The sequence below is a fragment of the Dendrobates tinctorius genome, unplaced genomic scaffold (assembly GCF_039654945.1).
Source record: "Dendrobates tinctorius isolate UK_male_01 unplaced genomic scaffold, ASM3965494v1 ptg000189l, whole genome shotgun sequence".
Classification (NCBI taxonomy): Eukaryota; Metazoa; Chordata; class Amphibia; order Anura; family Dendrobatidae; genus Dendrobates; species Dendrobates tinctorius.
In genome coordinates this window covers 11,597,923-11,668,855 of record NW_027361856.1, presented here as the reverse complement: position 1 = coordinate 11,668,855, position 70,933 = coordinate 11,597,923, and the positions used below count along the sequence as shown (strand labels likewise).

Sequence of the window (70,933 nt, the reverse complement as noted above, 5' to 3'; positions counted from 1 at the left end):
CCTCCAAACTGGCTGGTCATGCCGGAATTGGGAAGACCCTGGCCCTCATAACGCGGTATTATTGGTGGCCCACTCTCCGTCAAGTTGTGGCAGACTTTGTCGCCTCCTGTTCCTCCTGTGCTAGGAATAAGACACCCCGTCGTCCTCCATTTGGCCTGCTGCTTCCCCTGCCGGTACCGAAGTCGCCTTGGGAGAATATCGCCATGGACTTTATCACGGATCTGCCCCGTTCGTCTGGCTGTACGATTCTTGTGGTAGTGGACCGCTTCTCTAAAATGGCGCATTTCATTCCGCTAAGCGGCCTCCCTTCCGCACCCGGATTAGCCAAGATCTTCGTCCATCAGATTTTCAGACTACATGGTCTACCTGAACGAATTGTCTCTGATCGTGGGGTACAGTTTACGGCAAAATTTTGGAGAGCACTTTGCAAACTTCTGGATATTTCCTTGGATTTTTCTTCTGCCTATCATCCACAAACCAATGGGCAAGCGGAACGAACTAACCAGATCCTCACTGCATACCTTCGGCATTTTTCCAACGGCCACCAGGATAATTGGGCTGATCTGCTTCCTTGGGCGGAATTCGCCTACAACAATCATGCCGGCGAATCCTCTACTAAATCGCCCTTTTTTGTGGTATTCAGCAAACACCCTAACATACCTCTTCCTGTCGCTCCAACCTCTGAAGTACCGGCAGCCAACTCCTTGTTCCAGGAATTCTCTGAAATCTGGTCCGAGACCAACTCCACTCTCAAAAGGGCCAGTGAGCGAATGAAGAACCACGCAGACAAGAGGAGGCTGGACCCTCCACCGTTTCACATTGGGGATAAGGTCTGGCTCTCATCCAAGTACATTCGACTGAAACTACCCTCTTATAAGCTGGGCCCCCGGTACATAGGTCCTTTTGAGGTCCTGGATCGAGTCAATGAAGTCGCCTACAAATTGAGGTTGCCTGCTTCGCTCCGTATCCCGAACACCTTCCACGTCTCCCTCCTGAAACCTGTGGTCCTGAATCAATTCCATCCTTCACCCACTCCAGCTCCTCAGCCTGTGGGCTCGGATGATACTTTCGAGGTGAGGGATATTCTCGCCATGAGGAGAGTTAGAGGGAGGACCTTTTTCCTTGTTGACTGGGAGGGGTTTGGTCCTGAGGAGAGATCCTGGGAGCCCCGGGAGAACATCAACGCCCCCCACATTCTCAGGAAATTTTTTGCCAACCGCAGCGGGGGGCGGCTTAAGGTGGGGGGTACTGTCACGGTCCCCGATCCCCCTGTCACGCTCCCAGCCCTGCGCCCCCGTGCGCGCAGCGATACTCACCTCGTCCGGCAGCCGCGCTCCCTCCAGCAGCCTCGCTTCCTCCAGCCCCGGCGTCGGCCTCTCCCTTCCTCCGGCCCACGGCTGGTGACGTCACCGCGGGCCCCGCGCATGCGCAGTAGGTCGCGGCCGGTCCTCCGCCGCTAAGCTGGGTTCCGGCGGTGCCCTGCCCCAATTGCACCGCCGGACCAATGGGGGCTCAGCAGCAGCCATATCAGGCCGCCCTCCCTTAGTTGAGGCGCCTGACCGTGGTTGTTTCCTTCTGCGCCTCAGGCCCTGTGTACTCCGCTGGAATCCGGCTCGCTGCCTAACCTCTGTGCTTGCTTCCAGCCCTGCTCCAGTCCTGTGTCCGTGCCCGTACCTGTCCTGTGTCCGTGCCTGTTCAAGTCCTGTCTCCGCGCCTGTTCCAGTCCTGTCTCCGCGCCTGTTCCAGTCCTGTCTCCGCGCCTGTTCCAGTCCTGTCTCCCTGCCTGTTCCAGTCCTGTCTCCGTGCCTGCTCCAGTCCTGTCTCCGTGCCTGCTCCAGTCCTGTCTCCGTGCCTGCTCCAGTCCTGTCTCCGTGCCTGCTCCAGTCCTGTCTCCGTGCCTGCTCCAGTCCTGTCTCCGTGCCTGCTCCAGTCCTGTCTCCGTGCCTGCTCCAGTCCAGTGTCCGTGCCAGCTCCAGTCCAGTGTCCGTGCCAGCTCCAGTCCAGTGTCCGTGCCAGCTCCAGTCCAGTGTCCGTGCCTGTTCAAGTCCTGTGTCCGTGCCTGCTCCAGTCCTGTCTCCGTGCCTGTTCCAGTCCAGTCTCCGTGCCTGTTCCAGTCCAGTCTCCGTGCCTGTTCCAGTCCAGTCTCCGTGCCAGCTCCAATCCTGAGTCCGTGCCTGCTCCAGTCCGGTAACCGTGCCTGTTCAAGTCCTGTGTCTGTTCGTGCTCACGCCCTGTGCACCATTCCGAGCCGCCCCTCTTGGTTCCGGCTGCCGTGGCATTCGAGTCTCTGGTCTTGCGCCTAACGATCCCTGTATAGGGGTCGGTCACACCAGGTTGCTCGTCCGGGGTCCCTCGGTGCCACGGTCCAGAGGGTCCACTCCAGGGTATTCCTCCTCACAGTCTGTGGCGCTAACACTATTCAGTTTATGCCGTGGTCTGATTAAGTGAGAAACTGTTCCTGTGTGCCTTAATCCCTTTGAAAAGTGAGTGTCTCTCAAGACATACAGTTTGCGCTATCTTACATATGGTGGAGAATGCGGGCAACGGTCCACGAACTCTGAGCAGCTTGCTGTGGATCGGCGGGTGTCAGGGATCTACTTGTCTATCCCACTTTCCAGTTTCGGTTAGGAATTTGCAGCTCTCTGGCGCCCCCCTTACCCTCAGGTTAGCCAGGGAACTACACCTAGGATAAGTGGTCGCCAGAAAGGCTGCCTTGCCGTGTACTGGCTATTGGGCACTCTGCAATGAGGGCGGTATGTATATCCCCAGTCTCAGGCAGCAAATGCACACATAAACCTCTGTTCCGTCACTGCCAGAGTCTCCCAAGTCCCCCAGAACACTTTGCTGCCACCAGCTCCTTGATTGACATGAAAAACAATACTGGGTCAGGAGCCCACCCATAGGGTAGCGCAATTTAGCGCGGAGGTCGTGGCGGTTCGTTCTTAGAGCAAGGAAAACGCAACTACTAAATTTTATAGATTTACTCCAGAAAATATAGGCAGTGTTTACAAAAATACAAAAGATGTTACAAAAGAGACAAAATACAATATATACAGTTACAAAATAAAAGAGGATTAAGATAAGAACTTACACATCTAAGTCACTGGAATGCCATGTGGAGTAGGGGGAGAGGAGTTCCCAAGGACAAAGATTCAGTCCACAGCATGGATGGTAGATAGCTGTCATCCCCAGGTCTGAACTCTCAAAATGGTTGTTTCTGTTTAATAGTTCTGGGCCATAAACATAGGAACTCCCACTTTTGTTGACCTCACATGTGGGATGTTCCTGGGAGGACCTCCTATTTTGAGAAGTTAGTGAAAGCTTTTCCTCGCCCTATCTTCTGTTGGGAAGCTCATAGGGTGATGGCAGGGGCATTTTATTTTCCACTGCAAATTTACCTTTCTTTGGCTACTTTCACACTTGCGTTTTTTTGCTGCGCGTTTTGGTGCGTTTTTTTAAAAACGCATGCTTTTTTTGCGCATACGTGCGCATTACAATGCGCACCCATAGTCTACAATGGGTGTTTTGCTGTAAAAAAACGCATTGCGTGCGCATGCGTTTTTTTGGGGCGTCAGACGCACAAAAAATGCAACAGGATGCATTTTGTGCGCCTGAGCGCACACTAAAAAAAAAACGCATGCGCGTACAAACGCATGTGTATGCGCACATAAGCGCACCCCATGTAAAATATACGGGGTGATTTGATACCAAATATGATATGTCTGTGGGCTACGAAGTGGCAGAAACTGTTTTCTCGGATTCTGATGTCCGTATCTGCTGCAAAATGCTGCCGGGCGTAGCTTGAATGATACTGATTCGAGAAATATATTTCTCCTGTAACTGGGGTTATTGTGGGTTATTAAATTTGAGTTTGAATAAACAAAGAAACATATGTTTAAACAAAGCCAGATTTAAACGGTCAGGAGCTCACATACACTGCAGGGAGGGGCGAATGGACATTCCATCAGGGTACAGCTGCATAGGGGGATGTGAGCTCTGCCAGCACATGAGGCGTCGTGTGTACGCTGCACAAAACTAATGGGGGAGGGACAGCACGAGCACTGGAAGTGTATATAAAACTCTAGGGATTATTCATATTTTCCTGACACCTACCCCTTTTGGACAGAGCTACGGAGGCAGGACCTATCGGTACTTCTCTAGGCACACCTCTACGGGCTCGCCCCGCTGGGATAACCCATCTGCATTGCTCGCTGCCCTTTTTGTGTTTCACGGTAAAGTCGTACTGCTGAAGGGCAAGGCTCCAGCGTACCAACCTCCCATTGGTACCAGACATGGTGTGCAGACAACTCGGGGTTGTGGTCGGTCACCATGGTGAAGGTGCGCCCGTACAGGTAGGGCTGCAAACGTTTCAGGGCCCAAACCATGGCCAGGCACTCCTTCTCTATGGTGGAGTAGGCCAATTCCCTTGGCAGTAGCTTCTGGCTCAGGTACATGGGGTGCTCTTGGTTTCCCGAGTCGACCAGGCTGAGCACAACACCGAGGCCAAAATTGCTGGCTCCGATCTGTACTAAGACCAGCCGACTTGTCGACTGCCCTTAACACAGGAGAGCTGCTCAGGGCTGTTTTCAAAGCCCGAAAAGCCACCTCACAGTCGCTTGTCCAATCGACTGTATGGGGTAGTTTTTTCCTAGTGAGGTCCGTCAAGGGCTTTGCAAGGCTACTTTAGTTATGTACAAAGTGCCTATAGTACCCTGCAGTGACCAAGAAGGACATCACCTACCTTTTGGTCCTGGGGGTGGGCCAGGATGCGATAGCATCAATTTTCCAAGGCTCAGGCCTCATAGAACCCCCATCTACCCAGTGCCCCAGGTAGTGGACCTCGCTCATGCCCATCTGGCACTTTCCCGGCTTGATGGTCAGGCCTGCTTGGTGGATGCGCCCGAGCACCTCATGGAGATGCTGAAGGTGTTCCTCCAAGGTGGAACTGAAGACGGCAATGTCATCCAGGTATGCCACCACGCATCTCTCCAGACCCTGAAGCAGGTGGTTGACCATCTACTGAAATGTGGCAGGGGCATTCTTCATGCCAAAAGGCATGACCGTGGACTCTTACAGCCCAAAAGGGGTTCTGTGCCACGGGGCTCAGGGGAATCTGCCAATATCCCCGACTCAAGTCCATAATGGATAGATAATACGCGCCAGCTAACCGCTCAAGCAGCTCCTCGATGCGTGGCCTTGGGTGCGCATCAAAGGCTGTGATGGCATTGAGCCCCCTGTAGTCCATGCAGAACCGGGTGGTCCAATCCTTCTTTGGCACCAGGATTACAAGTGAGGCCCACGCGCTCTTGGACCGTTTAATCACCCCCCAGCTGCAACCTCGTAAGAGATCCGATAGGGTGTCCACTGCATGATTCCTGGTGTCCACTTCATGAACTGCTACCTCAGTCCTTCCGGGTCGGTTGGTAAACACGGCCTGGAACGGTTCCAGCGTGGCTTGCAGCTGCGACGGGTGAGGTGTGGATAGCATTGCGCTTACCTCCACATCCTCTATGGACCCACCGGCCTTCGCTTGGGCCTGCATGTCCAGGAGGGGGTCTTCCTCCCTGTCGCCAGGCAGGTTGCAGACCGGTAGGACGCAGGCTCTACGTTCTTGATGAGCCTTCATCATATTGACGTGGAAGGCCTTGCGCCTAACCCAAGCGTGGTCAAGTGTGACCACATAGATGACTGAGTTGAGCTGTTGGTGTACGACATATGGGCCTTCCCAAGTCGCCTGAAGCTTATCCTTTGGTACAGGGACCAGCACCCACACACATTCTGACCCACCTGGTAGGTCGGCTCCCGGGTGTTCTGGTCGCACAAGTGCTTATAGTCAGCTTGAGCACGTGCCATGTTGTCATGCACCAACTGCATCAAGATCTGCATCTTAAATTAAGGAAAGAGAGCGCACATAGGGCGATAAAAGTGATATTTTGGGTGACAATACACGGTTAGTGCACTCCCCTTTACTGGTTGTGAACAGTCACAACCCCTTGCAGAATGTAAAAGTCGCTGCAGACTCCCGTAGATACCAATGACACAAAGGAGGAAGAAAAAGACCGGGTTTTTCAATGTATCCGCGCTGACCACACAAGGACAGAAATATTCTTGAAAGCTTTTTTGTGTGCCGACGCTTTTCGTGGCAAATCTGCCACTTCTTCAGGGCCAACTGCCTCAAGGCCTGCATCTTGTCACGGAAGCGCATGACAGACTCCAAGATGGACACTTCTGAAGGGCTCGGCTCATCTTCCCAGGATTCCCTTACCAACCCAAGGGGTCCCCAGACTCGCCTGCTGTACAGGAGCTTGAAGGGGGGAAACCCCGTAGAGGCCTGCAGAACCTCTCGGTAAGCATATAGCAGGTTTGGGAGATACCGCTCCCAGTCACGTCCTTGGGTCTCAACCAGCATTCTTAGCATCCGTTTGAGGGTACCGTTGAAGTACTCACACAAACCCTTGGTTTGGGGGTGATACGTGCTCGATACCAGGTGCTTCTCCTTGAATTTTCTTAAAGAAAACCTCCATTAGGCGAGACAAATTGGGTCCCCTAGTCGGTAAGCATCTCCCTGGGAAATCCTACTGGTGAAAAAATGGCCCACAGGGCATCCACCATATTATACGCCCTAGTTGAGGACACAGCCACTGCCTCCGGGTACCATAGTCTACCACAGTAAGGATGTACTGCTTTTCAGAGCTGCTGGGTATGGCCAGTGGTCCCACAATGTCCACAGTGATCCTCTGGAAAGGCTCCTCTATCACTGGCAAAGAGATCAGGGGAGCCTTAAGAATAGGCCCCAACTTACCCACTCTTTGACAGGTGATACAGGAGCGGCAGTAGTTTGTCACATCTGTCCCCGATTTGGGACAATAGAAGTGTTGAGACAACCGGGCCTTAGTTTTGCTGATCCCCAAGTGTTCAGCAAGTGGAATCTCATGGGCAATCTGTAAAAACTCACCCCTGAACTGGTATGGGAGGACCAACTGTCTTTCCTTCAACCTCTCCTTTTGGGATTTACCGGGAACTGTATCCCAGTACAACCTCCCTCGTTCCAGTACGCCTTCTCCTTATCAGTCACGGAGGAGGGCATCTCGGAAAGGGTTCTTAAGGTCTCCAGGCTCGCATCTGAGTGCAGAGCAGCCTGGAACTTCTGGCTGGAGGCCGCCAGAAGTGACGTCAGAGTCCGTTCCTCACGGTAACCCTCTGGAGCCCGCTCTTGGTCAGTCGCTGGTTCAGTCATTCCTCTGACTGAGGAGGGTCCAGAAGGCAGAGCGTTATCTGCATTCTGGGAAATGTGGCTGCGGGTGATAGCGGCTATGTAGGCTGTCTCCCTGGGGATTTCCACAGACCCCTCAGCTGGCGCTGCTATGGGTACTACCTCCCCACCCACCCCCATTACCTCAGGAGCAGTGCTATATATGGGCCAGTTACCTTCCTCTGTGGCACTGGTCAGTTGCACAGCATCACCTTCCTCATGGGTCCTGTGTCTCTCCCCATTCCCCTAAGCACTGTCGCTTGCTCCTGTTAGGGGTTCCTCAGCCATCTCACTCCGCATCGTGACGTGGCTGAGTATTCCTGTACCTTCAGATACATATTCATTATCAGATAAATCATTATCCGGTAAATCACTGACAGGTAAAGCATGCATATTCACATCATTATCATTAGCATTACCATCAGTATTAGATTGGGGAGAGGTGTCAGGGACATAATACGCAAACATCCTCCCCAAATCAGTCCCCAACAAAACGTCAGTGGGCAAGTTTTCAGACACCCCCACTTCCTTCACCCAGCTCCCGGCACACCAATCTATAAAAACCAGGGCTATTCATTGTGCATTCTGTGCATATATGGGTGTGACCGCCCTCTTTCTGAGTTGGGAAAACCATCCTGTCTGGCCTATGCTTTTACTAGTGGTTCAGTCCCTCGATCCTTGTTCACTTTCACGTCACTTGGCAAGTGGAAAGGTTTTAAATACTAGAATTAGGACTGTCCCACAAGGGTTGCCTTGATGTGGCGGGATGACTTGTACATTATTTTAATCAAAATTATGTTTACTAAATACCCTTATTATTATTATTATTATTATTATTATTATTATTACTACTACCTTTATGCATTATTTGCAGTTTATTTTTTATTTTAGGTGATTTGTTTTCTCTGTGTAACGGTCATGTGTTATATGCACTTACATTGTGCATACACATTAACTTACTTTCTCAGTTCAGACTCCAGTTTTATATTCATTTCATTGTGCATTCTGTCTTTCAGAGCTGGGAAAGCCATCCTGTCTGGCCTATGCTTTTACTAGTGGTTCAGTCCCTCGATCCTTGTTCACATTCACGTCACTTGGCAAGCGGAAAGGAATACAAGAGTTAGGACTGTCCCACAAGGGTTGCCTTGACATGGTAGGATGGCTAGTACATTATTTTGATCAAAATTATGTTTACTAAATACTATTATTATTATTATTACTACCTTTATGCATTATTTGCAGTTTTTTTTTTTATTTTAGGATATTTGCGTTTTTTTCTCTGAGTGCAGAGCAGCCTGGAACTTCAGGCTGGAGTTCACCAGAAGTGACGTCAGGGTCCATTCCTCACAGAAACCCTCTGGAGTCTGCTCTGGGTCCGTCGCTGGTTCAGTTCATTCCTATGACTGAGGGTCCAGAAGGCAGAGTGTTATCTGCATTCTGGGCAATGTGACTGCGGGTAAAAGCGGCTACTTAGGCTGTCTCTCCGGGGATTTCCACAGACCCCTCAGCTGGTGCTGCTGTGGGTACTACCTCCCCATCCACCCCCATTACCTCAGGAGCAGTGCTATATATGGGCCAGTTACCTTCCTCTGTGGCACTGGTCAGTTGCACAGCATCACCTTCCTCATGGGTCCTGTGTCTCTCCCCATTCCCCTTAGCACTGTCGCTTACTCCTGTTAGGAGTTCCTCAGCCATGTGACGTTTACAAATACCTGCAGGAAAATGTCCAATTCCCCATCCTTTTCCATCACAGGAAAATGCTCTGGCCGGGGTTTAAGGAACATAGCCATGCTGGACTCACTGCTGGGCTCCGAAGACCTCTGCCCCTGGATTCGGGCTAACTCAAGCTGGGCCTCCCGCTCGGCTTGGGCCTCTCGCTTTGCTCTCTCTTGGTATTGCTGGACCAGCTGCATATGTCTCTCGGAATCATCTGCGAGGCATTGTTGTAGGGCCATTTGTAGATAGCGGTCCATGCTACCCTGGCTTCGAGTAGGACCGGCCTGCACTGGTTGGACCTCTGGTTCGGTAACATCCATACTTTGGCTGATCCCTGCCTCTGCTGGGCTCTGGGAATGGTCTTGATCCGCTTCATGTTGCACCAGTTCCGCGACCATTTGGCCTTTGGTTTTGCCCTGGGGATCGATGCCTTTATACATGAATATTCCAGCAAGAGCTTCCTTTTTCTCCCCTGGCAGCCATAATTGCCAAATAAAAGATAGGAAAGAAAAACCACAAGAAGGGTTGGGGGTAATCACTATATACACAGTATTGTCTCAGCACTAACAAACACTGAGTTTGTTCTCCAAAACTTTTTGTGCAGGGTCCACGCAAGAACCGTGCATGTTTTTAGTGACAGGAAAGATTGCTCAAACCAGATCACTAATGCTCTATTATCCCACCGCTGCCAATATGTCATGAAATGGGGGGGTGAGGTTGCCCCCCAGTTGTCAGGGATTTATTATATCTCACCTTCCAGTTCCGGTTTAGGAACTTGCAGCTCTCTGGCGCCCCCCTAAGGCTAGTTTCACACTAGCGTATGGCAGAGCTGCAGACTTCCTCCGTGAAGCTCCACCCACTGCTGCACCTCCTCCGTTCAGCTCCGCCTACGTCGGCATGCGTACCCTATCTTTAGCATTGGGTATGCAGGCCATGCCGATGTATGTGGAGCTAAACGGAGGAGGTGTGGCAGTGGGCGGAGCTGAAAGGAGGAGGTGCGGCAGTGGGCGGAGCCGAACGGAGAAAGTCCGCATACCTCCACAGCTCTGCCATACTCTAGTGTGAAACTAGCCTTACCCTCAGGTCAGTCAGGGAACTACACCTAGGATAAGTAGTCACCAGAAAGGCTGCCTGGTTGTGTACTGGCTATTGGGTACTCTGCAGGGACAGCGTTATGTCCCCAGTCTCAGGCGGGTGATACACACATCAACCCTCTGTTCCATCACTAGCAGAGTCTCCCAAATACCCCAGAACACTTTGCTGCCACCAGCTCCTCAGGAGGTCAGGAGCCAACCCACACGGTAGCGTAAATTTAGCACAGAGGACAGGGCGGTTAGTTATAGAGCAAGGAGAACAAAACCATCAAATTCTTATAGATTTACTCCAGAAAATATAGGCAGTGTTTCCAAAAAACAAGACAAGATACAATATATAGAGGCAATTACAAAATAAAATGGATTAAAAGAAAAGTACATATCTCAGTCAATGGCACGCCATATGGAGGGAGGAGGGGCGCCTTACCCAAGGGAAAATGGTCTATCAGCCTAGCTTTCTAGCTGGCACCCCAGGCAAATAACCCCCCCCCCCTTTATCTGGGTCGCTGAGCTTTATACCTTTGTCCAGAACTAAGGATCTTCCCCCTGGATGACCTCACAGGGTGGCTGGTTACGCCCCTTTTACAAAGTTATTAAAAAAACTACTATTGGTCATAACTCTGGTTGGAAACCTCGCAACGAGACGACAGGGTTATCAGTTTTCTTATTGCGAAGTTACCTTTCTATCGATACCAAACAAGAACTACCTGCGGGCTAGTGGATGGCGGGAACCCTTTTCTCAATTCCGGATGGACGCCAAAGCTTCAAAACCCACCTGTGCATAGCTCTAACCTTGCAGTTTCCAGAAATATGTTTCCTGCGTTTATGAATATTCTGTTATTATATTCGATCTGAGATAAACAAAGGAACCATGTGCTTTTAGACAAAGGCTGAGTTAGCTGATTACAAACCACATTCCCAAGGGAGGGGTAAGAGTGGGGTAGTTACACGCTTGCAATGAGACTGCAACTATGTGCCATTCCAACAGGGAGAAAGAGGGAGGGGCGAAAGAGAAGGGGGGGGGAGAGGAGGGGGGGGCTACAGCATTGTGAGGGGGTATGTAGCCTGTGGAGTTCAGTTTTAACTGCACAACCTAATGAGGGATGGGGCCAGAGGTGTATCTAGGCTTTCTGGTACATATGCGACTTGCACACTTAGCCATGTACCCACGAGCTGCTCTCCCTAATGCTCTCAATTTTCAGTAAGAAAATGGAAAGCAGGAAGAGAAGCTCGTTGTCACAGGATCATAACTATGAAAATCACAAATGAGTGAAGTGTCCATGTAAGATAAATAAAAACATGAGAATTAGTCAGTATCACAAATAACATTTACATCCAAGTACCTTATAGATGACGTCGTCTCTGCAGTCGTTCTCCTTTTCTTCTTCTTGTCCAGACCCCATGATGAGTTTTCTCATCCACATCTCCTCTCTGCAGACTTCCATCTTCTCCGGTCTTCTGCACCAACTCTCCACACGATGCCCTTAAAGATAGAAGTGTCATTATAATGCTCCTAAATAAAAATATCTGCAATATACTGTCACCTCACACTATTCCCCTCCCTCCTCTAACATCCCTCTGTTCACCATACTGTCTCCTCATATATTTACCCCCTCACTCTCTATACTGTCTGCTCACACATACCCGACTCCACATACTGTGTCTGCACACATCCCATCACCCTCACTCCCCATACTGTGTCCACATTAATTCACCCGTTCACTCCCCATAGTCTGCACCCATCCCACATACGGTTTCCTCATACATGCCCTCATACATACATATTCTTCATTTTGTGTCCTCAAATCTCCCCACACACACATTAACCCCTTTCCTTCATTGGACGTAATATTCCATCCATGTGCCCTGGGCCCTAATTACCATGGACGGAATATTACGTCATAGCGATAAGCGGCGCCCACGTGGTGAGCGCCGCTTATCGCGCCCGGGTGTCAGCTAATTATCATAGCTGACACCCTGCACAATGTGTCAGGAGCGGTCACGGACCACCCACGACACGTTAACCCCTTGTACACCGCGATCAAACACGATCGCGGTGTACCAGGGGTTAAAGGGAAGCATCAGCAGGGAGGGGGCTTCCCTGAGCCCCCCACGGCAGCGCAATGTGCAGCGCTGCTGCGGGGGGGCTCCTTTCCTGCAGGTCCCCGGATCCAATATGGCGGCGGGGACCTCCGGGGGCCTGCAGGAAGCTGGCTTCCTCACTGCCCGCAGAGCGCAGGCATGAGAAAGCCTGCAGCAGTGCCTGTGACAGATCGCATTCATTTTTTGGAAGTAAAAAAAAAACAAAACAAAACAATAAAAGTACACATATTTGGTATCGCCGTGTCCGTAACGACCTGCCCTATAAAACTGTTCCATTAGTTAACCCCTTAAGCGAACCCCTTAAAAAATAAAAAACGAAGCAAAAAATATTGATTTATTATCATACCGCCGAACAAAAAGTGCAATAATGCGCGATCAAAAAGACGCATATAAATATCCATGGTACCGCTGAAAACGTCATCTTGTCCCGCAAAAAACGAGCCATCATACAGCATCATCAGCAAAAAAAATAAAAAAAGTTATAGCTCGCAGAATAAAGCGATGCAAAAATAATTATTTTTATATAAAATTGTTTTCATTGCATAAAAGCGCCAAAACATAAAAAAAAGACATAAATGAGGTATCGCTGTAACCGTACTGACCCGAAGAAGAAAACCGCTTTATCAATTTTATCGCACGCGGAACGGCGTAAACGCACCACCCAAAAGAAATTCATGAAACGCAGGTTTTTGTAAATTCTGCGTCCCAAAAAACTAAATAAAAAGTGATAAAAAAAGTCACATGCCCGAACATGGTACCATTAAAAACGTCAACTCGTCCTGCAAAAAATAAGACCTCACATGACTCGGTGGGTCAAAATATGGAAAAATTATAGCTCTCAATATGTGGTGATGCAAAAACTATTTTTACAATAAAAAGCATCTTTTAGTGTATGACAGCTGCCAAACATAAAAACCGCCATAAATAGTAAATCAAACCCCCCGTTATCACCCCCTTAGTTAGGGAAAAATAATAAAATTAAAAGAAAATGTATTTATTTCCATTTTTCCATTAGGGTTAGGGCTAGGGTTAGGGCTAGGGCTGAGATTAGGGTTAGGGGTGTTTTGGGGTTAGGGCTGGAGTTAGAATTGGGGGTTTCCACTGTTTGGGCACATCAGGTGCTCTCCAAACGCAACATGGCATCTGATCTCAATTCCGGCAAATTCTGCGTTGAAAAAGTCAAATGGTGGTCCTTCCCTTCCAAGCTCTGCCATGCACCCAGTGTTTTACCCCCTCATATGGGGTATCAGCCTACTCAGGACAATTTGCAAAACAACTTTTGGGGTCCAATTTCTCCTGTTACCCTTAGGAAAATAAAAAATTGGGGGCAAAAATATAATTTTTGTGAAAAAAATATGATTTTTTTATTTTCACGCCTGGGCGTTATAAACTTCTGTGAAGCACTTGGGGGTTCAAAGTTCTCACCACACATCTAGATAAGTTCCTTGGGGGGTCTAGTTTCCAAAATGGTGTCATTTGTGGGGGGTTTCCACTGTTTAGGTACATCAGGGGTTTTCCAATCGCGACATGGTGTCCAATCTCAATTCCAGCCAAAAAAGTCAAATTGCGCTGCTTCCCTTCCGAGCTCTGCCATGCGCCCAACTAGTGGTTTACCCCCACATGTGGGGTATGAGCGTACTCAGGACAAATTGCACAATAACTTTTAGGGTCCTTTTACCCTTGGGAAAATAAAAATTGGGGGTGAAAAGATCATTTTGTGGAAAAAATATGATTTTTTAATTGTACCGCTGTACGTTATAAACTTCTGTGAAGTTGTGGGTTCAAAGTTCTCACCACATATCTAGATAAGTTCCTTGGGGGGTCTAGTTTCCAAAATGGGGTCACTTGTGGCGGGTTTCCACTGTTTAGGTATATCAGGGGCTCTCCAAACGTGACATGGCGTCCGATCTGAATTCCAGCCAATTTTGCATTGTAAAAGTCAAACGGCGCTCCTTCCCTTCTGAGCTCTGCCATGCGCCGAAACAGTGGTTCCCCCCCACATATCAGGTATCAGCGTACTCAGGACAAATTGCACAATAACTTTTGCAGTCCAATTTCTCCTGTTACCCTTGGTAAAATAAAAAAAATTGAACCTGAAGTATTTTTTTTGTGAAAAAAAGTTAAATGTTCATTTTTTTTTTTTAAATATTCAAAAAATTCCTGTGAAGCAGCTGAAGGGTTAATTAACTCCTTGAATGTGGTTTTGAGCATCTTAAGGGATGCAGTTTTTAGAATGGTGTCACTTTTGGGCATTTTCTGTCATATAGACCCCTCAAAGTGACTTCAAATGTGATGTGGTTCGTAAAAATAAAATGGTGTTGCAAAAAAGAGAAATCGCTGGTCAACTTTTAACCCTTATAATTTCCTAGCAAAAAAAAATTTTGGCTCCAAAATTGTGCTGATGTAAAGTAAACATGTGGGAAATTTTACTTAAGTTTTTTGTGTGCCATATCTCTGTGATTTAAGGGCATAAAAATTTGGAAAATTGCTAAATTTTCAAAATTTTCTCCAAATTTCCGTTTTTTTCACAAATAAACGCAAGTTATATGAATGAAATTTTACCACTAACATGAAGTACAATATGTCACGAGAAAACAATGTCAGAAATCACCGGGATCCATGGAAGCGTTCCAGAGTTATGGCCTCATAAAAAGACAGTGGTCAGAATTGTAAAAATTGGCCCGGGAGTTAACGTGCAAACCACCCTTGGTAGTGAAGGGGTTAAATCCCCCATCCCCCCCCACACACATTAAGTACCCCTCCATACCCACTCCAAATCCTCCCACACACATTAAATCCCCCATCCACACTCCAAATCCCCCCATCCCCAACACACATTAAGTACCCTCTATCCCCACTCCAAATCCCCCCACACACATTAAATAACCCCCAATCCCCACTCCAAATCCCCCCACACATTAAGTATCCTCCATCCCCACTCAATAACCCCCGACCCTACTCCCAAATCCCCCACACATTATGTACCCCCAATCCAAATTCTCCCACACATTATGTACCCCCCACTCCAAATACCCCCACACATTATGTACCCCCTACTCCAAATACCCCCACTCATTAACCTCCATCCCCACTCCAAATCCCCCCACACATTAAGTATCCCCCCATCCCCACTCAATAACCCCCTGTCCCTACTCCCAAATCCCCCAACACATTATGTACCTCCCACTCCAAATCCCCCCACACATTATGCACCCCCCACATTAACCCCCATCCCCACTCATTAACCCCCTTCCCCACATTAACCTCCATCCCCACTCATTAACCCCACACACATTAACCCCCATCCCCACTCATTAACCCCACACACATTAACCCCCATCCCCACTCATAGACGCCAGTACAATTGTTCCCTGGGAGCCGGCACGCGCACCTTCCCTGCACCGGCTGTCAGCTTGACAGCTGACACAGAACCGCCAACTCTCAGGACGGGGGGGGGGCGGCAGAATGCAACCACCAGGGGAGACACTGCGGACCGCTGCATTAGGCGGCCCGACTGCGCCCCCCTGCCCCTCCCCCTGGATACGCCTCTGGATGGGGAAGCAAGTCAAACCCAGTAGATGCAGCGGAAAGTTCTGGAGGTGTAATTAGAACAATAAGAAATACTTCATATTCCTCCCTCCCTCAGGGAACAGAATACCAGACTGCAAAGTTTAGATATTTCTGCAAGTTTTCTCCCTTTTATTTTTATAACTGTTTTGCATGTCACTTCTTATTTACATATTTTTTTATCTTTTTATTGTAAGCACTGTAACTTTTCTATTAAAGCTTAAAAGTTTAATAAGTTTGAACCTTGTATGCTCTAAAAGAATCCATAGCCTAAGGGTCCCGCTACACTAAACGACACGCCAGCGATCCCGACAACGATACGACCTGGTCAGGATTGCTGGTGCGTTGCTACATGATCGCTGGTGAGCGGCCAAACAGGCAGACTCACCAGCGATCAGAACCAGCGAGGACGCTGGTATCTAGGGTAAATAGCGAGTAACTAAGCGCGCGCGGCTTAGTTACCCACTGTGTACCCTGGATACCAGCGTGCTCGTGCTGGGAGCTGGTATCCAGGGTAAACAGCGGGCAACTAAGCGTGCGCGGTGCTTAGTTACCCGCTATTTACTGTCATGGTTAGGACATGGTTAATGTCCTGTTCTCACAGGGTTAACTTTTGCCGGCCTCTCTTTGGATCTGGGAGGGGTATTTATACTCACTCCAGACTAGCATTCTGTGTCAGCTATACTGTTATTCTGGCTGTCTGACCGACCCCCCTGGTGTGCGAGTATCTGCATTGCTTGTTTGATTTTCGTGTATGACCCGGCCTGTTCCCTCACTCTGTACTTCGTCTCTCGCTTTGGTACTATTGTCTTCTCCGGTTCTGACCTCCTGGCTTGGCTATTGTTACTCTGTTACAGTTTGTCCCTATTGTACCGTCCATTGCCCGTTCTGGTTTTGATTTATTGCTACGTCCTATTTGCTCTGTCTAACCCTTTGGTACTGTCCTGCTATCTCGTGCTTTGACCCAGCTTGATCTGGTTTCTGTCTCTGTCTATGCCCATTGGTAACATTGTCCTGTAGTTACCTTTCTAGGAGTCTCCCTACAGCTCCTAGCTCTGTGGAGCTTAGGCCAGGCCCCCAGCAGTCACGTTCTTCAGGTCCTGGAGCATGCATTGTCACCGCTGCTGCCCGCTCCATAGGTATCTTTGAGCACTGTTTTTGTACTCAGGACACGCGCACTGGCTCAGTGAGCAAGTGCAGTGCGGTGTTCCTGACATTATAGCTGACCATTTCAGTTCTTTTTTCTCTGAAGAAAAAAAAAAATAAAGTGTGTTATCCTCATGGATCCCATACAAGCCTTGGCTGATCAGGTCAAGCACCTGACCCAAATGTTCCACAAACTTAATGTGGAACAGCGCACGATGGCTCATACCCAGCAACAGTTGGTGGATACTGTGCAGGGGGCTGTCGCTGCAGGGGCTTCTAGTGCTGGGGATAGAAATGTATCATTGGCATCCCCCGAATCTCCGGGGATAAAAGGGAGTTCAGGTCGTTCAGAGAAGGATGCAAGCTTTTTTTTCCTCTCTGAGGCCCTGCTCCTCCGGGGATGAGTTCCAGAGGGTGGGGGTCGTCATTTCTCTACTTCGGGGGGCTCCACAGGCATGGGCTTTCTCTCTCTCTTCCTCTGCTCCTGAACGTATGTCTGTGAATTTGTTCTTTGAGGCTCTGGGGCACATTTATGATGAGCCTGATAGAGTGCGTCTGGCTGAGGATATGGTGATGAGTGTGACACGGGAGGCACTCTGCTGAATGGTTCTGCTTCTTATTTACATTTTTTTTAATCTTTTTATTGTAAGCACTGTAACTTTTCTATTAAAGCTTAAAAGATTAATAAGTTTGAACCGTGTATGCTCTAAAAGAATCCATAGCCTAAGGGTCCCGCTACACTAAACGACACGCCAGCGATCCCGACAACGATACGACCTGGTCAGGATTGCTGGTGCGTTGCTACATGATCGCTGGTGAGCGGCCAAACAGGCAGACTCACCAGCGATCAGGACCAGCGAGGATGCTGGTATCTAGGGTAAATAGCGAGTAACTAAGCGCGCGCGGCTTAGTTACCCACTGTGTACCCTGGATACCAGCGTGCTCGCGCTGGGAGCTGGTATCCAGGGTAAACAGCGGGCAACTAAGCGTGCGCGGCGCTTAGTTACCCGCTATTTACTGTCATGGTTAGGACATGGTTAATGTCCTGTTCTCACAGGGTTAACTTTTGCCGGCCTCTCTTTGGATCTGGGAGGGGTATTTATACTCACTCCAGACTAGCATTCTCTGTCAGCTACACTGTTATTCTGGCTGTCCCCCCTGGTGTGCTTGTATTCTGCATTGCTTGTTTGATTCCCGTGTATGACCCGGCCTGTTCCCTCACTCTGTACTCCATCTCTCGTTTTGGTACTATTGTCTTCTCTGGTTCTGACCTCCTGGCTTGGCTATTGTTACTCCGTTGCAGTTTGTCCTTATTGTACCATCCATTGCCCGTTCTGGTTTTCTGATCTATTGCGACGTCCTGACTATTCGCTCTGTCTAACCCTTTGGTACTGTCCTGCTATCTCGTGCTTTGACCCGGCTTGATCTGGTTTCTGTCTCTGTCTATGCCCATTGGTAACATTGTCCCGTAGTTACCTTTCTAGGAGTTTCCCTGCAGCTCCTAGCTCTGTGGAGCTTAGGCCACACCCCCAGCAGTCATGTGCTTCAGGTCCTGGAGCATGCATCGTCACCGCTGCTGCCCGCTCCACAGGTATCTTTGAGCACTGTTTTTGTACTCAGGACACGCGCACTGGCTCAGTGAGCAAGTGCAATGCGGTGTTCCTGACATTTACCTTGGATTCTAGCGTCCTCGCTGGTGAGTCTGGTCTCCCAGCGGGAGACCAACGATCAAAAAATGTCCCAGGACATTCCTGCACGATCAGCGATACCCGGCGGGGGGGGGCGGTCGCTGATGCGTGTCACACACAGCGAGATCGCTGATGCATCACAAAAATCGGTGACACATCAGCGATTTCGCTTGCGATCTCGCTTAGTGTGAAGGACCCCTCAGAGTGTGTGATCCTGGTGATTGGAATATAGTAGTAGTATTTCCGGGACTCATCGCCTGTGTGTTCGGTGAGTGGTGGCAGCGTTTATGAGCGGGGTGCGTGGCCTGTGTCGGGGTGCGATTTATGCTTCCATTGCGGCATAGGACAGAGGTTGAATGCTGGACTGAGTGAGAGGAGACAGATTAACCCTTGGAGGAGCAACCCCAAGTCACGTGCTGAGAAGCGGGTATGTGACACCCACTCTTGCTGCCTGACTGACTAGCACACAGATAATTGACACGACTTGGCAAAGTATTCACCGGCCACAGGACCCTACGTGAGCCGTAATGTGTAGAGACCTCAACCCCCAGCATAACCCCCAACTCCACACAATACCAAGGGTCTCAACCCCATAACAACCAAAATCCAGTCTATCCCCCCACACCAGCCTATAACCCCCACAACATCCAGTCTATACCCTCAACACTCAGCAAATCATCCTACAATAACCAAAATCCAGCCTATACCCGCCACAACACACAGCAAATTGTCCCCCAACAACCAAAATCCAGCCTAGTCCTCCCACAATGCCCAGTGTAAGGAAAACACCCGGACACGAGAGGGAGGGAGCCGGGGAATACGGATATCACCCCGTCGTCACCAATCTGTGACGGAACTTATACATTTGCAGCTCGCCGGCGCCCCCTTACCCTCAGGTCAGTCAGGGAACTGCACCCAGGATACATAGTCACTGGAGAGGCTGCCCTCTCACATACTGGTTATCGGGGCGCTCTGCAGTGAGGGCGGTATATATATCACCAGTCCAATAATAATGAATGGGAATAATATATACATCTTCGGGCTGTCACTGTCAGGATCCCCCAATATCACCAGAACGGTATGCTGCCCCAGGTCCTCGTTATAAATAAGCCCGGTCCGTTAACAAGCTTATATCGAGTCAGAAACCAACCCCAGGAAGCATATAAATACTAGCCGAACTCATGGACGTGGGAAATCTGGTTTCGAGATAAAAGAGCAACCCAATATTAACTGATGTTTTAATTGCCAAGAGGCGCACTAGATACTACCAATATACACAGAGTGATAAACAGAAATTACAGCCAAAGGTAAAAATAAAAAGTAGGGTATAGGTGGGAATAGTAGTTAGCTGTGTGTCACGTTACCATTCTTATCACTCGTGGACGAAGGATGCTCACGTATTCAAAGGCACCTTCTTGGTTTCTGATCCGTCCCCACACGTGATGTGGCTTCCATGGCAGAAAAAAAAAAAAAAAGACAATGGCTACAGGTGTATAGCTAGCTTTTAACCCCTAGCTCACCCCCTCCCATATTTGCCACCGCCCCTCTAGGTTGGACTGAATTCTCCTCCTTCAACCTCCTAGCTGAAATAATTCCCAATATCTAGGATGGGTCATAACTTCCTAGGGGAGGTCCAAACGGGACTGACGTCTCAATGGGTTCGTTGGGGCTGGACCGATATGGAGTCCAAACTTGGGTCGGCTAAATGGTTCTGGAAAGCCAGTCTCGATAGCTCGGTATCTGGGACTGCTAGAGAAATATGAGACGCAGGGGTGCACACGGAGGGCTCCCATCGTTCTGGTGGTATATTGGTCTTAACCCTGAAATGTAGGGTACTCTCATAATTCATCTCTAGATTTCGGTTATGCTCGGTCTGGAGTTTCCTTCAACAGCTAATTGATTTTGTCCGCCTTGCACAAAAGACAGCAGGGGGTCCTAGCTCTGCTCCTCCTTGCCTTCATGAACACATGGTCTCTAATTCTCTGGCTAAATGGTGAAGTTATGTTCTTGTGGGGATCTGTGTACTTTTCCCAAGGGTGGGAGCCACTTGTAAGGAGTGGAGGAAGCTCTCTGGACAAAATATTGGGCCTGAATAAATCCAAAATGGAGTCTCCCTCGTCCCTCACACCCAGCCTTCAGCCTGTTCCCCTACCACACCCAGCAAATCGCCCCACAAAATCCAGCCTGTCCCCCCCCACAACAACCAAAATCAAGCCTATCCCTTCCACAACACGCAGCATATCTATCCCACAACATCCAGAATCTAGCCTGTTCTCCCACCACACCCAGATAATCCCCCCACAATACTCAGCATCCAGACTATTTACCCACCACAGCGAGAATCCCCCACAATATCCAGCAGCCAGACTGTTATGAATGAGTCACCGAGGAGGAGAAAAAAAAAAGCAAGCTAAGCCCAGAAAACCGGAGGGGTTGGTAACTAGTGGATTGCAGACCCCTGATCCTATCCACAACAACTAGCAGTAGCCGTGGAGCGTGCCTACGGTGGTCCTAGACACCTTGTCATGGCCGGAGAACTAAATAAGCCTAAAGAAAGAAAGGGAAAATCTAAACTGCCCCAGAGCAGACCCCAAAGCAATAGACAGCCCCCAACATGTATTGTCGGTGAAGATGAAAACACAGACAGATAGAAAGATAGGCTGAGCAAACGATGGGGCCCTCACTAACTAGAAAGGACAGGAAAGAAAAGCTGCTGTCTGCAATCACGCAAAAAACCATGCCAAAAAAAATGTCCAACACGTCTGATAGAAAAAGGCCCTGAAGTCGCTAGACTTCAAATCACTATATCAGCACTCAGGTATATTCTGAAGACAGAGCAAAAGAGATCAACTGATCAGAGACAAAATGGGGATTCAGCCCAGTCCCAGCCAGGGCTGGCTGAACACACAAACTAAGTAAACCAGACAAAAACTCATATGAATAGCAGAGAAAACTTAGCTTTAGGAAGGCAGGAACCAAACTGGAAACCAGAAGCCACAGTCAGGAAAAATCACTAGCAAGAAACTAGGGAGTCGGCTGCCTTAAATCCAATCAGAAACTCCTGATGTCCAATCGCAGTCCTCTTCCTCAGGTGGCCGGTCTCTGCCATTGAGATCAGCTTCATTACCTCCCTTCACCAACAGAGGGAGTCCAGATAGAGAACTCACTACTCCTCTGTCAGCACAGCCAGCTCCATAACCCTCACCAGAAGCCAGAGGCAAACCTGAAAATGAGCTCACAACAGTACCCCCCCTTGAGGAGGGGTCATCAAACCCTCACTCACGCCACCGGGCCGATCAGGATGGGCCCGATGAAAAGCACGAACCAATCTATCGGCATGAACATCAGAGGCAGAGACCCAAGAATTGTCCTCCTGGCCATAACCCTTCCACTAGACCAAATACTGGAGTCTCCGTCTAGCCAGACGAGAATCCAGTATTTTCTCTACCTCATATTCCACATTACCTTCAACCAATACAGGGTCAGGAGGTGCAGCCATAGGAACTACTGGCTCAACATATCTCTTCAACAGCGACTTATGAAACACGTTATGGATCTTAAACGTAACAGGAAGAGCCAATCGAAAAGAAACCGGATTAAGAATCTCCAGAATCTTGTAAGGTCCAATAAATCTTGGCTTGAACTTTGGAGAAGCCACCTTCATAGAGATATTCTTTGATGACAACCAAACCATATCACCCACTTTAAACCCCCGGGGACCAATGGTCCTATGCCGGTTAGAAAACCGCTGGGCCTTTTCCTGGGAGAGAGACAACTTATCCACTACTTGGTCCCAAATCTGCTGCATTCTCTCTACCACAGTGTCAACACCTGGGCAGGCTGAAGATTCCACTTGCCCTGAAGAAAATCGAGGATGAAACCCAAAGTTACAGAAATAGGGCGACATCAAGGTGGCAGAACTAGCTCTATTATTTAAAGCAAATTCGGCCAAGGGCAAAAATGAAACCCAATCATCCTGATCAACAGATATAAAACATCTCAAATAGGACTCCAAAGTCTGGTTTGTTCTCTCCGTCTGCCCATTGGTCTGAGGGTGAAACGCAGAGGAGAAGGACAACTGAATTCCCAGCTTGGAACAAAAGGCTTTCCAGAATCTGGAAACAAACTAACAGGTCAAGGAAATTCTTATCCTCTCTTGCTGACAACGTTATCTTCCAAAAGGTAAGGGAGAAAACAAGGGGAACTGCTACCTTGGATCTAATCCTTATAAACAGGGAGGAAATGGTTGAGGAGGTAAAAGTGGCTGGGACCCTAGGAGGTAGCGACCATGCTATTTTAGAATTTTGGATAACTAGAGGCGGAAGACCTGTGAAGACTCAGACATCAAGGTTAGATTTCAGAAAGGCAGATTTTAAAGGATTCAGAAAGAGAATTGGAGGGATCCAATGGCTGGATATCCTTAAAGACAAAAATGTCCAGGAAGGATGGGAAATCTTGAAAAATGAAATTCTCAAAGCACAGTTGTTAACAATTCCGAAAAGAGGGAAGAATAGGAAGCATTTAAGGAAACCAGGATGGATGAACACAGAACTTAAGCACATGCTAAAAAGGAAGAAAAAAATGTTTATAAAATGGAAAGAGGGAGGCATATCTAAAGAAGAATATAATGCTGTCTGCAGAACCTGCAGGGCACAAATCAGATTATCTAAAGCTGAAAATGAATTGAGGCTTGCAAGAGATGTCAAAAGCAATAATAAAGGATTTTGGGGATATGTCAAAAGTAAAAGAAAAGTCAAAGATGCTATAGGATTTTTACAGGATGAAAATGATGAAATGGTAAGACAGGATGTTGAGAAGGCTGAACTTTTAAATTCCTATTTTGCATCTGTTTTCTCTCAGAAAGGAAAAGTAACATCAACTGTTATTCACTGTCCTATTAACCGGTTCCCGACCTGTGACACAGCGTATGCGTCATGAAAGTCGGTGCCAATCCGACCTGTGACGCATACCCTGTGTCACAGAATGATCGCCCTCCTGCGGGCCGGGTGACCGGGGTGAATGAAAGGTCACCCGGCCCGCAGGTACAGGGGGACCTATACTTGACCCCAGGGGGGGTGGCTTAGCCCCCCCGGGTCTGCGATCACTCCTGGTGACCTTTTTGTCACCCCCCTCATATCTGATTGGAGCTAGCGTCCATGTGACGCTAGCCCTCCAATCAGATGTGGAGGGGCGGAGAAAAACAATGTCTGCCTCGCTCCTCAGCTTCATCCCATCTGTGGAAGCCGAGGAGCGAGGTGCCCGACCGCTGACCTGCCCCCCAGAGACCGCGATCGCCGCCGCTGCCCGCCGCCGCCCGCTGCTGCCACCGCCGCCGCCCGCCGCTGCTAGCTCCACCGCTGCTTGTTCTGACAGGTACTCCCCCCTCCTGTCCTCCACTCCCCTGACCTCCCCCCTGCCCACCACTTGATCGGCTGATCACCCCCTCCACCTCCAATTACCTGCTGCATTTTCTCACCTCCTCCAGCAGGCTCGATTTGCTCCCCTCCTCCCTCCTGCCCCCCCTGCGCCTGACAGCTCCATTTCTCTCCTCCTCCCCTTGTGATCACCCCCTGATCACCCCCTAATCACCCCCTGCCCCCCCAATCACCTGTTGCTGGTCCTCTGCTCCAAACCGCATCTGACAGCCCCATCCTCCCCCCTGATCACCCCCTGCCCCCCTGATCACCCTCTGCCCCCCTGATCACCCCCTGCCCCCTGATCACCCCCTGATCATCTGCTGCCGGCTTCATCTACAGCTGGTCCTCTGCTACTCTCCTGCCCCCCCCCCGCACCTGACAGCCCCATCCTCCTCTGGTGATCACCCCAATCACCCCGTGCCCCCTGATCACCCCGTGCCCCCCTGGTCACTCCCTGATCACCCCCTGATCACTTACTGCTGCTGCTGGCTCCATAAACAGCTCGTCCTCTGCTCCCCTCCTGCCCCCTCAGCGCCTGACAGCTCCATCCTCCCCTGGTGATCCCCCCACCCAGTAATCACCCCAATCACCCCGTGCCCCCCTGATCACCTGCTGCTGCCGGCTTCATCTGTAGCTGGTCCTCGGCTCACCTTCTGCCCCCCCAGCAACTGATAGCCCCATCCTCCCCTGGTGATCACCCCCCTGTGATCACCCCAATCACCCCCTGCCCCCTTGATCACCCCCTGATCACCTGCTGCTACTGCCGGCTCCATCTGCTGCTGCATCTTCCTGCCCCGCCCGCGCCAGACAGCCCCCGCCAGACAGCCCTCGCCCGCGCCAGACAGCCCTCGCCCGCGCCAGACAGCCCTCGCCCGCGCCAGACAGCCCTCGCCCGCGCCAGACAGCCCCCGCCCGCGCCAGACAGCCCCCACCTGACAGCCCGCACCTGACAGTCCCGTCCTGCAGTAGAAAGTTTTTCACCAAACAATCGCACATACACACGCACACTATAATAAAGCTTTTTTACACACGCACACACCACACACAATGTCCCGGTCATCCCAGTCACAAAGGGTCTACTCAGTTGAGGAGGCATATGAAATTATTGCCTCCGAAACTGATAGTGAGGACCCCACCTTCCTCTATACCTCCCACTCTTCCTCTTCCAGCGACATAGACTTGCCACCACCAAGATCTCGCAGGACGAGAAATTGTCCGGAGCCCAGGGAGGAAGAGTCGGAGGCCTTAGAGGAAGAGTCGGGTGCCTTGGAGGAAGTCCCACAGTCAAGTGTGAGTTTCCCCCAACCTAGTGCTAGTCACGCCCAGCCTAGCACTAGTGCTCCCTCCTGGACCCCCGTCCCTGAAAATTTTGCTCCATGGATTCCTGATTTTGTTCCCCAATCAGGAATCCAGTTTGAGACTGCCAACTTCAGGGAAATAGACTTTTTCAAAGTCTTTTTCTCGGAGTCAATCGTCAGTCTCATGGTGGAGTAAACAAACTTGTATGCCCAACAATTTTTAGCGGAACACCCAATTTCTTCATTCTCTACTTGGAGTCCCGTGGACTCTGTAGAAATGATTAAATATTGGGGACTGGTCCTTCACATGGGGATTGTGAAGAAACCAGAAATTCGCCAATACTGGAGTACCGATATTTTATATCAAACTCCAGTATTTGGCATGGTTATGTTTCGCAAACGTTTTGAGGCGATTCATAAATTTCTCCATTTCAGGGACAACACTGAAAGCCTTCCCCGCGATGACCCGAATTTTGATAGACTGTTCAAAATTCGGCCGCTCGTCGAACACTTCAGCAACAAGTTTGCTGAAGTGTACATTCCCGAAAGGGAAATTTGTGTGGATGAATCCCTCGTCCACTACAAAGGGAGGCTTCAGTTCCGTCAGTACCTGCCCAGCAAAAGGGCGAGGTACGGGATAAAACTCTACAAGCTGTGTGAGAGTTCCTCAGGGTACACTCTCAGCTTTAGAGTTTACCAAGGAAAGGACAGTAGGATCCAGCCCCCAGAATGTCCACTTGCTTTGGGGGCGAGTGGGAAAATAGTGTGGGATTTGGTCCACCCAATGCTTGATAAAGGTTACCATCTGTACGTTGATAACTTTTATACAAGCATCACACTATTTCAATCCCTCTCTGCCAGAGCTACCGTCGCTTGCGGTACCGTGCGCAGAAACCAGAGGGGTCTCCCTTTGCCGCTAATTGAGCGGCCTCTCCGAAAGGGTGAGAGCCGAGCCCAATGTAGCGGCAACATGCTTGTGGTCAAGTTCAAAGACAAACGAGACGTCTTTGTCTTGACCACAATCCATGGTCCCGGCACCACGGCCACCACCGTTCGAGGTACCCCAGCACCGGTCCACAAACGGGACTGTGTCCTGGCGTACAACCATCACATGGGGGGAGTTGATCTTTCTGATCAAGTCCTCCAGCCCTATAATGCCATGCGGAAGGCGAAGGTGTGGTACAAAAAACTGGCTGTGTACCTCGTACAAATGGCACTGTATAATGCATGCGTGCTATCACGATGTGCAGGCCAGAACCACTCCTTCCTTGATTTCCAGGAGGCGGTGATAAAGGCCATGACTTTTGGAGAGGAGGACGGAGCCCGCCCCAGCACCCCTGGAACTCAAGTTTCCCGTATGGTACCAGGGCAACATTTTCCCAGTGAGGGGACAACAAGAAAAAGGTGCCGGGTGTGCTATAAAAGGGGGACAAGAAAAACGACTCGTTTCCAATGTGAAACGTGTCCTGACAAACCTGGACTGTGTTTGAATGAATGCTTCAGAATTCATCACACGTCCATGGACTAAACACATCCAGACATTCCACGACAGAATTCACCCACACTAGGCTGACATACACAACACCACACACATCAACCTGACGTACACTACACCACACACACCAACCTGACGTAGTGTGTCAGGTTTGTGTGTGGTGTAGTGTACATCAGGTTGGTGTGTGTGGCCTAGTGTACGTCAGGTTGGTATGTGTGCTGTCCACTACACCACACACACCAACCTGTCGTTCACTACACCACACACACTAACCTGACGTACACTACACCACACACACCAACCTGACGTAGTGTGTCAGGTTGGTGTGTGTGGTGTAGAGTACTTCAGGTTGGTGTGTGTGGCCTAGTGTACGTCAGGTTGGTATGTGTGCTGTACACTACACCACACACACCAACCTGACGTACACTACACCAACCTGATGTACACTACACCACACACACCAACCTGACGTAGTGTGTCAGGTTGGTGTGTGTGGTGTAGTGTACATCAGGTTGGTGTGTGTGGCCTAGTGTACGTCAGGTTGGTATGTGTGCTGTACACTACACCACACACCAACCTGTCGTACACTACACCACACACACTAACCTGACGTACACTACACCACACACACCAACCTGACGTAGTGTGTCAGGTTGGTGTGTGTGGTGTAGTGTACATCCGGTTGGTGTGTATGGCCTAGTGTACGTCAGGTTGGTATGTGTGCTGTAGACTACACCACACACACCAACCTGTCGTACACTACACCACACACACTAACCTGACGTACACTACACCACACACACCAACCTGACGTAGTGTGTCAGGTTGGTGTGTGTGGTATAGTGTACATCAGGTTGGTGTGTGTGGCCTAGTGTACGTCAGGTTGGTGAGTATGTGTGCTGTACACTACACCACACACACCAACCTGACGTACACTACACCACATACCAACCTGACGTACACTACACCACACACACCAACCTGACCTAGTGTCAGGTTGGTGTGTGTGGCGTAGTGTACGTCAGGTTGGTGTGTGGTGTAATATAGTGTACATCATGTTGTTGTCGTGTGTGTCGATGGTGTATACTACACCACACACCAACCTGACATACACTACATACTTTCCATAAGCGACATGGTGTCCGCTAACGATTGGAGCTAATTTTCCATTCAAAAAGTCAAATGGCGCTCCTTTCTGAGCCCTGCCGTGCACCCAAACAGTGGTTCCCCCCCACATATGAGGTATCTGTGTACTCAGGAGAAATTTCCCAACAAATTTTAGGATCCACTTTATCCTGTTGCCCATGTAAAAATGAAAAAATTGAGGCTAAAAGAAAATTTTTGTGAAAAAAAAAAGTACTTTTTTATATTTACAGCTAAATTTGTGAAGCACCTGGGGGTTCGGAGTGCTCACTATCCATCTACATAAGTTCCTCAGGGGGTCTAGTTTCCAAAATGGGGTCATTTGTGGGGGTGCTCCAAGGTTTAGGCACACAGGGGCTCTCCAAACGCGACATGGTGTACGCTGAGGATTGGAGCTAATTTTCCAGTCAAAAAGTCAAATGGCGCTCCTTCTCTTCTGAGCCCTGCCGTGCGCCCAAACAGTGGTTTATGACCACATATGAGGTATCAGTGTACTCAGGAGAAATTTCCCAACAAATTTTAGGATCCATTTTATCCTGTTGCCCATGTGAAAATGAAAAAATTGAGGCTAAACGAAAATTTTTGTGAAAAAAAAAGTACTTTTTCATATTTACGGCTCAATTTGTGAAGCACCTGGGGGTTCAGAGTGCTCACTATGCATCTAGGTAAGTTCCTTGGGGGGTCTAGTTTCCAAAATGAGGTCACTTGTGGTGGTGCTCCAATGTTTCGGCACACAGGGACTCTCCAAACGCAACATGGCACTTGCTAAATATTCCAGCATATTTTCCATTCAAAAAGTCAAATGGCGCTCCTTCCCTTCTGAGCCCTGCTGTGCACCCAAACAGTGGTTTATGACCACATATGAGGTATCGGTGTACTCAGGAGAAATTTCCCAACAAATTTTAGGATCCATTTTATCCTGTTACCCATGTGAAAATGAAAATATTTATGATAACACAAAATTTTTGTTGGAAAAATTAAAATGTCCATTTTTTTCTTCCATGTTGCTTTAGTTCCTGTGAAGCACCTGAAGGGTTAATAAACTTCTTGAATGTGGTTTTGAGTATCTTGAGGGGTGCAGTTTTTAGAATGGTGTCACTTTTGGGTATTTTCTGCCATATAGACCCCTCAAAATGACTTCAAATGTGAGGTGGTCCCTAAAAAAAATGGTTTTGTAAATTTTGTTGTAAAAGTGAGAAATCGCTGGTTAAATTTTAACCCTTATAACTTCCTAACAAAAAAAAATTTTGATTCCAAAATTGTGCTAATATAAAGTAGACATGTGGGAAATGTTATTTATTAACTATTTTGTGTCAAATAACTCTCTGGTTTAACAGAATAAAAATTCAAATTTTGAAAATTGTGAAATTTTCAGAATTTTCACTAAATTTCCATTTTTTTCACAAATAAACGCAAAAATTAATCAACCTAAATTTACCACTAAGATGAAGCCCAATGTGTCACGAAAAAACAATCTCAGAATCGCTAGGATCCGTTGAAGCGTTCCTAAGTTATTACCTCATAAAGGGACACTGGTCAGAATTGCAAAAAATGGCCAGGTCGTTAAGGTCAAAATAGGCTGGGTCATGAAGGGGTTAAGGGAATAGAAGAATCCAGGATATCTATAAACAGAAAGATAGTGAGGAAACACTTAGCTAACCTAAATGAATTCAAGTCTCCAGGTCCAGATGAATTACACCCCAGAGTACTGAAGGAGATAGCAGAAGAAATTTTCGAACCCCTCTCCATAATCTTTGAAAATTCTTGGAGAACAGGAGAAGTGCCAGAAGACTGGAGAAGAGCAAATGTTGTTCCTATCTTCAAAAAGGGGAAGAAGGTGGACCCAGGCAACTATAGGCCGGTGAGTCTGACTTCTATACCAGGAAAGATCTTTGAACAAATTATTAAACAACATGTATGTCAGTACCTGGATAAGAATGAAGTGATTAAACAGAGTCAGCATGGGTTTGTAACTAATAAGTCATGTCAGACTAACTTAATTTCCTTCTATGATGGTATCACTGATTGGGTGGATCAAGGAAATGCTGTAGATATAGTATATCTTGACTTCAGCAAAGCATTTGACAAAGTCTCTCATACAATCCTTATTGAAAAAATGACTAAGTATGGAATGGACAAGGCAACTGTTAGGTGGATTCATAACTGGCTTAGTGATCGGACACAGAGTGGTCGTAAATGGCTGCACATCCAGTTGGAAGAATGTCTCAAGTGGGGTACCACAGGGCTCTGTCCTGGGCCCTGTATTGTTCAACATCTTTATCACTGATTTAGATGAAGGAATTGAGGGTAAACTGATTAAATTTGCTGATGACACAAAGCTAGGAGGGATAGCTAATACTAGAGAAGAGAGAGAGAGGATTCAAAAAGATTTAAATAAACTGGAGAAGTGGGCAGCAACTAACAGAATGGTTTTTAACAGGGAGAAATGCAAAGTACTACATCTGGGCAATAAAAATGAAAAAAGCATATACAGAATGGGAGGAATAGGGCTAAGTGACAGCACATGTGAAAAAGACGTGGGTATACTAATAGATAACAGACTGAATATGAGTCAACAGTGTGATGCAGCAGCAGAAAAGGCAAATGCAATTCTAGGATGTATTAACAGAAGCATACAGTCTAGATCACGTGAAGTCATTATTTCCCTCTACTCCTCTTTGGTCAGACCTCATCTGGAATATTGTGTCCAGTTTTGGGCGCCACATTTTAAAAAAGACATCAACAAACTGGAGCAAGTTCAGAAAAGAGCGACCAGAATGGTGACCGGTCTGCAAACCCTGTCTTATGAGGAAAGGTTGCAGGATTTGGGAATGTTTAGTTTGCAAAAGAGAAGACTGAGAGGAGACTTAATAGCTGTCTACAAATATCTAAAGGGCTGTCACATTGTAGAAGGATCAACTTTATTCTCATTTGCACAAGGAAAGACTAGAAGCAATGGGATGAAACTGAATGGGAGGAGACACAGATTAGATATTAGAAAAAACTTTTTGACAGTTAGAGTGATCAATGAGTGGAACAGGCTGCCACGAGAAGTGGTGAGTTCTCCTTCAATGGAAGTCTTCAAACAGAGGCTGGACAGACATCTGACTGGGATGATTTAGCGAATCCTGCTTTGAGCAGGGGGTTGGACCAGATGGCCCAGGAGGTCCCTTCCAACTCTACGATTCTATGATTCTATAACTGAACTCCTCTGTCCGATACAATGTTCTCAGGAATCCCATGCAACCGAACCACCTGTTGTAAAAACAAGGGTACCAACTCTGAGGAAGATGGCAACTTTGGGAGTGGTACAAGATGGACCATCTTAGAGAATCTATCACAAATCACCCAGATAACAGTCATTCTCTGAGAGACAGGAAGATCAGAAATAAAATCCATTGAAATATGGGTCCATGGCCTCTTAGGCACGGGCAAGGGCATCAACAACCCACTAGAGCGAGAACAGGGTTTAGACCGGGAACAAGTCCCACAGGACTGCACAAAATTCCTGACATCAAGAGATAAGGCGGGCCACCAAAAAGACAGACTCACCAAATCTCTGGTACCAAAAATACCTGGATGACCAGCCAATGCGGAGCAATGAACTTCAGACATCACTCTCTTCCTCCACTGGTCAGGAACATACAATTTTCCCATAGGACAACGCTCAGGTTTGTCCTCCTGGAATTCTTCCAGAGCACATCTCAAACCGGGCGAGATGGCAGAAAGAACTACCCCCTCACCTAGGATGGCAGTAGGCTTGGTCACAATAGGAGAATCAGCAAACAAACTCCTAGAAGGGGCGTCTGCCTTAACATTCTTAGTGCCTGGAAGAAAGGAGACCACAAAATCAAAACGCGTAAAAAACAAGGCCCACCTAGCCTGTCTAGGATTCAAGCGTTTGGCCGACTCAAGGTAAATCAAATTCTTGTGGTCAGTGAGGACCACAACTTGATGTCTAGCTCCCTCCAACCAATGTCTCCACTCCTCAAATACCCATGAAATTCCCCTAACAATTCCTGATTCCCCACATCATAGTTGCGTTCAGATGGGGAGAACTTTCGGGAAAAGAAGGCACAGGGATTCATTTTAGACGTCACCGGATCTTTTTGGGACAAAACAGCTCCTGCACCAATCTCTGAAGCGTCTACCTCCACCTGAAAAGGAAGTGAGACATCAGGTTGCCGCAAAACCGGAGCAGAAGTGAACCTCCGCTTCAGCTCCTGAAAGGCCAAAACAGCCGCTGAAGACCAATTCAGCACATCAGCACCCTTCTTAGTTAAATCAGTCAGTGGTTTAGCAATACCACAAAAATTAGCTATAAATTTACGATAAAAATTAGCAAAACCCAAAAACTTCTGGAGAGCCGGGTCCATTTCAATAGTTGACGGGAGACAAAATAAATCCCAAAAATGAAATCCTCTGTACACCAAAAAGGCACTTCGATACCCTTAACAAACAAGGAATTCTCCCTCAAAATCCGGAACACAGTCCGAACATGTTCGACATGAGAATCCCAATCCCTGGAAAAGATCAAAATATCATCCAGATAGATGATCAAAAACTTATCCATAAAGTCCCGGAAAATATCATTCATGAATGATTGGAAGACAGAAGGGGGATTAGTGAGGCCAAAAGGCATCACCAGGTACTCAAAATGTCCCTCCGGAGTATTAAACGCCGTCTTCAATTCATCCCCATGCTTGATGCGAATAAGATTATACGCCCCCCTGAGATCAAGCTTAGTAAACCAGCAAGCACCTTTAACTCTGGAGAATAAATCAGAAATCAAGGGTAACGGATACTGAAATTTAACCGTAATTTTGTTGAGAGAACGGTAGTCAATACAAGGCCTTAATGAACCATCCTTCTTGGCCACGAAAAAAAAAACAGCACCTAAGGGCGAAGAGGATGGTCTAATATAACCTTTCTCCAACGACTCCTTAATATAAGATCGCATAGCCTCGTGTTCGGGTACAGATAAATTGAAAAGTCGACCCTTGGGAAATTTACACCCAGGTTGCAACTCAATTGCACAGTCATATCTCCTATGAGGAGGCAAAGACGCAGACTTGCTCTCACTAAATACATCAGAAAAATCAGCCAAAAAGTCAGGAACATCATGCGACTGGGGAGAGGTGGAGAAAACAGGAGTGTCACCAAGAGCACACTGACAACCCCAACTCACCACAGACACAGATTTCCAATCCAAAACCGGATTATGGATTTGCAACCAGGGAAAACCCAGAACAATGGTATCATGTAAATTATGCAACACCAAAAATCTGCAAATTTTCTTGGTGGTCTGGGGCGACCCGCATTATCACCTGGGTCCAAAACTGAGGTTTATTCTTCACCAAAGGAGTAGCATCAATACCCCTCAAAGGAATAGGCATCTGCAGAGGTGTCATAGGAAAACCACAACGTTTAGCAAAATCCAAGTCCATTAGATTCAAGGCCGCTCCTGAATCCACAAAAGCCTTCGCGGAAAATGTGGATAAGGAGCAGATCAGAGTAATTGCCAAAAGAAACTTAGGTTGTACACCACCCACAGCAAATGTGTGTGCAAAACGTTTCTCTCGTTTAGGGCAGACAGAAATAACATGAGAGGCATCTCCACAGAAAAAAACCAGCTTATTACGCCTTCTACTCCTGACATTGCGCCCTAGACAAAACTCCATCACATTGCATAGGTTCAGACATTTGTTCAAAATGTGGCAGCGCCTCCCGTGTAGTCTTGCGTTCACGTAAACGCCAATCAACTTGAATGGCTAATGACAGAATCGTCAAGACCAGAGGGAACAGGAAATCCCACCATAGTATCTTTTAAAGTCTCAGACAAACCCTTCCGAAAGAGAGTTGCCAATGCACTATCATTCCATGTAGTAAGGACCGCCCACTTTCGGAATTTCTGACAGTATAACTCTGCAGGATCCTGACCCTGGTTGAATGCCAATAGGGCTCTCTCAGCTTGATCAATAGCATTAGGTTCATCATATAACAACCCCAAGGCTTGAAAAAATGCATCCACATTAGTCAAAACAGGATCTTCAGGTGTCAAAGAAAACGCCCAATCCTGGGGATCGCCGCGCAGCAAGATGACAATTTTAACCTGCTGCGCAGAGCTCCCCGATGAGTTAGGCTTCAAGGCAAGAAATAATTTACAATTATTCTTAAAATTCAAAAATTGAGACCGATCCCCAGAAAACACATCAGGAGCAGGGATCCTTGGTTCAACAGCATGTGAATGAGTGAGATAGGCGGAAATTCCCCGCACTTCAGCAGCGACCTGCTCCACACGATCAGAGAATTGCTTAATCTCCATCAAGGAGAAAAAGAAAAAAAAAAAAAAAAGAATCCTCCTACGGCCCCAGAGAAAAAGAGGAAAAAATATACATATAAAAAAAAAATTCTGACACTTTTTTTCTTTTTACAATTCTCTCCTGCTTTTGAGTACCCTAGAATCTGCGGTATGGCTGGTGATTCTGTTATGAATGAGTCACCGGAGGAGGAAAAAAAACAAAAAAGCAAGCTAAGCCCAGAAAACCGGAGGGGTTGGTAACTAGCGGATTGCAGACCCCTGATCCTATCCACAACAACTAGCAGTAGCCGTGGAGTGTGCCTACGGTGGTCCTAGACGCCTCGTCACGGCCGGAGAACTAAATACGCCTAAAAAAAGAAATGGGAAATCTAAACTTCCCCAGAGCAGACCCCAAAGCAATAGACAGCCCCCAACATTTATTGTCGGTGAAGCAAGATGAAAACACAGACACAGGTAGAAAGATAGGCTGAGCAAACGATGGGGCCCTCACTAACTAGAAAGGACAGGAAAGAAAAGCTGCTGTCTGCAATCATGCAAAAAACCCTGCCAAAAAGAATGTCCAACACGTCTGATAGAAAAAGGCCCTGAAGTCGCTAGACTTCAAATCACTATATCAGCACTCAGGTATATTCTGAAGACAGAGCAAAAGAGATCAACTGATCAGAGACAAAATGGGGATTCAGCCCAGTCCCAGCCAGGGCTGGCTGAACACAAAAACTAAGTAAACCAGACAAAAACTCATATGAACAATAGCAGAGAAAACTTAGCTTTAGGAAGGCAGGAACCAAACTGTAAACCAGAAGCCACAGTCAGGAAAAATCACCAGCAAGAAACTAGGGAGTCGGCTGCCTTAAATCCAATCAGAAACTCCTGATGTCCAATCGCAGTCCTCTTCCTCAGGTGGCCGGTCTCTGCCATTTAGATAAGCTTCATCACCTCCCTTCACTAACAGAGGGAGTCCAGATAGAGAACTCACTACTCCTCTGTCAGCACAGCCAGCTCCATAACCCTCACCAGAAGCCAGAGGCAAACCCGAAAATGAGCTCACAACACCAGACTATCCCATGCAACACCGATCAAATCCCCCAAGAACAAAAATCTAGCCCAGCCTTCCCCCAACACCCAGCCTAATCCTCCCACCACACCCATCCTATCCATCCCACAACACCCAGCGTACCCCCAACACCCAGCCTGTTCCCGCACCACACCCAGAGAATCCCCCTCCCCACAATACTCAGCATCCATACTATCAACCCAACCCACAGCAAATCCCAAACAACCAAAATCCAGCCTAGCCCTCCCAACACATTCCCCATAACAACCAAAATCCAGCCTGTCCCCCAAGACCCAGCAAATCCCCCCACAAACTCCAGCCTAGCCCTCCCACATCCAGCCTCTATCCCTCCCTTCCTCCCACAACACCCAGCATATCACCCCACAACAACCAAAATATCCCCCCAAAATCCAGCATATCCCCTCACAATACCCAGCATCCAGATTATCCCCTCACAAAAAAATATCCCTCCCACAACACCCAGAGTATCCCACATAACAACCAAAATCCTGCCCGTCCCTCAACACCCATTTCTCCCCAAAACATGGAACCTGTCCCCCAATACCCAGCCTATCCACCCACAATACCCAGCAGCCAGACTATCCCCTCACAAAAAACATGTCCCTCTCACAACTCTCAGCATATCCCCCATAACAAATTCCAGCCCATCTTCGAACACCAAGAATATCTCCCCACAACACTTAGCGTACAGTATACCTCCACAACCAAAATCCAGCCTACCCCCCTCGATACCGTCTACCCCCAACACCAAGCCTATCCGCCCACTACCAAAAACCAACCTACCCCTCCCCCACAACACCCAGCCTGCCCCCCACAACCAAAATTCAGCCTATTCCCCCACAACCAAAATCCTGCCTACCCCCAACACCCAGCCTCTCCCCCAACCAAAATGCAGCCTACTCTGCAACAACCAAAATCCAGCCTACCCCAACCTACCCCCCGACATCTAGCCTACCCCCCCACAACACCCTAACACCCAGCTTATACTCCACCCACAACCAAAGTCCAGCCTATCCCTCCCAACACCCAGCCTGCCCCACAACCAAAATCCAGCCTACTCTCTTGCAACCAAAATTCAGCCTACTCCCCACAACACCCAGCCTATCCCCCACCAACCAGCGTGCCCCCCCACAACAAAAATCCTGCCTACCCACAACGCCCAGCCTCCCCCCCAAAAACAACCAAAATGCAGCCTACTCCGCAAGAACCAGCCTACCCCCAACAACCAAAATCCAGTCTACTCCCCCACAACACCCAGCCTATCACCCTCACAACCAAAATCCAGCCTACGCCCCCACAACAACCAAAATCCAGCCTACCCCCCACAACACCCAAACTATCTCTCTCACAACACCCAGCCTGTTCCCCCACAATACCCAGCATCAAGACTATCACTCCAACACCCAGACTCCACCCTATCCCTCCCACAACACCCAGTGTCCAGCCTATCCCTCCAACACCGTCTATCCCTCTCACAGCACCCAGCATCAACCCTATCCCTCCCACAAGACTGTGTATCCCCCAACACCCAGAATATCTCCTAGGTTTTTATGAGGGGTTTGATCAGATGACCTTCACAAGCCCCAGGATTGTGGCCCCAATTACGGCGCCCACCATACGCCCTCACTCTTCCCATAAATCACTGCTGTAACAGGGTGGCTCCTCTGCCCCCACATTTATTACCAGCCACAACCTGAAATATGGGAGGCTGGAATGTAAAATGGGGCGAGGCTGTGACTACCTGCACAGGACTTACATGGTGGTTGGCAGTTACAGGGTCAGGGCTGAGGTAACATAGGCAGGGTGCCTGGACTGCCTCTTAAATCTCTCCTGTGGGTGTAGAAGACGCACGCACCAACCTTAGGCCTCCTCCGACCCACCATCTTCCATGTATTAATAAATGATTGCACGCTCTGTGGGCCCAGTGTCTCGGATTGGCTGCTGCACGGGATGAGACATGCTATAACCCGGGAAGGTGCGAAGTCTCAGCCAGCGGAGTTCATGGGACGAGGGCGATTTTCTATAGAAGCTTTTATTTGTAATGTCAGAGCAGAGTACAAACATGGCTGCGACGCCAGCAGTGTCCACAACCTGCACCCACTTGCTGTACTATAAGTATCACCAAGCCCATAACCCTTGGAAGGTGCAAAGAACACTTTATACATGGTAGAAGGGCCCCAACACGTCTGGAAGAGACCATCACCCAAATATCCCTGCTCCATGTAAGGGCCACCTTTGTGCATCGTCATTTATTAGTGGAGCCAGACCCAGCTATGACCCTGGACAATGTTACTTCTCCTCCTCCTTTTTGTCTTTCTTGCTGTCTTTGGAGGTCTGGGAGGCCAGAGAACCCATGGCATTGCGGATGGCTTCATTGTTGGGGTCCACGCCCGGCAGGTTTTCCAGGACGCTCTGCAGGAATTCAGGGTCCTGCATGACGTCATAGTCGTCCTCCTCCTGTGAGAGAGACAGTGGAGGTGTGGGCACAGGAGCTGACACTCCATGACACCCATACGTGGACCGCAGCAGGGAGGGGGGTTACCTTTGTTGGCTCTGGGATCTCCATGGCGCTGCTGTCCAAATCCCCCTGCTCCGCCTGACCAAATTCTGCGGGAGAAAGGAGACGGGTCAAACCCATGCGGTAAATGGCTCAGAGAAAGAGGGGAAATAGGTCACACCCCTGTAGTATACGGCCCAGAGGAGGAGGGGAAAAAAAGGTCACACCCCTGCGGTTTACAGCACAGAGAGGGAGGGGGGTGGGTGGGTCACACTCCTGCGGTATACAGCGCCGAGGGGGAGGGACGATAGGTCACACCCCCAGAGTATACAGCTCCAAGGAGGAGGGGACACGGGTCACATCCCTACAGTATACAGATCCGAGGGGGCTAAGAGACGAGTCACACCCCTGCGGTATACAGCTCTGAGGAGGTGAGACGGGTCACATGCTTGCTGTATATGTCAGCGAGAAGGACGGTAGACGGGTCACACCCCTATGATATACAGCTCTAAGGAGGAAGGGAGATATGTCACACCCCTGCAGTATACAGCTTTGAAGAGGATGGGAGACGGGTCGCTTGCCTGCTGTCTACAGCACAGAGGGAGGGAGGGAGGAAGTGGAGATGGGTCATACCCCTGCGATTTACAGCTCTGAGGAGGAAAGGAGATGGATCGCATGTCTGCTGTATACAGTAGAGAGAGGGATGGGAGACTAGTTACGCCCTTGCAGTATACGAGAGACACCAAGGCTGTTATGCCGTCTATGTGCCCCCCCCGCACCGGCTCCTTGTAGGGACATCTGCATAGCATATGCGATCTGCTCGTCCTCCGTCATGCTGCTGAAGTCGGGCAGTCCGCTGCGGCCTCCTTCCTGCTGCCCAATCGTCATCTTCAGCAGAGCCTCATCTGAGTCTGGACACAGAACACAATTAGGGGCCTCTAGTGTGCCTATGAGACCACCGCCCGCAACATCCCACCATTCCTCACCATCGCCCACTGTGGAGGTGATGCCGGCTTCAGCGGCTGATGCAGCGGCTGCTCTCCTGGCCTCCTCTTCCTGCCGCTGTCTCTGCTCCTCCATTGACACGCGTAGAGCCTGTGGGCACAGATGCGTGTTAATACCCAGGTCATCGAGGTCGCAGTACACACAACACAAAACTGCCATCCTGCAAACAGCACTCACCAGTGCTAGTTCTGGGTCAGCACTAGGATCAACACCAAACTCAAAGTCACTGGCACCCAGTCCAAGCATGGCGCCCCCTTCTCCTGCCAGGATGGGCGAACTGATAAGAGCGTCCGCCAGGCTGGGCCCCGGGGGTACAGTGACCAGATGTGACCCTGTGCCGTCCTTCCCGTTCAGTGTGTTGATGAAAGCCGTCAACTTCTCTGTATTGGATTCCTAAAGAGAAGCAGAGCGGCAATTATCCCGGTGTTCATGTGTATCCCTCCCAGCAATCGCCTCCTCCCCCACAATGACCATCAGCACTCGCCTCCTCTCCAACACTAGCCCCACTCAGCACTCGCCTTCACTCCTGAAACTACCCCACAAGCCCACCAGCATTCTCCTCCTCCCAAGCACAACTCCCAGGGCTCACCTCCTTCCGTGCACAACCCTCCAGCATTCGCTTCCTCTCCACACTGACCCCAGCACTCGCCACTACCCCTCCAGAACAGCCTACCCGGAATAGTTTCCTCACAAGCACAGTCTCCCCGGCCCTCGCCTCCTCCCGAGCACAGCGCCTCCGGCACTCGCCTCCTTCCTCACACTGCCTCCCCCCCCAATCTCCTTTCTCGCACTACTTCCTCCCCGGCCCTCGCCTCCTTCCTCACGCTGCCTCCCACGCGGCCCTCGCCTCCTTCCTTACGCTGCCTCCCACGCAGCCCTCGCCTCCTTCCTCACGCTGCCTCCTTCCTCACGCTGCCTCCCACGCGGCCCTCGCCTCCTTCCTCACGCTGCCTCCCACGCGGCCCTCGCCTCCTTCCCCACACTGCCCTCGCCGCCTTCCCCGCACCGCCTTCCCCCGGCCCTCGCCTCCTCCCCTGCACCGCCGGCCCCCAGCCCTCGCCTCCTCCCCCGCATCGCCTCCCCAGACCCTCGCCTCCTCCCTCGCACCGCCTTCCCACACCCTGCCTCCTTGCTTGCACCGCCTCCCCAGCCATCGCCGCCTCGCTTGCACCGCCTCCCCGACACTCGCCTCCCCTCTCACATCTTCCCCTCGTATCACCTCCCCCTTCGCATCGCCTCCCCGGCACTCACCTCCTACCTCACTTGCTTCCTCCCCCACACTGCACTTCTAAACTCGCCTCATCCCACGCACAGCCTCCCTGGCACTCTCCTCTTTCCTCGCACTGTCTCCTTGACCCTCGCCACCTTCCTCACACTGCTTCCCCAGCACTCGTTTCGTTCCTTGAATTGCCTCCCCAGCACTCGCTTCCTTTCTCACACTGCCCCCAGATCTCGCTTCCTCCGTCGCACTGCCTCCCCAGCACTAGCTTCCTTTTTCACACTGCCTCCCCAGAACTCGCTTCCTCAAAGGCACTGCTTCACCAGCACTCGCTTCCTCCCCAGTCACTCGCTTTCTCTCCCGCAGTGCCCCCCTCCACTCACCTCCTCTCCAAAGTTGATGATGTCTACGCTGACCTTCTCCTTCTTCAGACGCTTGGCCATCTTCACCAACTGCAGGACACAAAGCATGTAAATACTCAGAGCCCCTTCTGAGCTCCCACCCCCCAGCACAGCTCTGACATGTCATCCCCTCATTACAAACAGTGCAGCTGTAGAAGCTCATATCAGAGAGCAGCAGTAGCCTCTGCTTCTCTGAGGGCAACCTACGTCCTTCTCGTTGTCCTCCACCGGGCTGCCCACGAAGGCGATGATCCTCATTTTGTGGTTCTTACCCTGGCGGTGCTTCAGAGCCAGCTGGTAAAGGAAGGCACAATCACTGTGTGTTTCCAGCAGGAGAACAGCGGCGCCCCCACGAGGCCCCAGGACTTACATGTGCGATGCGGATCCCTGTGCAGAAGCTGATCTTACCCACTGGCTGTACGGAGTGCAGCTTGGAGAGGATTCTGCCTGTGTCCGGGGTGAGGGTGGTGAGCACCTCGCAGTTACTGCAAGAGAGGGGAAGAATGTAGCCCGATACTGGAGTGCAGCCTTCTCTGCAGCTGAAGAGGGAGCCAATATAGGAGTATCCAACATGCCCTACCCTAGCTAATGCCTGTATACAAGCTGGTATACAGGCCAAGCCCCTCTCCCAGTGATGCATACGAAGGCTGGTATACAGGCCAAGCTCCTCCCACAGTGATGCATACACAGGCTGGTATACAGACCAAGCCCCTCCCCCAATGATAGATATATCTAATATATAAAGCTCAAAGTGTGTATGTATGTATGTATGAGTGTGTGAGTATGTCCGGGATAGGCATCCGCACCGTCGCAACTACAGCCACAAAATTTGGCACAGTTGTGAAGGGTTAATACTAAAGTCAAAGCTGAAGTTTCGTTTTGTCCATTCTCTGAAGGTTTCGTTTCTTCATTTTTGTTGCTGTAAGATAAATTTTTGTAATTGGCATGGGCTATCATGAAACCAGACTGTTTTCATCAGGTGCAAAGATAAGGGGCTCGGGGGGTTGTATTGCTCTGAATATGCCATTATACTACTTTCTACGCTATCTAGGTACGGACATATATGCAGTTCCGGTTTTCTTGCAATATTATTGGCTTACAAAATGAAGCATTACCATGATGTTATTGGTAGTTGAGAACCTTGCATAATTAAGCAAAATGTTATAAAAGATGTGACTAAAATAAAGGGGCTTAGTGATCTGCCTGGATCCTCCCGTACAGAGACCCCAGTCTCCGTGTGGTCATTTGAGTTGCTAGCAACACTGTGGAATAATTTGGAAATCACTGGATCAACCGTGAAGGGTTAATTTAGCCCTCCCAAAATAGCTACCTCGACACAGTCACATGTCTGGACCCCGAGAGCGTCCTAAGCTATGTTGTGAGGTGAAATTTTAACCCCGCGCGTTCCAATTCACCAAACAATTTTGCCCCTATCTACATACTGGGGAAAAAGTGTGTGCGCGTTGTCATGATTTGTAGTTTTGCCCTGTCCTGCATTTTGTATAATATGTCATTTAACTTTTCTCTGGTTGTATTTGCTGTAAATTAACCATGTCTCCTTCCCCCAATACTTTGCAATGTCTTGTGATGTACCTGGACCATAATCTAATTTGGGCTTGTGTCAACAGCTAAGTGGAACTTTGGCTATTGTTTTCCTAAGCAGAAGATAACCTACAATACACATCCTGTAGACTCAGTGGAGCCCTTTCTAGAATCTTCTGATGGACCAAACCATTGAATAGTAGGTGTGACCCCTACCCCCCTTCAGATGGGCTGATCCCAGGAGCCCTGACAATACATTCTTGCTTTAAGATCAGTTGTGATTTGAGTGCAGACGTGAAGGAGTCACGAACTGAGTTGAGGCCAGCTCGTGACGTCCGTGGGATTGTGTGGAATCCTGTGGACTATTGCAAGGATTATTGTTATCGCATCTGGCACAAGGACTGTCGTGAGGTGCCCGGATTTGTTTCCATTGTGTGGACTTATTGTGGACTTCACATGGACTCCAAGGACATTATGGATATTTATAAATCTCGTTGGATCGTCCCTCGGCCTGTTGTCCCTTCTTGCTCTGTCGTATACCCAGTCACACGTGTCAAGCCCCGCCCCTCATTATGTTGTCATAATGCCCCTATTTGCATACTGGGGAAACAGTGTGTGTGTGTATCAAGCCCCGCCCCTCATTATGATGTCACAATGGTTGCCATGGCGACGCTGTCGTCATCATAGGTTGCAAGCCCCGCCGCTCATTATGATGTCATGACGGGTATATGGGCACGGGACTATGGGATGGACGATATGTATGACGGGTATATGGGCACGGGACTATGGGATGGAGGATATGTGATGGGTATATGGGCACGGGACTATGGGATGGAGGATGTGTGATGGGTATATGGGCACGGGACTATGGGATGGTGGATATGTATGATGGGTATATGGGCACTCGACTATGGGATGGAGGATATGTATGATGGGTATATGGGCACGGGCCTATGGGATGGAGGATGTGTGATGGGTATATGGGCACGGGCCTATGGGATGGAGGATAATTATAATTTGTTATATAGATAATAGCTGAAGAGCCCGGCGCTGCCCGGACATAGTAACTAACTGTGGTTAGTTGTAACAAATTATAATTATCCTCCATCCCATAGTCCCGTGCCCATATACCCATCATACATATCCACCATCCCATAGGCCTGTGACCATATACCCGTCATACATATCCTCCATCCCATAGTCCAGTGCCCATATACCCATCACACATCCTCCATCCCAGTGTCAACCATTATGACATCATAATGAGCGGTGGGGCTTGCAACCTATGATGATATCAGCGTCGCCATGGCAACCATTATGACATCATAATGAGGGGCGGAGCTTGATACACACTTTTTCCCCATTATGTAGATAGGGGCAAAATTGTTTGGTGAATTGGAACGCGCGGGGTTAAAATTTCGCTTCACAACATAGCCTAGCACACTCTCGGGGTCCAGACGTGTGACTGTGCCAAATTTTGTGGCTGTAGCTGCGACGGTGCGGATGCCAATCCCGGACATACACACACATTCATACATACATACACACCCACATTGAGCTTTATATATTAGATACATATACACACACATATATACAGGCCAAGCCCCTCCCCCCAGTGATATATACAGCAACATGTGAGGGACATCACAGGGGACTGAGCTGAGTGAGGACGGCACTTACTTGGCGAGGGTGATGAGCCCCACATTGTTCTCGGGGTTACTGCGAGTCTTGGAGTGACACACGATGTTCACAGCGTCCTGCTGCGCCTGCAGCCGCGTCGGGAGAAAGTCGCCATTTCTCATATATTCACTGTTATCCACACTGCAAAGCAAAAGGCAGAGTGAGGTTCTCGAAAATGAGGTCAGAAGAGGCAGGACGAAGGGGGGGAGGACACTCGGACGAGAGGCAGGACGAAGGGGGGGAGGACACTCGGACGAGAGGCAGGACGAAGGGGGGGAGGACACTCGGACGAGAGGCAGGACGAAGGGGGGGAGGACACTCGGACGAGAGGCAGGACGAAGGGGGGGGAGGACACTCGGACGAGAGGCAGGACGAAGGGGGGGGGAGGACACTCGGACGAGAGGCAGGACGAAGGGGGGGGGAGGACACTCGGACGAGAGGCAGGACGAAGGGGGGGGGGAGGACACTCGGACGAGAGGCAGGACGAAGGGGGGGGGAGGACACTCGGACGAGAGGCAGGACGAAGGGGGGGAGGACACTCGGACGAGAGGCAGGACGAAGGGGGGGAGGACACTCGGACGAGAGGCAGGACGAAGGGGGGGAGGACACTCGGACGAGAGGCAGGACGAAGGGGGGGAGGACACTCGGACGAGAGGCAGGACGAAGGGGGGGAGGACACTCGGACGAGAGGCAGGACGAAGGGGGGGAGGACACTCGGACGAGAGGCAGGACGAAGGGGGGGAGGACACTCGGACGAGAGGCAGGACGAAGGGGGGGAGGACACTCGGACGAGAGGCAGGACGAAGGGGGGGAGGACACTCGGACGAGAGGCAGGACGAAGGGGGGGAGGACACTCGGACGAGAGGCAGGACGAAGGGGGGGAGGACACTCGGACGAGAGGCAGGACGAAGGGGGGGAGGACACTCGGACGAGAGGCAGGACGAAGGGGGGGAGGACACTCGGACGAGAGGCAGGACGAAGGGGGGGAGGACACTCGGACGAGAGGCAGGACGAAGGGGGGGAGGACACTCGGACGAGAGGCAGGACGAAGGGGGGGAGGACACTCGGACGAGAGGCAGGACGAAGGGGGGGAGGACACTCGGACGAGAGGCAGGACGAAGGGGGGGAGGACACTCGGACGAGAGGCAGGACGAAGGGGGGGAGGACACTCGGACGAGAGGCAGGACGAAGGGGGGGAGGACACTCGGACGAGAGGCAGGACGAAGGGGGGGAGGACACTCGGACGAGAGGCAGGACGAAGGGGGGGAGGACACTCGGACGAGAGGCAGGACGAAGGGGGGGAGGACACTCGGACGAGAGGCAGGACGAAGGGGGGGAGGACACTCGGACGAGAGGCAGGACGAAGGGGGGGAGGACACTCGGACGAGAGGCAGGACGAAGGGGGGGAGGACACTCGGACGAGAGGCAGGACGAAGGGGGGGAGGACACTCGGACGAGAGGCAGGACGAAGGGGGGGAGGACACTCGGACGAGAGGCAGGACGAAGGGGGGGAGGACACTCGGACGAGAGGCAGGACGAAGGGGGGGAGGACACTCGGACGAGAGGCAGGACGAAGGGGGGGAGGACACTCGGACGAGAGGCAGGACGAAGGGGGGGAGGACACTCGGACGAGAGGCAGGACGAAGGGGGGGAGGACACTCGGACGAGAGGCAGGACGAAGGGGGGGAGGACACTCGGACGAGAGGCAGGACGAAGGGGGGGAGGACACTCGGACGAGAGGCAGGACGAAGGGGGGGAGGACACTCGGACGAGAGGCAGGACGAAGGGGGGGAGGACACTCGGACGAGAGGCAGGACGAAGGGGGGGAGGACACTCGGACGAGAGGCAGGACGAAGGGGGGGAGGACACTCGGACGAGAGGCAGGACGAAGGGGGGGAGGACACTCGGACGAGAGGCAGGACGAAGGGGGGGAGGACACTCGGACGAGAGGCAGGACGAAGGGGGGGAGGACACTCGGACGAGAGGCAGGACGAAGGGGGGGAGGACACTCGGACGAGAGGCAGGACGAAGGGGGGGAGGACACTCGGACGAGAGGCAGGACGAAGGGGGGGAGGACACTCGGACGAGAGGCAGGACGAAGGGGGGGAGGACACTCGGACGAGAGGCAGGACGAAGGGGGGGAGGACACTCGGACGAGAGGCAGGACGAAGGGGGGGAGGACACTCGGACGAGAGGCAGGACGAAGGGGGGGAGGACACTCGGACGAGAGGCAGGACGAAGGGGGGGAGGACACTCGGACGAGAGGCAGGACGAAGGGGGGGAGGACACTCGGACGAGAGGCAGGACGAAGGGGGGGAGGACACTCGGACGAGAGGCAGGACGAAGGGGGGGAGGACACTCGGACGAGAGGCAGGACGAAGGGGGGGAGGACACTCGGACGAGAGGCAGGACGAAGGGGGGGAGGACACTCGGACGAGAGGCAGGACGAAGGGGGGGAGGACACTCGGACGAGAGGCAGGACGAAGGGGGGGAGGACACTCGGACGAGAGGCAGGACGAAGGGGGGGAGGACACTCGGACGAGAGGCAGGACGAAGGGGGGGAGGACACTCGGACGAGAGGCAGGACGAAGGGGGGGAGGACACTCGGACGAGAGGCAGGACGAAGGGGGGGAGGACACTCGGACGAGAGGCAGGACGAAGGGGGGGAGGACACTCGGACGAGAGGCAGGACGAAGGGGGGGAGGACACTCGGACGAGAGGCAGGACGAAGGGGGGGAGGACACTCGGACGAGAGGCAGGACGAAGGGGGGGAGGACACTCGGACGAGAGGCAGGACGAAGGGGGGGAGGACACTCGGACGAGAGGCAGGACGAAGGGGGGGAGGACACTCGGACGAGAGGCAGGACGAAGGGGGGGAGGACACTCGGACGAGAGGCAGGACGAAGGGGGGGAGGACACTCGGACGAGAGGCAGGACGAAGGGGGGGAGGACACTCGGACGAGAGGCAGGACGAAGGGGGGGAGGACACTCGGACGAGAGGCAGGACGAAGGGGGGGAGGACACTCGGACGAGAGGCAGGACGAAGGGGGGGAGGACACTCGGACGAGAGGCAGGACGAAGGGGGGGAGGACACTCGGACGAGAGGCAGGACGAAGGGGGGGAGGACACTCGGACGAGAGGCAGGACGAAGGGGGGGAGGACACTCGGACGAGAGGCAGGACGAAGGGGGGGAGGACACTCGGACGAGAGGCAGGACGAAGGGGGGGAGGACACTCGGACGAGAGGCAGGACGAAGGGGGGGAGGACACTCGGACGAGAGGCAGGACGAAGGGGGGGAGGACACTCGGACGAGAGGCAGGACGAAGGGGGGGAGGACACTCGGACGAGAGGCAGGACGAAGGGGGGGAGGACACTCGGACGAGAGGCAGGACGAAGGGGGGGAGGACACTCGGACGAGAGGCAGGACGAAGTGGGTGGGACACTCGGACGAGAGGCAGGACGAAGGGGGCGGGACACTCGGACGAGAGGCAGGACGAGGGGGGAGACCCCAGGTTTATGATATATGTGTTACTTTACAACAACCAATCAGAAGAGGTATATCATTTCTTCTGCACCAAAAAATAAAAAAATAATAGCGGTCTGATTGGTCACTGTAATTGGTTGTCCCCTAGGTTTGGCCTCTCTACCCTTTTCCATAGCAACAGTCCCGAGATTCGGCTGCCGCTTCTCCCAGCGCTCTCAGGCTGCCGGGATCGGGATGACTCAGGGATTTGTGCCGGGCACAGTCTACTGTCTCATCATGGATCCCGTTCTTCTACTCCCGGCCTCTGCTCCATGTCTTCCAGCCCACGCCCTCCCCTCCTCCTCTGCTCCCGCTGCCGCTGCCGCCTCCCGGCACTCACCAAACCATGGTACTCTCCAGCACCATCTTGCCGTATTGTCACTGTGAATGTGAAAAAGCTGCTCTCCAACAACCACCGCTCTCATTGGATATATGTTTATCCAATCAGCTTAATGTCCTATTTTCTGCGCAAGCACTGCCGGGAAATGTAGTTCTGCTTATCGACAGTCATATCCGCTGAGTAGAGAGAGTGCAGCTCTGGGTGATAGAGAGAGTGCAGCTCTAGGAGACAGAGAGTGCAGCTCTGGGTGATAGAGAGAGTGCAGCTCTGGGAGACAGAGAGAGTGCAGCTCTGGGAGACAGAGAGAGTGCAGCTCTGGGAGACAGAGAGAGTGCAGCTCTGGGAGACAGAGAGTGCAGCTCTGGGAGACAGAGAGAATGCAGCTCTGGGAGACAGAGAGAATACAGCTCTGGGAGACAGAGAGAATACAGCTCTGGGAGACAGAGAGTGCAGCTATGGGAGACAGAGAATGCAGCTATGGGAGACAGAGAATGCAGCTCTGGGAGACAGAGAGAGTGCAGCTATGGGAGACAGAGAATGCAGCTCTGGGAGACAGAGAGAGTGCAGCTCTGGGTGACAGGGAGCGCAGTTCTGGGAGACAGAGAGAGTGCAGCTCTGGGAGACAGAGAGAGTGCAGCTCTGGGTGACAGGAAGCGCAGTTCTGGGAGACAGAGAGAATGCAGCTCTGGGAGACAGAGAGAATACAGCTCTGGGAGACAGAGAGTGCAGCTATGGGAGACAGAGAATGCAGCTATGGGAGACAGAGAATGCAGCTCTGGGAGACAGAGAATGCAGCTCTGGGAGACAGAGTGCAGCTATGGGAGACAGAGAATGCAGCTCTGGGAGACAGAGAGAGTGCAGCTATGGGAGACAGAGAATGCAGCTCTGGGAGACAGAGAGAGTGCAGCTCTGGGTGACAGGGAGCGCAGTTCTGGGAGACAGAGAGAGTGCAGCTCTGGGAGACAGAGAGAGTGCAGCTCTGGGTGACAGGAAGCGCAGTTCTGGGAGACAGAGAGAATGCAGCTCTGGGAGACAGAGAGAGTGCAGCTCTGGGTGACAGGGATCGCAGTTCTGGGAGACAGAGAGAGTGCAGTTCTGGGAGACAGAGAGAGTGCAGCTCTGGGTGATAGAGAGAGTGCAGCTCTGGGTGACAGCGAGAGTGCAGCTCTGGGAGACAGAGAGAGTGCAGCTCTGGGTGATAGAGAGAGTGGAGCTCTGGGAGACAGAGAGAGTGCAGTTCTGGGAGACAGAGAGAGTGCAGCTCTGGGAGACAGAGAGAGTGCAGCTCTGGGTGATATAGAGAGTGCAGCTCTGGGTGACAGAGAGAGTGCAGCTCTGGGTGACAGAGAGAGTGCAGCTCTGGGTGACAGAGAGAGTGCAGCTCTGGGAGACAGAGGGAATTCAGCTCTGGAAGACAGAGAGAGTGCAGCTCTGGGAGACAGAGAGAATGCAGCTCTGGGAGACAGAGAGTGCAGCTCTAGGAGACAGAGAGTGCAGCTCTGGGTGACAGAGAGAGTGCAGCTCTGGGTGACAGAGTGCAGCTCTGGGTGACAGGGAGCGCAGTTCTGGGAGACAGAGAGAGTGCAGCTCTGGGAGACAGAGAGAGTGCAGCTCTGGGTGACAGGGATCGCAGTTCTGGGAGACAGAGAGAGTGCAGTTCTGGGAGACAGAGAGAGTGCAGTTCTGGGAGACAGAGACAGTGCAGCTCTGGGTGATAGAGAGAGTGCAGCTCTGGGTGACAGCGAGAGTGCAGCTCTGGGAGACAGAGAGTGCAGCTCTGGGTGATAGAGAGAGTGGAGCTCTGGGAGACAGAGAGAGTGCAGTTCTGGGAGACAGAGAGAGTGCAGCTCTGGGAGACAGAGAGAGTGCAGCTCTGGGTGATAGAGAGAGTGCAGCTCTGGGTGACAGAGAGAGTGCAGCTCTGGGTGACAGAGAGAGTGCAGCTCTGGGAGACAGAGGGAATTCAGCTCTGGAAGACAGAGAGTGCAGCTCTGGGAGACAGAGAATGCAGCTCTGGGAGACAGAGAGTGCAGCTCTAGGAGACAGAGAGTGCAGCTCTGGGTGATAGAGTGCAATTCTGGGTGACAGAGAGAGTGCAGCTCTGGGTGACAGAGAGAGTGCAGCTCTGGGAGACAGATTGCAGCTCTGGGTGATAGAGCGAGTGCAGCTCTAGGAGACAGAGAGTGCAGCTCTGGGTGACAGGGAGCGCAGTTCTGGGAGACAGAGAGAGTGCAGCTCTGGGAGACAGAGAGAGTGCAGCTCTGGGTGACAGGGATCGCAGTTCTGGGAGACAGAGAGAGTGCAGTTCTGGGAGACAGAGAGAGTGCAGTTCTGGGAGACAGAGAGAGTGCAGCTCTGGGTGATAGAGAGAGTGCAGCTCTGGGTGACAGAGAGTGCAGCTCTGGGTGACAGAGAGTGCAGCTCTGGGAGACAGAGGGAATTCAGCTCTGGAAGACAGAGAGAGTGCAGCTCTGGGAGACAGAGAGAATGCAGCTCTGGGAGACAGAGAGTGCAGCTCTAGGAGACAGAGAGTGCAGCTCTGGGTGATAGAGAGAGTGCAATTCTGGGTGACAGAGAGAGTGCAGCTCTGGGTGACAGAGAGAGTGCAGCTCTGGGAGACAGATTGCAGCTCTGGGTGATAGAGCGAGTGCAGCTCTGGGAGACAGAGAGAATGCACCTCTAGGAGACAGAGAGAATGCAGCTCTGGGTGATAAAGTGAAGCTCTGGGTGATAAAGAGAGTCCAGCTCTGGGTGATAGAGAGAGTGCAGCTCTGGGTGATAGAGAGAGTGCAGCTCTGGGAGACAGAGAGAGTGCAGCTCTGGAAGACAGAGAATGCAGCTCTGGGAGACAGTGCAGCTCCGGGAGACAGAGAGTGCAATTCTTTTTGATAGAGAGAGTGCAGTTCTGGGTGATAGAGAGAGTGCAGTTCTGGGTGACAGAGAGAGCGCAGCTCTGGGTGATAGAGGGCGAAGCTCTGGGTAATAGAGTGCAGCTCTGGGTGATACAGAGAGTGCAGCTCTGGGTGATAAAGAGAGTGCAGCTCTGTGTGATAAAGAGAGTGCAGCTCTGGGAGACAGAGAGTGCAGCTCTGGGAGACAAAGAGAGTGCAGCTCTGGGTGATAGAGAGAGTGCATCTATGGGAAATGCAGCTCTGGGAGACAGAGAGAGTGCAGCTCTTGGTGATAAAGAGAGTGCAGCTCTGGGTGATAAAGAGAGTGCAGCTCTGGGAGACAAAGAGAGTGCAGCTCTGGGAGACAGAGAGAGTGCAGCTCAGGGAGACAGATTGCAGCTCTGGGTGATAGAGCGAGTGCAGCTCTGGGAGACAGAGAGAATGCACCTCTGGGAGACAGAGAGAGTGAAGCTCTGGGTGATAAAGAGAGTGCAGCTCTGGGAGACAGACAGATTGCAGCTGTGGGTGATAAATAGACTGCAGTTCTGGGAGACAGAGAGAGAGCAGTTCTGGAAGACAGAGAATGCAGCTCTGGGAGACAGCCAGTGCACCTCTGGGTGATAGAGAGAGTGCAGCTCTAGGAGACAGAGAGAGTGCAGCTCTGGGTGATAGACAGAAGGCAGCTCTGGGTGATAGACTGCAGCTCTGGGTGATACACTGCAGATCTGGGAGACAGAGAGAGTGCAGCTCTGGGAGACAGAGAGAGTGCAGCTCTAGGAAATTGATTGCAGCTCTGGGAGACTGAGTGCAGCTCTGGGTGACAGAGAGAGTGCAGCTCTGGGTGATAGAGAGAGTGCAGCTCTGGGTGATAGAGAGAGTGCAGCTCTGGGTGACAGAGAGAGTGCAGCTCTGGGTGATAGAGAGAGTGCAGCTCTGGGTGACAGAGAGTGCAGCTGTGGGTAACAAATATTGCAGCTCTGGGAGAAAGAGAGTGCAGCTCTGGAAGACAGATAATACAGCTCTGGGAGACAGAGAGTGCAGTTCTGGGAGACAGAGAGAGTGCAGTTCTGGGAGACAGAGAGAGTGCAGCTCTGGCTGATTGAGTGCAGCTCTGGGTGATAGAGAGAGTGCAGCTCTGGGAGATAGAGAGCGTGCAGCTCTGGGAGACAGAGGGTGCAACTCTGGGTGATAAAGACAGTGCAGCTCTGGGTGATAAAGACAGTGCAGCTCTGGGTGAAAAAGAGAGTGCAGCTCTGGGAGACAGAGAGAGTGCAGCTCTGGGAAATGCAGCTCTGGGAGACAGAGAGAGTGCAGCTCTGGGAGACAAAGAGAATGCAGCTCTGGGAGAAAGAGAGTGCAGCTCTGGGAGACAGAATGCAGCTCTGGAAGACAGAGAATGCAGCTCTGGGTGATAGAGAGAGTGCAGCTCTGGGAGACAGTGAGAGTGCAGCTCTGGGAGACAGTGAGAGTGCAGCTCTGGGTGATAGAGAGTGCAGCTCTGGGTGATAGAGAGTGCAGCTCTGGGTGATAGAGAGTGCAGCTCTGGGTGATAGAGAGTGCAGCTCTGGGTGACAAATATTGAAGCTCTGGGAGACAGAGAGAGTGCAGCTCTGGAAGACAGAGACAATGCAGTTCTGGGAGACAGAGAGAGAGCAGTTCTGGGAGACAGACAGTGCAGCTCTGGGTGATAGAGAGAGTGCAGCTCTGGGTGATAGAGAGTGCAGCTCTGGGTGATAGACTGCAGCTCTGGGAGACAGAGAGAGTGCAGCTCTAGGAGACAGAGAGTGCAGCTCTGGGAGACAGAGAGTGCAGCTCTAGGAGACAGAGAGAGTGCAGCTCTGGGAGACAGAGAGAGTGCAGTTCTGGGAGACAGAGAGAGTGCAGTTCTGGGAGACAGAGTGCAGCTCTGGGAGACAGAGAGAGTGCAGCTCTGGGAGACAGAGAGAGTGCAGCTCTGGGAGACAGAGAGAGTGCAGCTCTAGGAGACAGAGAGAGTGCAGGTCTGGGAGACAGAGAGAGTGCAGCTCTGGGTGATAGAGCGAGTGCAGCTCTGGGAGACAGAGAGAATACAGCTCTGGGAGACAGAGCGAGTGCAGCTCTGCGTGATAAAGAGAGTGCAGCTCTAGGAGACAGAGAGAGTGCAGCTCTGGGAGACAGAGAGAGTGCAGCTCTGGGATACAGAGAGAGTGTCGCTCTGGGAGACAGAGAGAGTGCAGCTCTGGGTGATAGAGCGAGTGCAGCTCTGGGTGATAAAGAGCGTGCAGCTCTAGGAGACAGAGTGCAGCTCTGGGTGATAGAGAGTTCAGCTCTAGGAGACAGAGAGAGTGCAGCTCTGGGAGACAGAGAGAGTGCAGCTCTGGATGACAAAGAGTGAAGCTCTGGGAGACAGAGAGAGTGCAGCTCTGAAAGACAGAGAGAATTCAGCTCTGGGAGACAGAATGCAGCTCTGGGAGACAGAGAGTATGCAGCTCTGGGAAACAGAGAGAATGCAGCTCTGGGAGACAGAGAATGCAGCTCTGGGAGACAGAGAGAATTCAGCTCTGGAAGACAGAGAATGCAGCTCTGGGAGACAGAGAGAGTGCAGCTCTGGGTGATAGAGAGAGTGCGGTTCTGGGTGATAGAGAGAGAGAGCAGCTCTGGGAGACAGAGAGAGTGGAGCTCTGGGAGACAGAGAGAGTGGAGCTCTGGGAGACAGAGAGAGTGGAGCTCTGGGTGACAGAGAGAGTGCAGCTCTGGATGACAAAGAGTGAAGCTCTGGGAGACAGAGATAATGCAGCTCTGGGAGACAGAGATAATGCAGCTCTGGGAGACAGAGAGAGTGGAGCTCTGGGAGACAGAGAGAGTGCAGCTCTGGGAGACAGAGAGAGTGCAGCTCTGGATGACAAAGAGTGAAGCTCTGGGAGACAGAGATAATGCAGCTCTGGGAGACAGAGATAATGCAGCTCTGGGAGACAGAGAGAGTGGAGCTCTGGGAGACAGAGAGAGTGGAGCTCTGGGAGACAGAGTACAGCTCTGGGTGACAGAGAGAGTGCAGCTCTGGATGACAAAGAGTGAAGCTCTGGGAGACAGAGATAATGCAGCTCTGGGAGACAGAGATAATGCAGCTCTGGGAGACAGAGAGAATGCAGCTCTGGGAGACAGAATGCAGCTCTGGGAGACAGAGAGAATGCAGCTTTGGGAGACAGAGAGAATGCAGCTCTGGGAGACCGAGTGAATGCAACTCTGGGAGACAGAGAGAGTGCAGCTCTGGGATACAGTGCAGCTCAGGGTGATAAATAGAGTGCTGCTCTGGGAGACAGAGAGGGTGCAGCTCTGGGTGACAGAGTGGGAGAATGCAGCTCTGGGAGACCGAGTGAATGCAACTCTGGGAGACAGAGTGCAGCTCTGGGATACAGTGCAGCTCAGGGTGATAAATAGAGTGCTGCTCTGGGAGACAGAGAGGGTGCAGCTCTGGGTGACAGAGTGCAGTTCTTGGAGACAGAGAGTGCAGCTCTAGGAGACAGAGTGCAGCTCTAGGAGACAGAGAGTGCAGCTCTAGGAGACAGAGACTGCAGATGTGGGAGACAGAGAGTGCAGCTCTGGGTGACAGAGAGAGTGTAGCTCTGGGAGACAGAGAGAATGCAGCTCTGGGAGACAGAGAGAATGCAGCTCTGGGAGACAGAGAGGGTGCAGCTCTGGGAGACAGAGAGAGTGCAGCTCTGGGAGACAGAGAGTGCAGCTCTGGGAGACAGAGAATGCAGCTCTTGGAAACAGAGAGAATGCAGCTCTGGGAGACAGAGAGTGCAGTTCTGGGAGACAGAGTGTGCAGCTATTGGAGACAGAGAGAATGCAGCTCTTGGAAATACGGAATGCAGCTCTGGGAGACAGAGAGAGTTCAGCTCTGGAAGACAGAGAATACAGCTCTGGGAGACAGAGAGAATGCAGCTCTGGGAGACAGAGAGAATGCAGCTCTGGGAGACAGAGAGAGTGCAGCTCTGGAAGACAGAGAGAATGCAGCTCTGGGAGACAGAGAATGCAGCTCTGGAAGACAGAGAGAATGCAGCTCTGGAAGATAGAGAGAATTCAGCTCTGGAAGACAGAGAATGCAGCTCTGGGAGACTGAATTCAGCTCTGGAAGACAGAGAATGCAGCTCTGGGAGACAGAGAGAGTGCAGCTCTGGGAGACAGAGAGTGCAGTTCTGGGTGATAGAGAGAGTGCAGCTCTGGGAGACAGAATGCAGCTCTGGGTAATAGAGAAAGTGCAGCACTGGGTGATAGAGAGAGTGCTGTTCTGGGTGATAGAGAGAGAGAGCAGCTCTGGGAGACAGAGAGAGTGGAGCTCTGGGAGACAGAGAGAGTGCAGTTCTGGGAGACAGAGAAAGTGCAGTTCTGGGAGACAGAGAGAGTGCAGTTCTGGGAGACAGAGAGAGTGCAGTTCTGGGAGACAGAGAAAGTGCAGTTCTGGGAGACAGAGAGTGCAGCTCTGGGTGATAGAGACAGTGCAGCTCTGGGTGATAGAGAGTGCAGCTCTGGGAGACCGAGAGAGTGTAGGTCTGGGAGACAGAGAGAGTGCAGCTCTGGGTGATAGAGAGAATGCAGCTCTGGGAGATAGAGAGAGTGCAGCTCTGGGAGACAGAGAGAGTGCAGCTCTGGGAGACAGAGAGAATACAGCTCTGGGAGACAGAGCGAGTGCAGCTCTGGGTGATAGAGAGTTCAGCTCTAGGAGACAGAGAGTACAGCTCTGGGAGACAGAGAGAGTGCAGCTCTGGGAGACAGAGAGAGTGCAGCTCTGGATGACAAAGACTGAAGCTCTGGGAGACAGAGAGAGTGCAGCTCTGGAAGACAGAGAGAATGCAGCTCTGGGAGACAGAGAGAATGCAGCTCTGGGAGACAGAGAGAGTGCAGCTCAGGGTGATAAATAGAGTGCAGCTCTGGGAGACAGAGAGGGTGCAGCTCTGGGAGACAGAGAGGGTGCAACTCTGTGAGACAGAGAGTGAAGCTCTGGGAGACAGAGAGAGTGCAGCTCTGGGAGACAGAGAGACTGAAGCTCTGGGAGACAGAGAGAGTGAAGCTCTGGGAGACAGAGAGAGTATAGCTCTGGGAGACAGAGAGTGCAGCTCTGGGAGACAGAGAGAATGCAGCTCTGGGAGACAGAGAGTGCAGTTCTGGGATACAGTGCAGCTCAGGGTGATAAATAGAGTGCTGCTCTGGGAGACAGAGAGCGTGCAGCTCTGGGTGATAGAGAGAGTGCAGCTCTGGGAGACAGAGAGAATGCAGCTCTGGGAGGCAGAATGCAGCTCTGGGTGATAAAGAAATTGCAGCTCTGGGTGATAGAGAGAATGCAGCTCTGGGAGACAGAGAGAGTGCAGCTCTGGGTGACAGGGATCGCAGTTCTGGGAGACAGAGAGAGTGCAGTTCTGGGAGACAGAGAGAGTGCAGCTCTGGGTGATAGAGAGAGTGCAGCTCTGGGTGACAGCGAGAGTGCAGCTCTGGGAGACAGAGAGAGTGCAGCTCTGGGTGATAGAGAGAGTGGAGCTCTGGGAGACAGAGAGAGTGCAGCTCTGGGAGACAGAGAGAGTGCAGCTCTGGGAGACAGAGAGAGTGCAGCTCTGGGTGATATAGAGAGTGCAGCTCTGGGTGACAGAGAGAGTGCAGCTCTGGGTGACAGAGAGAGTGCAGCTCTGGGTGACAGAGAGAGTGCAGCTCTGGGAGACAGAGGGAATTCAGCTCTGGAAGACAGAGAGAGTGCAGCTCTGGGAGACAGAGAGAATGCAGCTCTGGGAGACAGAGAGTGCAGCTCTAGGAGACAGAGAGTGCAGCTCTGGGTGATAGAGTGCAATTCTGGGTGACAGAGAGAGTGCAGCTCTGGGTGACAGAGTGCAGCTCTGGGTGACAGGGAGCGCAGTTCTGGGAGACAGAGAGAGTGCAGCTCTGGGAGACAGAGAGAGTGCAGCTCTGGGTGACAGGGATCGCAGTTCTGGGAGACAGAGAGAGTGCAGTTCTGGGAGACAGAGAGAGTGCAGTTCTGGGAGACAGAGACAGTGCAGCTCTGGGTGATAGAGAGAGTGCAGCTCTGGGTGACAGCGAGAGTGCAGCTCTGGGAGACAGAGAGAGTGCAGCTCTGGGTGATAGAGAGAGTGGAGCTCTGGGAGACAGAGAGAGTGCAGTTCTGGGAGACAGAGAGAGTGCAGCTCTGGGAGACAGAGAGAGTGCAGCTCTGGGTGACAGAGAGAGTGCAGCTCTGGGTGACAGAGAGAGTGCAGCTCTGGGTGACAGAGAGAGTGCAGCTCTGGGAGACAGAGGGAATTCAGCTCTGGAAGACAGAGAGAGTGCAGCTCTGGGAGACAGAGAATGCAGCTCTGGGAGACAGAGAGTGCAGCTCTAGGAGACAGAGAGTGCAGCTCTGGGTGATAGAGTGCAATTCTGGGTGACAGAGAGAGTGCAGCTCTGGGTGACAGAGAGAGTGCAGCTCTGGGAGACAGATTGCAGCTCTGGGTGATAGAGCGAGTGCAGCTCTAGGAGACAGAGAGTGCAGCTCTGTGTGACTGGGAGCGCAGTTCTGGGAGACAGAGAGAGTGCAGCTCTGGGAGACAGAGAGAGTGCAGCTCTGGGTGACAGGGATCGCAGTTCTGGGAGACAGAGAGAGTGCAGTTCTGGGAGACAGAGAGAGTGCAGTTCTGGGAGACAGAGAGAGTGCAGCTCTGGGTGATAGAGAGAGTGCAGCTCTGGGTGACAGAGAGAGTGCAGCTCTGGGTGACAGAGAGTGCAGCTCTGGGAGACAGAGGGAATTCAGCTCTGGAAGACAGAGAGAGTGCAGCTCTGGGAGACAGAGAGAATGCAGCTCTGGGAGACAGAGAGTGCAGATCTAGGAGACAGAGAGTGCAGCTCTGGGTGATAGAGAGAGTGCAATTCTGGGTGACAGAGAGAGTGCAGCTCTGGGTGATAGAGAGAGTGCAATTCTGGGTGACAGAGAGAGTGCAGCTCTGGGTGACAGAGAGAGTGCAGCTCTGGGAGACAGATTGCAGCTCTGGGTGATAGAGCGAGTGCAGCTCTGGGAGACAGAGAGAATGCACCTCTAGGAGACAGAGAGAATGCAGCTCTGGGTGATAAAGTGAAGCTCTGGGTGATAAAGAGAGTCCAGCTCTGGGTGATAGAGAGAGTGCAGCTCTGGGTGATAGAGAGAGTGCAGCTCTGGGAGACAGAGAGAGTGCAGCTCTGGAAGACAGAGAATGCAGCTCTGGGAGACAGTGCAGCTCCGGGAGACAGAGAGTGCAATTCTTTGTGATAGAGAGAGTGCAGTTCTGGGTGATAGAGAGAGTGCAGTTCTGGGTGACAGAGAGAGCGCAGCTCTGGGTGATAGAGAGCGAAGCTCTGGGTAATAGAGTGCAGCTCTGGGTGATACAGAGAGTGCAGCTCTGGGTGATAAAGAGAGTGCAGCTCTGTGTGATAAAGAGAGTGCAGCTCTGGGAGACAGAGAGTGCAGCTCTGGGAGACAAAGAGAGTGCAGCTCTGGGTGATAGAGAGAGTGCATCTATGGGAAATGCAGCTCTGGGAGACAGAGAGAGTGCAGCTCTTGGTGATAAAGAGAGTGCAGCTCTGGGTGGTAAAGAGAGTGCAGCTCTGGGAGACAAAGAGAGTGCAGCTCTGGGAGACAGAGAGAGTGCAGCTCAGGGAGACAGATTGCAGCTCTGGGTGATAGAGCGAGTGCAGCTCTGGGAGACAGAGAGAATGCACCTCTGGGAGACAGAGAGAGTGCAGCTCTGGAAGACAGAGAGTGAAGCTCTGGGTGATAAAGAGAGTGCAGCTCTGGGAGACAGACAGATTGCAGCTGTGGGTGATAAATAGACTGCAGTTCTGGGAGACAGAGAGAGAGCAGTTCTGGAAGACAGAGAATGCAGCTCTGGGAGACAGCCAGTGCACCTCTGGGTGATAGAGAGAGTGCAGCTCTAGGAGACAGAGAGAGTGCAGCTCTGGGTGATAGACAGAAGGCAGCTCTGGGTGATAGACTGCAGCTCTGGGTGATACACTGCAGATCTGGGAGACAGAGAGAGTGCAGCTCTGGGAGACAGAGAGAGTGCAGCTCTAGGAAATTGAGTGCAGCTCTGGGAGACTGAGTGCAGCTCTGGGTGACAGAGAGAGTGCAGCTCTGGGTGATAGAGAGAGTGCAGCTCTGGGTGACAGAGAGAGTGCAGCTCTGGGTGATAGAGAGAGTGCAGCTCTGGGTGACAGAGAGTGCAGCTGTGGGTAACAAATATTGCAGCTCTGGGAGAAAGAGAGTGCAGCTCTGGAAGACAGATAATACAGCTCTGGGAGACAGAGAGTGCAGTTCTGGGAGACAGAGAGAGTGCAGTTCTGGGAGACAGAGAGAGTGCAGCTCTGGCTGATTGAGTGCAGCTCTGGGTGATAGAGAGATTGCAGCTCTGGGAGATAGAGAGCGTGCAGCTCTGGGAGACAGAGAGCGTGCAGCTCTGGGAGACAGAGAGTGCAACTCTGGGTGATAAAGACAGTGCAGCTCTGGGTGATAAAGACAGTGCAGCTCTGGGTGAAAAAGAGAGTGCAGCTCTGGGAGACAGAGAGAGTGCAGCTCTGGGAAATGCAGCTCTGGGAGACAGAGAGAGTGCAGCTCTGGGAGACAAAGAGAATGCAGCTCTGGGAGAAAGAGAGTGCAGCTCTGGGAGACAGAATGCAGCTCTGGAAGACAGAGAATGCAGCTCTGGGTGATAGAGAGAGTGCAGCTCTGGGAGACAGTGAGAGTGCAGCTCTGGGAGACAGTGAGAGTGCAGCTCTGGGTGATAGAGAGTGCAGCTCTGGGTGATAGAGTGCAGCTCTGGGTGATAGAGTGCAGCTCTGGGTGATAGAGAGTGCAGCTCTGGGTGACAAATATTGAAGCTCTGGGAGACAGAGAGAGTGCAGCTCTGGAAGACAGAGACAATGCAGTTCTGGGAGACAGAGAGAGAGCAGTTCTGGGAGACAGACAGTGCAGCTCTGGGTGATAGAGAGAGTGCAGCTCTAGGAGACAGAGAGAGTGCAGCTCTGGGTGATAGAGAGTGCAGCTCTGGGTGATAGACTGCAGCTCTGGGAGACAGAGAGTGCAGCTCTGGGAGACAGAGAGAGTGCAGCTCTAGGAGACAGAGAGTGCAGCTCTGGGAGACAGAGAGAGTGCAGCTCTAGGAGACAGAGAGAGTGCAGTTCTGGGAGACAGAGAGAGTGCAGTTCTGGGAGACAGAGTGCAGCTCTGGGAGACAGAGAGAGTGCAGCTCTGGGAGACAGAGAGAGTGCAGCTCTGGGTGACAGAGAGAATGCAGCTCTGGGAGACAGAGAGAGTGCAGCTCTGGGAGACAGAGAGAGTGCAGCTCTAGGAGACAGAGAGAGTGCAGGTCTGGGAGACAGAGAGAGTGCAGCTCTGGGTGATAGAGCGAGTGCAGCTCTGGGAGACAGAGAGAATACAGCTCTGGGAGACAGAGCGAGTGCAGCTCTGCGTGATAAAGAGAGTGCAGCTCTAGGAGACAGAGAGAGTGCAGCTCTGGGAGACAGAGAGAGTGCAGCTCTGGGATACAGAGAGAGTGTCGCTCTGGGAGACAGAGAGAGTGCAGCTCTGGGTGATAGAGGGAGTGCAGCTCTGGGTGATAAAGAGTGTGCAGCTCTAGGAGACAGAGTGCAGCTCTGGGTGATAGAGAGTTCAGCTCTAGGAGACAGAGAGAGTGCAGCTCTGGGAGACAGAGAGAGTGCAGCTCTGGATGACAAAGAGTGAAGCTCTGGGAGACAGAGAGAGTGCAGCTCTGAAAGACAGAGAGAATTCAGCTCTGGGAGACAGAATGCAGCTCTGGGAGACAGAGAGTATGCAGCTCTGGGAGACAGAGAGAATGCAGCTCTGGGAGACAGAGAATGCAGCTCTGGGAGACAGAGAGAATTCAGCTCTGGAAGACAGAGAATGCAGCTCTGGGAGACAGAGAGAGTGCAGCTCTGGGTGATAGAGAGAGTGCGGTTCTGGGTGATAGAGAGAGAGAGCAGCTCTGGGAGACAGAGAGAGTGGAGCTCTGGGAGACAGAGAGAGTGGAGCTCTGGGAGACAGAGAGAGTGGAGCTCTGGGAGACAGAGAGAGTGGAGCTCTGGGTGACAGAGAGAGTGCAGCTCTGGATGACAAAGAGTGAAGCTCTGGGAGACAGAGATAATGCAGCTCTGGGAGGCAGAGAGAATGCAGCTCTGGGAGACAGAGAGAGTGGAGCTCAGGGAGACAGAGAGAGTGCAGCTCTGGGAGACAGAGAGAGTGCAGCTCTGGATGACAAAGAGTGAAGCTCTGGGAGACAGAGATAATGCAGCTCTGGGAGACAGAGATAATGCAGCTCTGGGAGACAGAGAGAGTGGAGCTCTGGGAGACAGAGTGGAGCTCTGGGAGACAGAGTACAGCTCTGGGTGACAGAGAGAGTGCAGCTCTGGATGACAAAGAGTGAAGCTCTGGGAGACAGAGATAATGCAGCTCTGGGAGACAGAGATAATGCAGCTCTGGGAGACAGAGAGAATGCAGCTCTGGGAGACAGAATGCAGCTCTGGGAGACAGAGAGAATGCAGCTCTGGGAGACAGAGAGAATGCAGCTCTGGGAGACAGAGAGAATGCAGCTCTGGGAGACCGAGTGAATGCAACTCTGGGAGACAGAGAGAGTGCAGCTCTGGGATACAGTGCAGCTCAGGGTGATAAATAGAGTGCTGCTCTGGGAGACAGAGAGGGTGCAGCTCTGGGTGACAGAGTGGGAGAATGCAGCTCTGGGAGACCGAGTGAATGCAACTCTGGGAGACAGAGAGAGTGCAGCTCTGGGATACAGTGCAGCTCAGGGTGATAAATAGAGTGCTGCTCTGGGAGACAGAGAGGGTGCAGCTCTGGGTGACAGAGTGCAGTTCTTGGAGACAGAGAGTGCAGCTCTAGGAGACAGAGAGTGCAGCTCTAGGAGACAGAGAGTGCAGCTCTAGGAGACAGAGACTGCAGATGTGGGAGACAGAGAGTGCAGCTCTGGGTGACAGAGAGAGTGTAGCTCTGGGAGACAGAGAGAATGCAGCTCTGGGAGACAGAGAGAATGCAGCTCTGGGAGACAGAGAGGGTGCAGCTCTGGGAGACAGAGAGGGTGCAGCTCTGGGAGACAGAGAGAGTGCAGCTCTGGGAGACAGAGAGTGCAGCTCTGGGAGACAGAGAGAATGCAGCTCTTGGAAACAGAGAGAATGCAGCTCTGGGAGACAGAGAGTGCAGTTCTGGGAGACAGAGAGTGCAGCTATTGGAGACAGAGAGTGCAGCTATTGGAGACAGAGAGAATGCAGCTCTTGGAAATAGGGAATGCAGCTCTGGGAGACAGAGAGAGTTCAGCTCTGGAAGACAGAGAATACAGCTCTGGGAGACAGAGAGAATGCAGCTCTGGGAGACAGAGAGAATACAGCTCTGGGAGACAGAGAGAGTGCAGCTCTGGAAGACAGAGAGAATGCAGCTCTGGGAGACAGAGAATGCAGCTCTGGAAGACAGAGAGAATGCAGCTCTGGAAGATAGAGAGAATTCAGCTCTGGAAGACAGAGAATGCAGCTCTGGGAGACTGAATTCAGCTCTGGAAGACAGAGAATGCAGCTCTGGGAGACAGAGAGAGTGCAGCTCTGGGAGACAGAGAGTGCAGTTCTGGGTGATAGAGAGAGTGCAGCTCTGGGAGACAGAATGCAGCTCTGGGTAATAGAGAAAGTGCAGCACTGGGTGATAGAGTGCTGTTCTGGGTGATAGAGAGAGAGAGCAGCTCTGGGAGACAGAGAGAGTGGAGCTCTGGGAGACAGAGAGAGTGCAGTTCTGGGAGACAGAGAAAGTGCAGTTCTGGGAGACAGAGAAAGTGCAGTTCTGGGAGACAGAGAGTGCAGCTCTGGGTGATAGAGACAGTGCAGCTCTGGGTGATAGAGAGTGCAGCTCTGGGAGACCGAGAGAGTGTAGGTCTGGGAGACAGAGAGAGTGCAGCTCTGGGTGATAGAGAGAATGCAGCTCTGGGAGATAGAGAGAGTGCAGCTCTGGGAGACAGAGAGAATACAGCTCTGGGAGACAGAGCGAGTGCAGCTCTGGGTGATAGAGAGTTCAGCTCTAGGAGACAGAGAGTACAGCTCTGGGAGACAGAGAGAGTGCAGCTCTGGGAGACAGAGAGAGTGCAGCTCTGGATGACAAAGACTGAAGCTCTGGGAGACAGAGAGAGTGCAGCTCTGGAAGACAGAGAGAATGCAGCTCTGGGAGACAGAGAGAATGCAACTCTGGGAGACAGAGAGAGTGCAGCTCAGGGTGATAAATAGAGTGCAGCTCTGGGAGACAGAGAGGGTGCAGCTCTGTGAGACAGAGAGAGCGCAGCTCTGGGAGACAGAGAGTGAAGCTCTGGGAGACAGAGAGAGTGCAGCTCTGGGAGACAGAGAGACTGAAGCTCTGGGAGACAGAGAGAGTGAAGCTCTGGGAGACAGAGAGAGTGTAGCTCTGGGAGACAGAGAGTGCAGCTCTGGGAGACAGAGAGAATGCAGCTCTGGGAGACAGAGAGTGCAGTTCTGGGATACAGTGCAGCTCAGGGTGATAAATAGAGTGCTGCTCTGGGAGACAGAGAGCGTGCAGCTCTGGGTGATAGAGAGAGTGCAGCTCTGGGAGACAGAGAGAATGCAGCTCTGGGAGGCAGAATGCAGCTCTGGGTGATAAAGAAATTGCAGCTCTGGGTGATAGAGAGAGTGCTGCTCTGGGTGATAGAGAGAGTGAAGCTCTGGGAGACAGAGAGAGTGCAGCTCTGGGAGACAGAGAGAGTGCCGCTCTGGGAGACAGAGAGAATGCAGCTCTGGGAGACAGAGAGAATGCAGCTCTGGGAGACAGAGAGAGTGCAGCTCTGGGTGACAGAGAGAGTGCAGCTCTGGGTGACAGAGAGAGTGCAGCTCTGGGTGACAAAGAGTGAAGCTCTGGGAGACAGAGAGAGTGCAGCTCTGGGAGACAGAGAGAATGCAGCTCTGGGAGACAGAGAGAATGCAGCTCTGAGAGACAGAGAGAATGCAGCTCTGGAACACAGAGAATGCAGCTCTGGGAGACAGAGAGAGTGCAGATCTGGGAGACAGAGAGAGTGCAGCTCTGGGAGACAGAGAATGCAGCTCTGGGAGACAGAGAGAGTGCAGCTCTGGGAGACAGAGAGAGTGCAGCTCTGGGAGACAGAGAGATTGCAGCTCTGGGAGACAGAGTGCAGCTCTGGGAGACAGAGTGCAGTTCTGGGTGATAGAGAGAGTGCAGCTCTGGGAGACAGACAGAATGCAGCTCTGGGTGATAGAGAGAGTGCTGCTCTGGGTGATAGAGAGTGCTGCTCTGAGTGATAGAGTGCATCTCTGGGAGACAGATTGCAGCTCTGGGAAACAGAGAGAGTGCAGCTCTGGGAGACAGAGAGAATGCAGCTCTGGGAGACAGAGAGTGCAGCTCTGGGAGACAGAGAGAATGCAGCTCTGGGTGATAGACTGCAGCTCTGGGAGATAAATAGAGTGCAGCACTGGGAGACAGAGAGGATGCAGCTATGGGAGACAAAGAGTGCAGCTCTGGGAGACAGAGAATGCAGCTCTGGGTGATAGAGCGAGTGCAGCTCTGGGTGATAAAGAGTGCAGCTCTGGATGATAAAGAGAGTGCAGCTCTGGGAGACAGAGTGCAGCTCTGGGTGACATAGAGTGAAACGGTGGGAAACAGTGAGAGAGCAGCTCTGGAAGACAGAGAGAATACAGCTCTGTGAGACAGAGAGAGTGCAGTTCTGGGAGACAGAGGGAGTGCAGTTCTGGGAGACAGAGAAAGTGCAGTTCTGGGAGACAGAGAGAGTGCAGTTCTGGGAGACAGAGAAAGTGCAGTTCTGGGAGACCGAGTGAATGCAGTTCTGGGAGACAGAGAGAATGCAGCTCTGGGAGAGAGTGCAGCTCTGGATGACAAAGAGTGAAGCTCTGGGAGACAGAGAGAATGCAGCTCTGGGAGACCGAGTGAATGCAGCTCTGGGAGACAGAGAGAGTGCAGCTCTGGGATACAGTGCAGCTCTGGGTGACAGAGAGAGTGCAGCTCTGGATGACAAAGAGTGAAGCTCTGGGAGACAGAGATAATGCAGCTCTGGGAGACAGAGAGAATGCAGCTCTGGGATACAGTGCAGCTCAGGGTGATAAATAGAGTGCTGCTCTGGGAGACAGAGAGGGTGCAGCTCTGGGTGACAGAGTGCAGTTCTTGGAGACAGAGAGTGCAGCTCTAGGAGACAGAGTGCAGCTCTGGGAGACAGAGAGAATGCAGCTCCGGGAGACAGAGAGAATGCAGCTCTGGGTGATAGACTGCAGCCCTGGGAGATAAATAGAGTGCAGCTCTGGGAGACAGAGAGGATGCAGCTATGGGAGACAAAGAGTGCAGCTCTGGGAGACAGAGAATGCAGCTCTGGGTGATAGAGCGAGTGCAGCTCTGGGTGATAAAGAGTGCAGCTCTGGGTGATAAAGAGAGTGCAGCTCTGGGAGACAGAGTGCAGCTCTGGGTGACAAAGAGTGAAACTGTGGGAGACAGAGAGAGAGCAGCTCTGGAAGACAGAGAGAATACAGCTCTGGGAGACAGAGAGAGTGCAGTTCTGGGAGACAGAGAGAGTGCAGTTCTGGGAGACAGAGAAAGTGCAGTTCTGGGAGACAGAGAGTGCAGTTCTGGGAGACAGAGAAAGTGCAGTTCTGGGAGACAGAGAAAGTGCAGTTCTGGGAGACAGAGAGAATGCAGCTCTGGGAGACAGAGAGGGTGCAGCTCTAGGAGACAGAGAGAGTGCAGCTCTGGGAGACAGAGAGTGCAGCTCTGGGTGACAGAGTGAGTGCAGCTCTGGGTGACAGAGTGAGTGCAGCTCTGGGTGACAGAGTGAGTGCAGCTCTGGGAGACAGAGAGAATGCAGCTCTGGGAGACAGAGAATGCAGCTCTGGGTGATAGACTGCAGCTCTGGGAGATAAATAGAGTGCAGCTCTGGGAGACAGAGAGGATGCAGCTATGGGAGACAAAGAGTGCAGCTCTGGGAGACAGAGAATGCAGCTCTGGGTGATAGAGCGAGTGCAGCTCTGGGTGATAGAGCGAGTGCAGCTCTGGGTGATAAAGAGTGCAGCTCTGGGTGATAAAGATAGTGCAGCTCTGGGAGACAGAGTGCAGCTCTGGGTGACATAGAGTGAAACGGTGGGAAACAGTGAGAGAGCAGCTCTGGAAGACAGAGAGAATACAGCTCTGTGAGACAGAGAGAGTGCAGTTCTGGGAGACAGAGGGAGTGCAGTTCTGGGAGACAGAGGGAGTGCAGTTCTGGGAGACAGAGAGAGTGCAGTTCTGGGAGACAGAGAGAGTGCAGTTCTGGGAGACAGAGAAAGTGCAGTTCTGGGAGACCGAGTGAATGCAGTTCTGGGAGACAGAGAGAGTGCAGCTCTGGGATACAGTGCAGCTCTGGGTGACAGAGAGAGTGCAGCTCTGGATGACAAAGAGTGAAGCTCTGGGAGACAGAGATAATGCAGCTCTGGGAGACAGAGAGAATGCAGCTCTGGGAGACAGAGAGAATGCAGCTCTGGAAGACAGAGAGAATGCAGCTCTGGAAGATAGAGAAAATTCAGCTCTGGGAGACAGAGAGAGTGCAGTTTTGGGAGACAGAGAGAGTGCAGTTCTGGGAGACAGAGAAAGTGCAGTTCTGGGAGACAGAGAAAGTGCAGTTCTGGGAGACAGAGAGAGTGCAGTTCTGGGAGACAGAGAAAGTGCAGTTCTGGGAGACAGAGAAAGTGCAGTTCTGGGAGACAGAGAGTGCAGCTCTGGGTGATAGAAACAGTGCAGCTCTGGGTGATAGAGAGTGCAGCTCTGGGTGATAGAGAGTGCAGCTCTGGGTGATAGAGAGAGTGCAGCTCTGGGAGACCGAGAGAGTGTAGGTCTGGGAGACAGAGAGAGTGCAGCTCTGGGTGATAGAGAGAATGCAGCTCTGGGAGACAGAGAGAGTGCAGCTCTGGGAGACAGAGAGTGCAGCTCTGGGAGACAGAGAGAATGCAGCTCTTGGAAACAGAGAGAATGCAGCTCTGGGAGACAGAGAGTGCAGCTCTGGGAGACAGAGAGTGCAGCTCTTGGAGACAGAGAATGCAGCTCTTGGAAACAGAGAGTGCAGCTCTGGAAGACAGAAAATACAGCTCTGGGAGACAGAGAGAATGCAGCTCTGGGAGACAGAGAGAATACAGCTCTGGGAGACAGAGAGAGTGCAGCTCTGGAAGACAGAGAGAATGCAGCTCTGGGAGACAGAGAGAATGCAGCTCTGGAAGACAGAGAGAATGCAGCTCTGGAAGACAGAGAGAATGCAGCTCTGGGTGACAGAGAATGCAGCTCTGGGAGACAGAGAGAATTCAGCTCTGGAAGACAGAGAATGCAGCTCTGGAAGACAGAGAGAGTGCAGCTCTGGGAGACAGAGAGTGCAGCTCTGGGAGACAGAGAGAATGCAGCTCTTGGAAACAGAGAGAATGCAGCTCTGGGAGACAGAGAGTGCAGCTCTGGGAGACAGAGAGTGCAGCTCTTGGAGACAGAGAATGCAGCTCTTGGAAACAGAGAGTGCAGCTCTGGAAGACAGAAAATACAGCTCTGGGAGACAGAGAGAATGCAGCTCTGGGAGACAGAGAGAATACAGCTCTGGGAGACAGAGAGAGTGCAGCTCTGGAAGACAGAGAGAATGCAGCTCTGGGAGACAGAGAGAATGCAGCTCTGGAAGACAGAGAGAATGCAGCTCTGGAAGACAGAGAGAATGCAGCTCTGGGTGACAGAGAATGCAGCTCTGGGAGACAGAGAGAATTCAGCTCTGGAAGACAGAGAATGCAGCTCTGGAAGACAGAGAGAGTGCAGCTCTGGGAGACAGAGAGTGCAGCTCTGGGTGATAGAGAGAGTGCAGCTCTGGGAGACCGAGAGAGTGCAGCTCTGGGAGACAGAGAGAGTGCAGCTCTGGGTGATAGAGAGAATGCAGCTCTGGGAGACAGAGAGAGTGCAGCTCTGGGAGACCGAGAGAGTGCAGCTCTGGGAGACAGAGAGAGTGCAGCTCTGGGTGATAGAGAGAATGCAGCTCTGGGAGACAGAGAGAGTGCAGCTCTGGGAGACAGAGAGTGCAGCTCTGGGAGACAGAGAGAATGCAGCTCTTGGAAACAGAGAGAATGCAGCTCTGGGAGACAGAGAGTGCAGCTCTGGGAGACAGAGAGTGCAGCTCTTGGAGACAGAGAATGCAGCTCTTGGAAACAGAGAGTGCAGCTCTGGAAGACAGAAAATACAGCTCTGGGAGACAGAGAGAATGCAGCTCTGGGAGACAGAGAGAATACAGCTCTGGGAGACAGAGAGAGTGCAGCTCTGGAAGACAGAGAGAATGCAGCTCTGGGAGACAGAGAGAATGCAGCTCTGGAAGACAGAGAGAATGCAGCTCTGGAAGACAGAGAGAATGCAGCTCTGGGTGACAGAGAATGCAGCTCTGGGAGACAGAGAGAATTCAGCTCTGGAAGACAGAGAATGCAGCTCTGGAAGACAGAGAGAGTGCAGCTCTGGGAGACAGAGAGTGCAGTTCTGGGTGATAGAGAGAGTGCAGCTCTGGGAGACAGAATGCAGCTCTGGGTGATAGAGAAAGTGCAGCTATGGGTGATAGAGAGAGTGCTGTTCTGGGTGATAGAGAGAGCAGCTCTGGGAGACAGAGAGAGTGGAGCTCTGGGAGACAGAGAGAGTGGATCTCTGGGAGACAGAGAGAGTGGAGCTCTGGGAGACAGAGAGAGTGGAGCTCTGGGTGACAGAGAGAGTGCAGCTCTGGATGACAAAGAGTGAAGCTCTGGGAGACAGAGATAATGCAGCTCTGGGAGACAGAGAGAGTGGAGCTCTGGGTGACAGAGAGAGTGCAGCTCTGGATGACAAAGAGTGAAGCTCTGGGAGACAGAGATAATGCAGCTCTGGGAGACAGAGAGAGTGGAGCTCTGGGAGACAGAGAGAGTGAAGCTCTGGGAGACAGAGAGAGTGGAGCTCTGGGAGACAGAGAGAGTGCAGCTCTGGGAGACAGAGAGAGTGCAGCTCTGGGAGACAGAGAGAGTGCAGCTCTGGGTGACAGAGAGAGTGCAGCTCTGGATGACAAAGAGTGAAGCTCTGGGAGACAGAGATAATGCAGCTCTGGGAGACAGAGATAATGCAGCTCTGGGAGACAGAGATAATGCAGCTCTGGGAGACAGAGAATGCAGCTCTGGGTGATAGAGCGAGTGCAGCTCTGGGTGATAAAGAGTGCAGCTCTGGGTGATAAAGAGAGTGCAGCTCTGGGAGACAGAGTGCAGCTCTGGGTGACAAAGAGTGAAACTGTGGGAGACAGAGAGAGAGCAGCTCTGGAAGACAGAGAGAGTGCAGTTCTGGGAGACAGAGAGAGTGCAGTTCTGGGAGACAGAGAAAGTGCAGTTCTGGGAGACAGAGAGAGTGCAGTTCTGGGAGACAGAGAAAGTGCAGTTCTGGGAGACAGAGAGTGCAGCTCTGGGTGATAGAGACAGTGCAGCTCTGGGTGATAGAGAGTGCAGCTCTGGGAGACCGAGAGAGTGTAGGTCTGGGAGACAGAGAGAGTGCAGCTCTGGGAGACCGAGGGAGTGTAGGTCTGGGAGATAGAGAGAGTGCAGCTCTGGGAGACAGAGAGAATACAGCTCTGGGAGACAGAGCGAGTGCAGCTCTGGGTGATAGAGAGTTCAGCTCTAGGAGACAGAGAGTACAGCTCTGGGAGACAGAGAGAGTGCAGCTCTGGGAGACAGAGAGAGTGCAGCTCTGGATGACAAAGACTGAAGCTCTGGGAGACAGAGAGAGTGCAGCTCTGGAAGACAGAGAGAATGCAGCTCTGGGAGACAGAGAGAATGCAGCTCTGGGAGACAGAGAGAGTGCAGCTCAGGGTGATAAATAGAGTGCAGCTCTGGGAGACAGAGAGGGTGCAGCTCTGTGAGACAGAGAGAGTGCAGCTCTGGGAGACAGAGAGTGAAGCTCTGGGAGACAGAGAGAGTGCAGCTCTGGGAGACAGAGAGACTGAAGCTCTGGGAGACAGAGAGAGTGAAGCTCTGGGAGACAGAGAGAGTGTAGCTCTGGGAGACAGAGAGAGTGCAGCTCTGGGAGACAGAGAGAATGCAGCTCTGGGAGACAGAGAGTGCAGTTCTGGGATACAGTGCAGCTCAGGGTGATAAATAGAGTGCTGCTCTGGGAGACAGAGAGCGTGCAGCTCTGGGTGATAGAGAGAGTGCAGCTCTGGGAGACAGAGAGAATGCAGCTCTGGGAGACAGAATGCAGCTCTGGGTGATAAAGAAATTGCAGCTCTGGGTGATAGAGAGAGTGCTGCTCTGGGTGATAGAGAGAGTGAAGCTCTGGGAGACAGAGAGAATGCAGCTCTGGGAGACAGAGAGAGTGCAGCTCTGGGTGACAGAGAGAGTGCAGCTCTGGGTGACAGAGAGAGTGCAGCTCTGGGTGACAAAGAGTGAAGCTCTGGGAGACAGAGAGAGTGCAGCTCTGGAAGACAGAGAGAATGCAGCTCTGGGAGACAGAGAGAATGCAGCTCTGAGAGACAGAGAGAATGCAGCTCTGGAACACAGAGAATGCAGCTCTGGGAGACAGAGAGAGTGCAGATCTGGGAGACAGAGAGAGTGCAGCTCTGGGAGACAGAGAATGCAGCTCTGGGAGACAGAGAGAGTGCAGCTCTGGGAGACAGAGAGAGTGCAGCTCTGGGAGACAGAGAGAGTGCAGCTCTGGGAGACAGAGAGATTGCAGCTCTGGGAGACAGAGTGCAGTTCTGGGTGATAGAGAGAGTGCAGCTCTGGGAGACAGACAGAATGCAGCTCTGGGTGATAGAGAGAGTGCTGCTCTGGGTGATAGAGAGAGTGCTGCTCTGAGTGATAGAGTGCAGCTCTGGGAGACAGATTGCAGCTCTGGGAAACAGAGAGTGCAGCTCTGGGAGACAGAGAGAATGCAGCTCTGGGAGACAGAGAGGGTGCAGCTCTAGGAGACAGAGTGTAGCTCTTGGAGACAGAGAGTGCAGCTCTGGGAGACAGAGAGTGCAGCTCTGGGAGACAGAGAGAATGCAGCTCTGGGAGACAGAGAATGCAGCTCTGGGTGATAGACTGCAGCTCTGGGAGATAAATAGAGTGCAGCTCTGGGAGACAGAGCGGATGCAGCTATGGGAGACAAAGAGTGCAGCTCTGGGAGACAGAGAATGCAGCTCTGGGTGATAGAGCGAGTGCAGCTCTGGGTGATAAAGAGTGCAGCTCTGGATGATAAAGAGAGTGCAGCTCTGGGAGACAGAGTGCAGCTCTGGGTGACATAGAGTGAAACGGTGGGAAACAGTGAGAGAGCAGCTCTGGAAGACAGAGAGAATACAGCTCTGTGAGACAGAGAGAGTGCAGTTCTGGGAGACAGAGGGAGTGCAGTTCTGGGAGACAGAGAAAGTGCAGTTCTGGGAGACAGAGAGAGTGCAGTTCTGGGAGACAGAGAAAGTGCAGTTCTGGGAGACCGAGTGAATGCAGTTCTGGGAGACCGAGTGAATGCA

The 70,933-nt window shown here is 51.8% G+C and overlaps 1 protein-coding gene across 1 annotated transcript; it reads right to left on the bottom strand.

Moving 5' to 3' along the window:
• Positions 1–37,330: 37,330 nt before the first annotated feature.
• Positions 37,331–47,671, bottom strand: PSMD4 (proteasome 26S subunit ubiquitin receptor, non-ATPase 4). The gene is made up of 10 exons (XM_073552395.1): positions 47,524–47,671; positions 43,661–43,801; positions 40,809–40,923; positions 40,646–40,732; positions 40,421–40,489; positions 38,996–39,211; positions 38,800–38,908; positions 38,593–38,724; positions 37,859–37,923; positions 37,331–37,773 (listed from the first exon to the last, which is right to left on the bottom strand). The coding sequence occupies exons 1-10, from the start codon at positions 47,547–47,549 to the stop codon at positions 37,606–37,608; spliced, it is 1,128 nt and encodes a 375-aa protein (XP_073408496.1). The 5' UTR covers positions 47,550–47,671; the 3' UTR covers positions 37,331–37,605.
• Positions 47,672–70,933: the final 23,262 nt, after the last annotated feature.

What these genes read in the sequence shown, in the direction of transcription:
- PSMD4 (XM_073552395.1), bottom strand. Translation starts at nt 47,549, where the DNA reads ATGGTGCTGGAGAGTACCATGGTTTG. An exon ending in CAGGGATCCGCATCGCACAT is followed by an intron (nt 40,733 to 40,808) that starts GTAAGTCCTGGG and finishes TTCCTTTACCAG; the next exon opens with CTGGCTCTGAAGCACCGCCA. An exon ending in CACCTCCACAGTGGGCGATG is followed by an intron (nt 38,725 to 38,799) that starts GTGAGGAATGGT and finishes TTCTGTGTCCAG; the next exon opens with ACTCAGATGAGGCTCTGCTG.